The 71,688-nt window shown below is 40.5% G+C and overlaps 4 protein-coding genes and 2 non-coding genes across 6 annotated transcripts in view; 1 reads left to right on the top strand and 5 right to left on the bottom strand.

Moving 5' to 3' along the window:
• Positions 1-18,463: 18,463 nt before the first annotated feature.
• Positions 18,464-21,131, top strand: ankrd53 (ankyrin repeat domain 53). The gene is made up of 5 exons (XM_061032010.1): positions 18,464-18,565; positions 19,307-19,506; positions 19,833-19,997; positions 20,090-20,210; positions 20,420-21,131. Exons 1-5 carry the CDS (start codon positions 18,464-18,466, stop codon positions 21,011-21,013), a joined length of 1,182 nt encoding a protein of 393 aa, XP_060887993.1. The 3' UTR covers positions 21,014-21,131.
• A 1,020-nt stretch (positions 21,132-22,151) lies between these two features.
• Positions 22,152-29,970, bottom strand: tex261 (testis expressed 261). The gene is made up of 6 exons (XM_061031097.1): positions 29,779-29,970; positions 25,256-25,335; positions 25,001-25,154; positions 24,801-24,868; positions 24,575-24,677; positions 22,152-23,529 (listed from the first exon to the last, which is right to left on the bottom strand). The coding sequence occupies exons 1-6, from the start codon at positions 29,846-29,848 to the stop codon at positions 23,414-23,416; spliced, it is 591 nt and encodes a 196-aa protein (XP_060887080.1). The 5' UTR covers positions 29,849-29,970; the 3' UTR covers positions 22,152-23,413.
• A 5,410-nt stretch (positions 29,971-35,380) lies between these two features.
• Positions 35,381-46,923, bottom strand: shtn2 (shootin 2). The gene is made up of 17 exons (XM_061031348.1): positions 46,776-46,923; positions 45,945-45,994; positions 45,501-45,561; positions 44,220-44,314; positions 42,951-43,134; positions 42,216-42,313; positions 42,060-42,141; positions 40,448-40,542; positions 38,220-38,366; positions 37,817-37,973; positions 37,389-37,527; positions 37,232-37,290; positions 36,902-36,999; positions 36,757-36,777; positions 36,618-36,671; positions 36,350-36,500; positions 35,381-35,702 (listed from the first exon to the last, which is right to left on the bottom strand). The coding sequence occupies exons 1-17, from the start codon at positions 46,807-46,809 to the stop codon at positions 35,545-35,547; spliced, it is 1,683 nt and encodes a 560-aa protein (XP_060887331.1). The 5' UTR covers positions 46,810-46,923; the 3' UTR covers positions 35,381-35,544.
• A 1,749-nt stretch (positions 46,924-48,672) lies between these two features.
• trnal-cag (transfer RNA leucine (anticodon CAG)) lies at positions 48,673-48,755 on the bottom strand. The gene has a single exon. It is a non-coding gene; the product is annotated as a tRNA-Leu (tRNA).
• A 1,000-nt stretch (positions 48,756-49,755) lies between these two features.
• trnal-cag (transfer RNA leucine (anticodon CAG)) lies at positions 49,756-49,838 on the bottom strand. Its single transcript has one exon. It is a non-coding gene; the product is annotated as a tRNA-Leu (tRNA).
• Positions 49,839-71,341: 21,503 nt separating this feature from the next.
• The window catches only part of vax2 (ventral anterior homeobox 2), a 26,173-nt gene continuing 25,826 nt past the window's right edge, over positions 71,342-71,688 (bottom strand). The window contains exon 3 of the mRNA XM_061031040.1: positions 71,342-71,688. This exon is cut by the window's right edge and continues 1,447 nt beyond it. The gene's annotated coding sequence lies outside the window, so the exon portion shown is untranslated.

Genomic DNA, 71,688 nt, shown 5'->3' with positions numbered 1-71,688 from the left:
GTGTCCGGGGGGGGGGGCGATGAAAGAGATGATGGTTGTTTTTTTTGTTTTTTTCTCTATGAAACCTTCTGACCTTCGCACATATTAAAACAGGCAGCATCTAAAGAAACACTTCACAGACTGAAACCGGTTCAGCTTGAGACGGGAAATCTGAATTTTCTAAAGGCGATAAAAGGGAAACAAAGAAGAGAAACTGATGTGAGAGTCCAGTTAAAGCAAAAAGTTAAACACAGATTCACTCTAATCGTACTGTGTTTGTCCATTTTATGGTCAAATATCTCATTACATGTACAGAAATATAACCCACATTCACCCGACACGTCCATATTTACATCTTATTTCAAGATTTATAAAGCAAGAAACTAAGGCCTGAATAGATTGAAAAGAGATACACATAGCTGTCATGAAATGAGATTTAAACTTTTTCTAGAAACTAGAAGATGTTGAGCTTTGCACTCTGCACGACAGCGTCAAGGGTTCAACAAAAAAAAGGTAACCGCTAAAAGTGAGTTTCCAGAAGAGATTTGAAAGAGGACGCTAAGTTTCTCTCTGCAGGCGGGGGGTTCCTCAGCTGTGTTTTGTGACCAGCTGAGTTTTTAGGGTCCACTAGGAGGATCCCAGGCAGCGGTTCTGCTCATAGGGAGTCAGCAAATCCCAGATATAGGTTGGGGGGCCCTGCCTGGCCATTTAAGGCTTTAAAGCCTGAGGCCAGCTTGAACATCACTGTGACTATTTGCGGTTGCTCTTTTGGATACGTGGTAGCCCAGCGAGCGCTAACATGACAGAGTACATCGCTGTTGCGCTGTGAAAAACGGCGACACGAGCGCTAAACAGAAAGAGACAGCCGTTCAGAACAGCCGCACACGTTTGTCTTTGTTTATGTTGAGGGGTCAAAGCCTGCAGCCTTCATGTTGTCTAACAGAAAGAGGCCTTGTGGTGACTGTAGCATCGCTGTGACTCACTGCATGCCCGAAGCTGTTAATGCATGTATGCATCGAGTCTGTCAGAGCTCGCATGTAGCATGTTGCATGTTTCATTCATCTTTGTTGTAAAATGTTATCAGTCTAAAGTGAGATTTGTCTTTGTTGTGGATACACAGCTGCCCGTGTCGTCACACACAGAGGAGCTGAATGTGCAGTATACACTACTATAGTTTCAGTGCACAGTTTGTGTGTGTGTGTCCTCCCCAGAGCCCGTGAGCCCAGTAACGCGTTCAACTGCTCGCGAGTGTAGGTCGAGCCCACATCATAAAAAATGCATACCGTGGCATATGGTGTGCCAAGCAGCGTTAGAGGCAATACAGCAGCAGCCCATACACTCATAAATCCATATCCATTACTGACATTTCTCTTTTTTCTAAGCCACAGGTCAATAGTTCACTTCGCATCACACAGGAGGGAAAAAAAAAAAACCCCACAACATCTGCTTCTGTTGCCATGGCAACTGGCTGCTGCTGCTGCTGCCTGACAGACGGAGTGAGAAGGAAGAAGAAAAAGAGAGAGAGAGAGCGATGGGGTACAGGTTGGGTTTTTTTTTTTATATATATATATTTAGCTGCAGGTGTATTTTAATGCGTTTTGACGCCAACCGAGGAGCGGTGACACCAGCTTTTCAGTAGCACTGCAGGTCCCTTGTCTTTTATGCTCTCACACATCTGGACTATTATGAGTGTTTTACCCACTCGTCAAAACACATTTGATTCACCTGTTCCTGAGGCAGAGAAAGGTGTCCAGAGGTGGCCGCCATGCAGCGCCCTACATCAAACACCGCAGCCGGCGCATTGACAAACAGATTAAGAGAAGTTATATGAAGCTGGTTCTGAAGGAGAATGAAATGGATAGTGATGCCTCTACGTGACCTATATGATCACTCTCCTGATCAGGTAAGAAAGGGCGTCAGAAGCCAACAACTGATATTGCTTTAACCTGCAGTGTTCTTTGTGTTCAAACACTTGAAAGTCTCCTCCCTAAGAAACAAATCGACAAAATGGAAGAAGACAGGTGAAACCCCAATCAGGTGCAGGGTCCTGTTTCGCTCATCCGACTTCACAATCCATCAAACGTTCAGCTTAAAGACAGTTACAGCAGCTGAGATGACTCATTATAACGATGGTTTCTGCCATTGAATCAGTGTCGACAGCAAATATGAGGGATTATTTTTTTGATAGCGTAAGAAACAGAAACCATGTTGAATCAATAAAATCAACTTGTTTTTTCTTGCTGTGTAATTCTTCATCAATCTGTTGTATGCCCCCCCCACCACGCTCTACTCTCTATATCATCTCTTATATACAACACACTAGAGCAAGGGTTACCTAACTTCTCGGCCCGTGACCCCCAGAATAAGGTGCTACAGCTGGGGGATCCCACTGTGTCCATGGAGGAGGTTAAAACATTTACAGCAGGGGACACTAACAGGCTAATATTATTTGAGTTATTTATTGTAAGAAATGCCAGAAGGAGAACATACTTAATCTCTTGATCTACTTTTTGTGTATACATTTTCACAATAAAAGGGTACAATATGCAATTTTAAGCAATTTTTCATATATATATGTTTTTGGAAGGAGTCTCTCGACCCCCCTCTCAGTGTCTTGTGACCCCCAAGGAGGTCCTGACCTGACCTGTTCATTAGTTTGACTTTTTTTCCTCCATTATGCTACGGTACAGTAACATTTCTTATATATATTAATAAGTATTTCATGCTTTAAAAAAAGAAGACAGCATTAAAGAAAAATAAGAAACTTGTAGCCCACCTGTAACACACCAGATTCCTGCAGCTTGTTTGTGTCGTGCCTGAGCATGCAGAGAGAACACAGAAGGAAAGCAGTGTGCTTTTAGCATGGCTTAGCAGGTGTAGTTGTTGCATCAATTTTAAATGCAACTTGTTCGTTCTTCTATGTCGACAACACTGACCTCGATTCAAACCTCGCCGAGCGGAGACAACGGAGAAACACTTAAGAAAACGCAGGAAATCTGTCATGAACTTAATGCGACTTAATTATGTTCTTATGCTGCCTCAACACGTGTTGGTTAACCTCGGTTTAAACGGCTTCATCGTAAGGCACACACACATCTTCTGGCTGTTTTAAATTCACACACACACACACACACACACACACACACACACACACACACACACACACACACACACACACTCACACACACACACACACACACACACACACACACACACACACACACACACACTCATGCAGCTGTAAGGGTTAGTGTTTGATATGCATGAGTGGAGTGCCAATTTAATTAAAAAGTAGAGATGAGATTAAATAAAAAAAAGGACTACAGGGGGGAATAAATGACTCTGCTATAGGCCTGATGGACAAAAACATTCTTCTGCAGTACAAATAAATCATGATTATTATAATAACTTTTAATATTCAGCTTTTCAGTGTTTTAATTTCTCTTACTAGTTTGAAAAGAAATACCAGCGTCTCTCCCCGAGCAAAACAAATTGAGCTATTAAACTAATTACTACTTAAATTAGTTTGCAGCTTTTTTTTCTTCCGCTCACAAACTGCATTACAATTTGAAATTAATTTCCCTAAATCTGTTTTCCAATCAACAAGAGGGTTAATGCAGGGCTATTAGGAGAACATTTTTCTCAGCATCCCATTAATTCAATTCCATGTTTAACAGTACACACAGGAGATGGGAATAATAACAATAATAATAATAATAATCGTAATGATGATTGTTTAAAAAAAAAAAAAAGAGGCAGCAATTAGGGAGCTGTGTTGTGGTTCTGATTGATGATGAATTATTCATGAAATCAGAGAAAACGAGAATGAAGGGATCAGCTTGCCCAGCGAGGAGGGATCAGTATAAAGACAGGACACACTGCTGCCTTTTTTCTGAGAGGACACACACGCCTGTCTGCTGCTGCACATGGGGGATCAAACTACACAAATCAGGTACTTTTACTCCTATGAATATAATTATTCATTCTTAAACTGCCACATATTTATAATTTTTATGTACTTGAAGGTGCTGGATTTGGATTTGCATTTGGAAAACTGGCGATTTTCTAGCACTTGTGATCATTTGTAGCTCTGTTACTACTTTTTTTTTTGTATTTTTGATTTTTGTGAAACTGCATTTTAAAAAATAAGCTTACATTTAAAAGTACTAGTTTTTCCCTTTTTATGAGGAATACATTATCAGCAATGTAGTACAGATAATAAGTCATATTCATACATTTGATCGCATGCTACAGTTTGTTAATATTTTATTCATTGATAAAAGATTTAAACCTCTTTACTTAGTCAAGTGGAATGCCAACGGTGATTGCTATAAATTTATCTTCCTCTGCACGTAAGAGTGAGAAAATAAAGAGTTGTTTCTTGTTTTTTTTGTGATTATTTCTACTTCTCATTCAGCGACCTTCATCCTGCAGAAAAAAAACCCAGACATAATTACCACCACTCTTCTTAACAACACGGGGAGACCTCCCCTGAAACAGGCGGACTCTACGACCCAGCAGCCTCAGCGTGGCCTGGTCCCTGCGCGCGGTGCATTCACAGTTCACAGGCATCTCGACCTAAATGCGATGTGACGGGAGAACCTTTACTGAAACAAACGGGAATATAGTATCAGGGAAGGCTGACCGAGCTGTGAACCGGGGCCCTAACACAGAGCAAATTAACATCAGCAGAAATAGCTCAGCGTTTTCAGATCGCTTATGTGCCAGGCAGCAAATGCATCCAGCGCTTGTCAGTTCATCTTAGCCTGCAGATGTCGTACAAAAACAGGTCGATGCGATGGGGGGCTCGCCCGTCCTCGACCTCTGACCGCTGAGCTGGACGGGCTCCTGAGGTGCTGATGTTCTGTGTCCAGCGGGCAAACGTCTCGGGGCCCTGAGCTTTCAGTCGCACTATCGTCCACCATGAGATCTCTTTCGCGGTGTCTTCCCCGAGCAAAGTCGTCTAATGATGCTGTCTTTGTCACTCGGCCCGGGCCGGCTGAAAGCACAGAGGGGGGGGAGAGGCCGCCGTCTCTAAATGTAGTTTGATTTTAAGGCCACAAAAGGGGGCTTCTTAGTGCATCACTTTATGGATCCTGGTTGTGCAAGGTCAACTCTTCAAACACATGACAGTGATGTACAGCTGTCACAGCAGATCTTCTCTTTCTGGCTTACTGAAGGGTCCATTGGAGGCCAGATGTCAGTTAGGGGGCTGCAGCAGCAGATAGAGCAGCTTTTAAAAGCCTGGTTATATGTTTTCAAGCAAAATGACTAGTAAAAAAAAAAACAGAAGTAATACCACTCATTCATTACCAATCACACAATAGAAATGTGCAGAGCTGTCTGCCTGTTTTTACCTGGCACCACTTCACCAACCACCGAGGTGCATGGAGTGTGAAAGGCTTGAAGAGGTCAACAAGCTCCAGAAACACTTGTAGTATGAAGATCAACTTTATTAACTTTATTAGACCCATGTGATTTCGGCTTGTGACCAAAACGAGTCGGTCTAATGAAGTTGAGCCACCATGCTGCTGGGTAATTACTTATCCTGCCATGTTTGGCTCGTATGTGGGCGAGAACCTTTTGGCAGCGGGTGTGTCCTCTCCCCTCAGCGAATAGTGTTGCCCAGGGCAACGGGACAGACTGTAATAAACCGTATAGCCACATCAACCAATAACTAGTAAGAGGGCGAAGGGTATATAACGTTGGTTATTGTGTTTACAACGTAGACTGTGTAAAAAGATGAACAACACAGCAGCTCCCTCAAAGTGAAGCCAAACTATTTAGAGCTCCCCCCCCTACTGACATGCTGCAGCACAAGTCAAACCTCGCCTCCTCCATTTTTTAACAGACGGGACACGGGTCATGACTGTTTGTTATTCACCACGCTGATTTATGTCCAGGTGTTCAACTAGCTAAAAAGCTATCTGAGGTAAAAAAATAAAAATAAAAACAGCACCTGTTACATCATGATTGACAGCTCTTTCGACTAATGAGGCGTTTGCGGTGCTGTATGCCCCAGATTGGCGAGGTAGGGGTTGAACATTGAGAGGAAATGTTGCGGACACCGACACAGGAGACAGTAAACCATCAGAACCTGCTTCAAACAGACACAAGACTCTGTTCTGTTCTGGACTGAACCAACCTGAGCGATCTTTGCTGTTTTACCTGTAAGTTAAAGGTATGCTTTAGTTAGCAGAAGAGGCGCATGTCTTTGCCTGTTGTGGGGGTATTTTGGCTTCAACGGAAGAAAATGGCGACTTGACGTCCATATTTATACACAGTACAGTCCATGTTTTACTAACAGTAAAAGTTGTGTTAATGACAAAACGAGGCAAAGACGAAGAAAACAATTTAGTGTAATTTAAGATCCACATAGGACTCAGTCAGTGTGTAATATAAATGGAGGGTTTGTGAGTGTAGGCAGGGATGTGGATCCATCTAGAAAACCAGATCTCTGTCTTCTTAGAGCATTACTTTGGCAGATCACATGAAAAAACAAGGGGAGAAAAGAACCTCCAGCACCCAGCTGTCATGAAGACAAGACTGATACAAGTTAGTTAGATCTTGAAATAAATTGATGTCGACAGGCTCATAAATCTGATGAATGAAATCCTAAAATATTGTGGATTCCAAAGGTTTTTAATTCAAGAATCAGACCAGTTGGTTTCAATTTTGATGTAGTGGAGTCGTGTTTTTTTTCTCATTTAGGCACGATAGATTGTTATACTCAAAACGTGAAGTTAATTAAGTCAATATCACAGAACAGGGCCAGAAACAATGCACAGTCCATAAAAGGAACCGGGTGTTGCGGAGAACTAAAGTCTTGATATTTGGATATTTCCGCCGCCTGCATCTTCTGCTATGGAGGACTTAAAGCTCTAGAGACTTTACAAAAGGCCTTTACATGCAAATGCTTTTTATTAAAAGAAGCAAAATCCCAAATCTAGCATCAAAAGGCATAAACCTTTTTTTGTTTTATGAAGTGAACCCAAAAATAGTGAACAGCCATGCAGCGGAGGGGGGGGGGGGGGGGGGGGGGGGGGGGGGGGGGTGAGATAGTGAGTCACCCGCCTCCCGTCACTGTTTCACAGCCCATTAGGTCAGAGCGGAGCAGGGAGCGCGGCTCTCAGCCTGCCGGTTGTAATATTGGCGAGGACACGGCTGAGGGAAGGACCGGGGAGGTTTTTAAAAGCCTGTGATGTTCGCTGTGTGGGTGAGGTGAGATGTCATTTCCTCTCACTGCCTGAGAGCACCGACGCACTGATATAAAAGCATGCAGCTCCTCAGCTGCTGCTGGAGGGAGGAGGAGGGGGAGCAGAGGACGAAGAGGGATAGTCCAAATGTTTTCAAATAGAACTGGTATTAATAAGAACTATTAACTGGGACCGTTTACAGCAGCAACAGGGTTACAATAATGTTCAATTCTTTTAATTTGCAACAGAACGCTTTAGCCCTGAAGCTCAATGTGACCCAGCTTTCATTCTTCTGACACCTAAAAACAAAGCCCTCTAATGACACGTCATCATATCTGTCATTATGTCTCTCTCTAATGATCACACTGACTTTTATTTACCTTGTTTCCTCTGATTGCTTTTCAGAGTCACACAAATGTAAAATGTTCAGAAATGCACGCGCAAGAGAGCGAACATTTAAATCACATTTGGTGGATTTTTCTTTGAGAATCTGCAGACAAATAAAGGCAAGCTGATGTTCATCCAGCCCATAGCATGGTAACAGAGGACTACAAATATATAAATATATCTAAAAAAATTAACTCCTGTAGGAAAGTGTGTGTGTGTGTGTGTGTGTCTGAACAGCCTACATTATGTTTTTAACATGAATGGTAAGTGGGCTCACTTCATCTTTTGGCACTATTTCACTACATGTCACATTTAACCCTTTCACTCACACTAAGTTCATCAGCTAATCAGCTAACTCTTTACACACATTCATACACTGCAGGCTACACTACAGTGCTGGAGTGTGCCCAAGTATATTTCAACCTGTGCAGGACAGGAGGAGCTGGGGATTGAACCTTTGACCGACCGACTGAAGGGTGCTCAAGTATATTTTGAAACATGAGAAAACCCGATCCAAAGCCCCATTTTTATTTATTTATTTAGGTCTTTTTGTCTGTTTATTGATAGGACAGCTGAAGAGAGACAGAAGATGTGAGAGGGGAAGGATTACATTAGAGGGTAGAGGCCGGGAGCCTCTGTATATGGGACGCGGGACATAACCGCTAAGCTATCAGCGCTCCCTTTCCACTCTCTTTTAAGTAAATCACCTGACATCAACAAAACATCAAAAGCTGTAGAGCCACAAACGATTATAGAGAGATCCCTAAAGAGCCACATTTTTAAATCTTTGGGCCACTCACACAGCTGAAATATTCTGAAGACTTTATAAGGGTAACAGGATGTACATTTAAAATGACTTATAATACAATCCAATAGTACGGAAGCCCCAAGCAGACATCTGTGCATACATTTTATTTACTCTGATTTCCAGTGATGATCAGTTATTTCTGGATTTTTACTCTTGACTTATTTATCTCACATCCCCAGAGTTGCAAAAGCAAAAAAAAAAAAAAACAGATATAGGCTTAACTTACCGAGTTAGTGTGGCAGCAAGACATGTCAGGGTCTGGCCTATCACAGTGACCGCAGCCTATCGCTTTGACTTCTGGATCACCAGAAAAGTGTCCTGTTAGAGATGAGAGAAAACAAGCTTTGTTATCCTGAGATAAGAATGAAAACTCAGAAAAGACACGCACATCCCTCAGTGGGTGCTGGATCCAAAAAAACCCGAGTAGGTAAGGAAAGCAAAACAAGAGCCACACTCCAAGAAGCTCCAGATTGAAGGATTTATTAAGTGACATGTGGAGCCAACATGCTCTTCATCAGACGGAGGATCCTGAGATAACAAGAAGAATATGTTGAGGAAATTACTTTCAACACTTAAAACTGTGGAAATAAGTGTATGTCCCTTTAAGGCTTCTGTACAATAGAGTCATTTTTTGGATAAATGAAATGTTCTTTTAAGTGTGACCTCATATTTACAAAGATAGATCTTAATAAATTAAAACTATCTTTTTTTCCTACTCAAAGGAAACTCTCGTTCTATATTCCAGCTTTCTCCTCCATGACTCACACTATGACCTCAGTGTTTGTGTTTGTGTTTACATTACAGTATATGTGTATGTCTGTGTTCTCATGCAGTATTTTAAACTCAATCTACCGTGTATGCATTTTATTTGCATCTCTTTCTGTTTGCACTCTTCTTCACCTCGACGCAGCAGGGGATTTAAAAAAAAATGGTTTTAAAAACTCTTAACCTCTGCTGTTTGAGACGATCGAGAACAACCCTTTAACACCCCCTCCTCATGCTGTGCCTTTAAGAAAACAGCCTCTCAGGATCCTCTCAAACCTCCTCCCTACACATTAACATGATCCGAGGTGAGAGGACACCTGAGAACCAGAGGAGCCAGACTCCGGTCCGGGGTGTGATTGAATCCTGATCCCTCATTGCCCATGACTTCTTTTCACACTTCGATCTCGATCGCGAGGGCGACCCCGGGTCAAGTGCTCAGAGAGGTGGCACTGAGCATGCTCACGGGCCCTGGGTTTATGGGTCATATCTCTCTCCCTAAGGGCGAACGAACACATAACAGAACGCATGAGGGGCTCGAACATCAACGCAGTATGAAGAAGGACAGATGTGAACGCATGAATCCACACGTGCATCGTATCCACACGTTTTCAAATTAGATTAAGGGAGAACATATAGTTTAACACACACACACACACACACACACACACGCACACACACACACACACACACACACACACAGTGATAAGAGGACATCTGACAGTATCTGAGCCATATGTTGCCACTGATTAAAGGTACGTACAGAAGCTGTGTGATCACAGAGAAACACTTGGAGCTGTACGGACGTGTTAAAAACACATCTGGCCTTGTCACGGATACAAATGCATCTCACACACACACACACACACACACACACACACACGCACAGCACAGTATAGGATGTACAGAGAACCCAAACATGCCAGGAGGGATCCAACCCCAAAGACCCTCAGGTAAGAGGAGGGTGGCAGACCTGAGTGTCGACACTGTGGGTGATGCCAGTCGAGGGTGAAGATCACACACACATAAAGTTGACAGACACACACACACACTTGTAGATTTCTAATATGTACTGAGGCATAAGGCACCTATAGGGAGCACTTTTGCTCCTTTAAGCTTGTTGTTTTGGTGCTATGACCTGCAACTTCACAGTTTTTTTTTTCTTTCACTACGTTTATGAGCTCACTGACAAAGCAGGCAGATCTTCAAGGTATTTCAAAATATAGTGAAACAATATTAGGTTTAAATGTGTATATTTTAGTTTATTTTGTTTTGACATTTCCACTGTTAGGTGATTGATTTGGTTAGCGGAGTTTTAATATTGTTATTACCTGAGAAACCAGCAAACTACATTAAATAGTCCAATCAAGCACTGACAGCAAACTGTTTACATCCAGCACAGAAACACTGGATTAAACCTTTTCTTTTAAATACTATAGACCCCAATCGGAGTTCACTTTTGAACTGTGTCCTTGTTTAGATTCTGAACCTTGAGCAACATTTGCGCTCCAACACTGGGGATTGTTACATCAGCTGAAAGTCATCTACAACCTCCTGAACTTCTGAACCCTTTTTATAATCAGCCTGATAATGTCAAATAAACTCGCTGTCAAATTGAGAAACAGGGCTACACTCTTAATCTCTCTGAGGAGTAAACAGTCTGATGATGTCAAGTCTTGCACAGCTACAACAAATTTCATTAAAAAGTGTTCTATAAATGCTTAATATGAATGTATTTTTGTTCCTTAAATGCATTACTGTAGGATAAATACAAGCAATAGGCATCAAGTATTTTCCCTTTTATTCAACAATAAGGTATCTTTGTCTGATTTTAATGACAATTATGAAATCTTAATTCTTCAGGGTTAAGTTTAGGTCCATTTCACTTTCTGCGAGTTTTTAAAAAACACTCTGCATCATTAATAAAACAGGGATCAACATGCCGTTCACAACGCACGAGGCTACATCCTTTTAGTCTTGTCAGGCCAAATGGATTTCAATGTTTCTGCATGTAGCCGGCACACTGATGAATTATTTAAGGTGGTAATTAGGTGATTGTGGCAGCTTTAAGTCTCCGGAGAGTGAAGTAACTGTCAAAACAATTTTAGTTTATTAGGGAGCAATATCATCATATCGTCGACGAACAGCCGAACCCTTCGTATGGGGTTCATTTTGCCTTAATTCCAGCTTCATAAAAAGAGCAACTTTATTCAGCAGATCAAAAACCTCAGGCAAAAAAATACAATTTAGACCATGTGTAGGCCTCAGTGTGTGTCTTCCCTTCCCGTTGTATCATGGTTGTATAAGTGGGCATGCATTATAAAGTGGCTAACTATCCGAGAGCTGTTGTGATATTGCTGTCCTGACACCATTTGTATTAAACATTTTGTCATCTCCACCAACACCGCTTCTTATGAATACGATCAGGATGCGTGTCAAGGGAGGACAATGGGTTTTGTGAAGCGTTGCCCCACTGGTGAACCGGGACAGGCCAATGCTCTGTGACCTGGATTGAAGAGATATTAGAAAAGGGTCACGGTGTCAGCCGCTACACACATGCAATGAAAATAAGACATAAATGTGGCCGCATGCACATGCAGCGTGAGCACATGAAGGCTGTATGTAGCGTGTGTAGTGCGTGATGCGTTTCAGTTCGTCTCTCAAAGCTTCGTGTTCCTTTGCAGGTTAAAAGTGCAGAGCTGTGATCTCCTGACAGGGAAGGACGGGACGGCAAACATGCAAATGTGACCTTGTAGATGGTGTTGCTGCGTGGTTCGTCTTTGCAGCTTAACACACAAGCAGAGTGTGAGTTCAAGTCTGAGGTCATGGCAAAGTCCAGAGGTTCATGTTTAGAGGAACATGAGGAAAGAGGAACGATCAAGAAGAAGGCCTTTCTTAAAGCCACTGAAGGTTATGTCCACGATTCTCGCATTGAAATGGCTTCAAGGTGAACGCTGTAGTCCTGAAACTCCCAGGAGTCACTTTATTGAAGATGGCCTGGTGGTTTAATATGAAGGCTTAATATCATGACTCCAAACTCCATCATGCATAGAAAAATGTTTGATTGTAACCCCTGATTTGCAAAACTCAAAGATTTCACCCTTGTTTGCATACTGTGAATAAAAGCCCCTTTTCCACCAAGCGGTCCGGTTCGATACAGTACGCATTTATTGGCATTTCCTCAGTCAAAAGTTGGGAAGGGTACCAAAATAACTACTTTTTTGGTACCCTTCTTTTCAGTCATTGAGGTTAGCTGGTCATTAGTAGAACATTTTGAGGTAAAACTAAAAAGGAAAGGCATTTTTCTTTGGTTTTATTAACAATCAATCTCCAGAATCACCAAGCCCCAACTAAAAGAAGAGTTTGTGTTTTAATGGTAGAGAGGAGCTTGTTTTGATCATGTGCACAGCCCATGGCGGGGCAGCATGGACGATGTGACAACCAACAGATGGACAGAACCTTGCCTCCGGTTTTACAAGAGGAGAAACGTGCTGCCTTGTTGAGATTAATCATGACCTACAAATAAATAACTCCAGACAGGTGTGCCATGAGCTAGTTTTTGTTTTTCTATCTCCCTGCAAAGATCTTTCTGAGGCCCTTGTTATATCTCAGCTGTTTTATCTCACTATCCTACCCTCTGGTCGCTTCTGCTGGACTGTGAGGATCGAGAAGAATGTGTCTGAGGGATGTGGAAGAAAACCCCAGAATCATGGAAAGGTGTGATGGCGTGATGGTTTAAGGACTTTGGGTATGAAAGAGCACGGCATGATGTAGAAAAGGACTGCAGAGATGCAAGAAACAGTAAAAAGAAATGCCTGCAGGAGAAGGCAAAGCAGGGTAACAGATTTTGTTCCCTTTAGGAAAGTGTTACAAATGGTGTTGAAAATTGGTGTAAGAATTTGGACATCCAGTGGGAGCATTGGGTTAGCTGTTGGGTTAGCTGTTGGGTCATTGACAGGTGCAACGACATTAGCTATACACCGTGTAAGAAACCACATGCATGACTTGGACTAATCTGGTCGCAGAGGCATTCATCATGTCGGGTGCTCCAGAAGGGGAAACGTTTCCTTAAGTTTGACACTTACAGTAAGGCTTTCTGTGTCCTTCTGTATTCTACTACTCACAATCTGTCGTCCAATTTGGTTGTACCTTTCATTGGCAGAACTCTTCTTCTCACTTTCTCTCCTTTTTTTTTTACCATTTAACTCTGCCCCCCTTTACATTGCCTCAGTCTTAGCCCTGAACGGGCCCTGGTACAGCACAGCATCACTGTGCAGCGATACTGAGCGAGGTCGTCGTGCGGTCACTGAGCAAAGCCTGGTCGCATTGTGACTCCGAGCTGCAGAATGTGCCATGGTGCATTAGCGCGCTGCCGCCTCGTTGAGCATGAGAGAGAGAGAGAGAGAGAGAGAAGATAAGACATAAGAGGAGGAGCTAACGGATAGAGCAAAAGGAGAAACGATGGAGAAGCAAGAGAGGGAAGGAGGACCAGGGGAAGAAGGAGGGAGAGGGAGGAAAGCGAGAGCATCAGCGCACTTACACAAGCGGGATTCAGAAGCCGGAGGGCTTCAGGGTCCTTGTGAGGCGGCTCATCAAATATGGAGGCATGTTGAGGAGATGTGTTAACTCTGGTTTCTGCCCCTTATCGTCTTATTTGTCTCTGTTGTAATGTCTCCTTTAAAGTCTGTCTTTAATTGGATTCCTCTTTAACTCTTTTCCTGTTCTCTTAATCTCATTTTCTTTACTTTGTTCATCACTTATTCCGACACTTTCCACTGATGTTTTTTGGGAAGAATTTGAACCCAACGTCACTCCACCATGAGCAGTACATGGCAACAGATAAAACTTCCTTGAAGAGGCAGAAACCTCGAGCATGTTGAACAGCCTTCTGCTGACACTGTGCTGGGGTCGGAAAATGAAAAGGTAGTGTTATAATAATTAAAAAACTAGGAATTAGTGAGTAAAAATTACGTGACAAAGATGGAAGAAACAGCAAAGATTACTTGTGTACTTCCAATAAAAAAAACCTACTAAATCTACGTAATTCACTCGTGTAAATCTCCTGCAAATCAGGTGGAAAATCTACCCCATCATTGAATCATTGCCGAGCTTTTAAAGTATATTTCACTCCGCATTTTTTTCAGTTTATCTAGTGTTAATATGTGATCAAATCGCCCCACGCCCCAAAAGATACACAGAATTGAAGAATTTTATACACAACCCAAAAAAGTTTGTTAAAAGCTAAATGTGTTTCCATCTGATGTCAGATATGAGACCTGAACCATACGTAGGTCAGGTGCCACCGGCCGGGCAGAAAGCTCCCATCCCTCGTCCAATGAAAGCCTTTACGCGATGTGATTGGATAACGTAACAGACCAATGGGAGAGCTGGCTGCGAGGCTGCTGGGACATGATCTCATTTTCATCCTCGCCCTAAGCAGGTTTAGACAGCTCTGATCGGCCCGCTGCTAATCTGCTCTGCACCAACTGGATGTACTGTAGCTAATGTATGCACACACAGACACACAGACACACACACACACACACACACACACACACACACACACACACACAGACACACACACACACACACACACACACACACACACACACACACACACACACAGACAAACACAGGTTTCATTGTGTGTTTGGAGGCAGTGGGATATTTTAGGATAAAAAAATGAAATACTAATTTTTAATTATGCGTCAAAACAGAATAACTGTTTCCTGTATCAAATCGAGCGGCAAATGGCAAATGAAAAAAGCTTTTAAAAAAACCCGACCAGGCTGAATTTGACAGCACGTTGAAAGTAAAACACAACTGTCGGAGTAAAGAGGTCACGTCAGAGGTTGCTGTCCTGGGACTTGTGTTGAAAGTCAAACATGAAAGAGCTCTACCACGATGGCTCCGTACAACCACTATGACATATGACCGAGGTCAGAGGAAGCCGCTGAGGCCTCAACGGGGGCGTGCTGTTCTCTTTCTATTATCCCGCATACACACACACACACACACACTGTACACACATTAACATGCACGTGTATAAAAAAGGGTTACTCACTCTCTCGACGCACACACGCGTCACTGAAGTGGCTTCATGTGTGTGTTGTGATGAAGGCGAAAGGCTCTCGGGGGTTTGGCACTTGGAGAATAAAGCCAGGGGTCCATGCCCCGTCCTTGACCGGCCACCGAGACCTTGATGGCTTTGGGAATGACAATGAGAGGATGAAAAAAGGGGAAGACACATTAAAATACTGAATGAAAATATAACAGGAAAAAAAGCTGCAAAATTTAGATTTAAGTTAGGGAACGTAAGCAAGGAATCAATGTTTGTGGCATCCTTTATTTTGGTATTCATCTCAGCTCTTAAACACAGATTCTATCCAGTAATATGAGCTAACTCGTACTCATAAGTGGCTATCATACAAAACATTGTTTTTCATACATAAGTTCATTAAACAAAATGTCCTGGGGAAAAAAAAGGAGAGTAAAACACTAAAGTAAAATTGAGTACCAAAGTTGAAATCCTTTTCCTTTGTTAGTGACTGCGGCTACAATCACAGTCAAGAGAACACATCTCACACTGAACTTAACATTTAGGAACATGAAAACGTGACATAGAAATACTCAAATAAGTTTCTAAAAAGTTCCCGAGACAACAGAAAGAGATCTGTGATACATTTTAAAATATCCAGTGTGCAAAAGGGTCCTGACATGGGAATTATTTTAACCTGGAAAAACCCCAGTTTAAACCAGTTGTTTGAGAATGAATCATTGTCATCTTGCTAGAAAGTAGATGTAAAGGTTTTTTTTGACGAACAAGATTTGCAAAAAAAGATACTTAGAAATCATCCAAATCAATCCTCTATCTCAGCCTCACATAAATCCTGAAACATGAATCAGAAGTCAGAGTTTTACCTTGGAGGTTGTTTTGACATCCTTAAAGCCTCATTACTGCCTACAACTGGATTTTAATTATGTCTGCACCTTTACCTGTTAAACTTAATATATAAAGAAAAACAAAGTTAAGCTGTGGAGCCAAAAGGAGTTTATACTTCCTGACTGCTCCATGTTAAAAAAAAAAAAAGGTGTGTGTGGGGGTGTTCTTGTTCTTGGCAGTAGTTGTTATAAGTGGTTGTTCGGAAAAAAAACTTTCAGGTAAAGACGTTTGGTATTGGTATAGCTTTGTTCATTTTTAATAATCAAATTGTAACTTGTTTGCATATTTATTTGCCCAAATGCTGCTTGAGTTAAGTTACCACCCCCACAAATGGTTTAGTCCAATTTAAATAGTTGGGTCACTGTTTTTAAAAGAGTCAACAATGGTACACATCTTTCAATTTTATTCAAACATAATAAATGTATGTTAAGAATATTTATCAATTCAAAGTATTAGAAAGTTAAAAGTAGTGGGTATCCAATTTGGGCACCATGTTTAATAATATTTTAATTTGTGTTAAGGGAGAAATGGCACCAGACAGTTTTGTTAAAATTACGTTTTTTTTTTAAGCTTGCTGTGTGGTTAGAATTCCCCTCAGGACATTTCTATCTCCTGTGATTTTTTATCTTTTATTCCTGCTGATGAATATTTGCTGATAGTCCAACTATAGGCGTCATCGTCCTCCCATGCACATGTTCCCCCTTTCAGTCTGTCAGGGGTCAAGTGATCAATATCAGCGATCAGAGAGTTCTGCTGCCCGATGAGCCCATCGACCCCTCAGTCCCTCAGAGTCATGGAGAATATAACTGTTCATACAGGATCCATACGGGCCCTCTGAGGCCTCCACAGCACTGGCAGGATCGATCTGCTTTTACTCTGGCTTAATGTGAGCTGCCACTTCTATTGCACTATCAATACAAGCACAGTACACAGACGTACAGTATGAGGAGAGAGCTGAGGACGCAACATGGGAGGGTGGAAGTATCCATTTCTGCTGTGCCTGCAGCCACTCATCTGCCCGTATCCATCACACGCTTTTACACTCAGACACAACATGTGTTATTGAATATGCTGTATGAAGAAGTGGCCATTTGTATTCCTGTTTATCTTAGAGATTGACAGCTAACAAACATATGTTGTTGAAGGTTTTATCTATGCAACACATACTATATCATCTTATATCAGGTGGCTGCACCTCTAGCTTCTTTATTTTTTTCCACTTCTGCTTTGTATGTCATTTTAAACAAACGTGTTAATAAGTTGGATATTCTGTTGGGTCAGTTTCAGACAGGCAGACAAGAATAGCTTGCTGCCAAAACGGCCTCTGTCCTAACATTTTGTACTGCAAAAATTCTCGGTAGGCTGAGGAGTGAAAGCCTACATAGAACTGTTAAAAGAGGTTTTTACTGACTGACACTATTTACTCATGTTTAGGAGATTATCAGCAAGAGACAAGGAGAATCACACAGTCCACAGCTTCCACAAACTGTTAAAGAGCTGGCATGTGTCTGTAGCGTTACCCTCTCTGTATCAGTATATTCTGCTCATTTTCAGACACTGGAAATAAGATCTCACCATCAGAAGTTGGTTTTTTTTGCAGACCTGCAGTAAAAATGCAATAGTCTCATTATGGTCAAAGCTAAAGACAAACTACAGAGCAACCCAAATGGCATCTAACTGCATATCAACATCATCTGAATACTGAAAAAGTAGACAGTAAATGAAGATGTTGGAGGCTACAGATGACTGAAACAAGCTTAAAATATACTGTAGGCCTACTGCCTACTACCATAGACTGTAAATATTACTACACATTCAGTCCGACGGAAAGCGTGACGGGACATATGTTTATGTGGTAGCTTACTGTGTTGTTGAAAGTCTATGATTTTTTTAAATCAAAATGTCAAATAGAAAAAAAACATTACATATAGACTAAGTAGCCTAATTGTCAATTATAAACATTTTTTATTGCGCATTTTTGCTTTACAGTCTATGATTTTTTTACACTATAACTTCAAAAGAGTTTCAACGTTGCCTTAAATCACAGTACGTTTCCTGGTTACTACGTTTCCATGACAACGATGGAACCTGTCAACAAATCGGGAAAAAAGAGACGCGGGAGAGGTAAAAATCGGTAAATAACACGAAGTTTATGTCAGCTCGTACATTTATTTAAATGTTACTGTAGCCTTAGCCTCCAGCTGTTTACATAAATCATGTTATGTTTGTTGTATTGGATGTTTTAATGATTTAGCCGACTCACCGTAAGTAGCCGTCCACCATCAAAGTGAATTTGTGACACTGAATAATGGTAATGGCCCGGTTTCGTTATTTAAAAGTGTTCGTCATTGAGTCTTGTAGTAATGAGTCACCCTTCATAGTTTGTACATGACGTCATTTCATAGGAAACGTACCTGCAGAGAATCTGCAGACGCGCTCAGGTGTCCAGATGTTGATGAAGGCAGCACAGAGAAGCTGGAAGTCATCGTGGTAGGTTCAAGAACACACAGACTGTTGGATTGTAAACTTATCTTACTTCTGTGTCATAGACATTATAGAGAGAGAGAAAAAAAAAATATTATTCTGTTTGTAAAAAGTATCTCTGTCCAAATTCTTAATGAAAACAATTTAAACAACATATACAACACCACTGAAGGGAAATGAGCCAGCAAAACTGGTCAGAAATAATTTCTTAAAAATGATACCTTGATGCAATTAATGTGGTTCAGAATTATTCTGAAGTCCTTGGTGGTATATTACAAAATTAAAATGTGAAACTATAATTTAAAAAAAATGAAAAAACAGTTTTAACCAACTCTTTCAAAAAAATAAAGTTGAACTGGAAATGATGTATTTAACTGCAGACACTTTCACAAAAGGGAAATGAATTAAAACAAAACAAAAATTAATTAAATTTCCACGTGCACTCCTCAAGGTCCTTTTTCTTTTCAAAGCAGAAAACAAAAACGATAACGTTCAATAATAGGCTCACTCAATTTAAGCCACGTCAATGAGAAAGAACACATAACTGCATCCCTACAACAATTAAAAATCCTGTGTTTTTACTAATTTGAAAGAACAGAAAGTTTGCGGTGAAAGGCCTTTTAGTTATGACAGTCAGGACACTTCCTCTCATAGGTCAAAAAGAACAGTTCATTCATAATAGAGAGCATCATTAAAATGACGCTTTGTGTTTTTTTTTTGGTGGGGGGGGGGGGGTTTAACCTCCAGGGTCTCTCAGCACTCCACATGGCCTGCCTTTATGGCCAGCTGGCTACCGTTCAGCTCCTCCTGGACGCCAAGCCGGAGTGGGTCAACAGCAGAGATCAGCAGGGTCGCCGGCCCGTCCACATGGTCCTGTCCTCCCTGAGCTCCCCGAACACCTCCTCGTGCGTCAGATTCCTCCTGGAGCACGGCGCTGACGTCACTGTGTAAGCATCGTCGTCTCTGAGTGAAAGCTTCACGTTTTTATTTTTTTTAGTTTAGGAAGCTTCATTTGCTCGATTACAGATGCTTCTTTTTTTTTTTTTTATAAATGAATTCTGTCAGCTGGATCCAGTGGCATCCAGCTGTTGTGAGTGCACACTAAAAGCTTAGGAGTGTGAAAGTAAAGTTATGATTGCAATGAGATGATGATGGAAGTTTTAAAGCTGCTGCTGCTGCGAGGGATAATGATGATACGACTGATGATTATAATGACAAACATGATGAAGATGATGGTGATAAAGCTTCTTCTTTTTTTCACTGATGTAACTAGGACCTCCGATTCAGGGGTGACCCCGCTGCACCTGGCTGCCTCTGAAGGTCTCCTGGACTGCGCAGAGATCCTCGTGCAGGCTGGCGCAGATGTCTCCGCTCGGGACGGCATGGGACTCACTCCTCTGGATTTCGCCCGTATCTTCTGCAACAGGAAGGTAGCAAGGTACCTGAAAGAATACTTCATGGCACAATTCAAACTTTTCCAGTAACATGTGTCGATTATTTGAAAGACGTATTTGTGTTTTCTGTGTGTAGGTATCTGAAAAGCTGCATTTGGCAGAAAGAGAAGGACAAAGAAGTGAAGGAAAGGAAGCTGGTGCAGGAGTTATACAGAGATCTTGTGGACATGGTCAAACTGAATGACCTCAATAAAAAGGTTGGTTCACAAACTTGTCAGATCCTTGGATCAGAATGCCTTTCACTGTCAAAGGGAAGGGGGGTAAGGGAAGAGATAGGGGATACAAGTTGGGGCACACAAATTCTGCACATCTCAAATTTCCTCACGGGAGCTTTTAGTTTCAGATTTTCATTTCATTTCAATCATGTCTAAGAAACTCATAACACTTTCTCTGTCTCCATTTCCAGACTCTCATCGATGAGAAGATTGCAGAGTGGGCAAACAAGAAAGGATTACCTCTCTTGAAGGATTTCTCCCCGAGAGTCCAGGTGAGCAGGTTCCACGCTAAGTGCCTCTCATCAGATCAGCACAACTCCAATCTAAAAACCAGCAAAGAACCACTGGAGGGCCAGGAGGACAGGCCTAAAAGACCTCCAGCCTCCTCCAGGCCCTGGTCGGTCTATACTGTTCTTCAGCCAGAGAGACCCCCCTGTGACAGAGACCCAGACCTCCGGGCCTCTGTCACACTGTGGGGGGGCGGGCGCTGCGGGCCGCCTCAGTACACCACAAAGTGGGACGGCACGCCTCGCCCTGCCCCTGACCTGCCTCTGGATGTCCTGGAGAGGGTGTTGTTCCCCAGGGCTTTCCCTTCCAGGATGGCCGCCCCTCGGCACTTTGAGCCCCAGGACATCGCGGAGGTCCAGCGCAGAGGAAACCCCCAGGGGCGGAGCACCTCCCCCTGGACAGAGGTGGCCATGCACCTGGTTGAGGTGTTCGAGTTCAGACACTACTCATCCCCTGATGGCGTTCTCAAAGAGCTTAAACTCGACATATGTGAGTAGGGTGTCAAAGACATGCATTAAAACTCTTCTGGTATTGAAATGTTTCAGCCATTTTTACGTCTTAAGTCAAATAGAGATGGAAAAAAACAAGATTTGATAGATATTGGTAGTTCTAGGATTCAAGCTACTGTGAGGAACTTTCTGTTTTTTGACTTTGGTACATCCTGTGGTTAGAACTTCTCACAGGAGCTTTAAACTACCATGTAAATAATTAGAGGGTTAGGAAGACATGTACTGAATAGATCAAATATCTAGACTTGAGTATCCCCATAGCAGAGAGATTAAAAATGCATGCAATGAAATACTGTTGGCCAACATTTTACAAGCTTGAACTATAAAGACACTCTCTGCTAGACGCAAACTGTTTTGCATGATTATTTGACTAAAACCGGTTCATATCTGGGAGGTTCAGTGCAATACGGAATTGGATCAACGCATTGAATGGTTAATTTACCGAAACCAGTCCACTGTACTGGAGGCTGTGATACTGATGCCGGTTTTCTGTTTGAGAATAACTCAGTTCATTTGGAAGGTAACCAGTGGGCATAAAAGCAGATGTTTTCCTGAACAAAAAAAAAAAAAAAACCTCCTGCCAACACTCAACTTCTCCTCAAAGTGACAACATTAAAAATGTCACCTGCTCCAGACGCAGGGTGGACAATGGGGGTGAGAAAACCTCACTGAACTGGGTCACCTGTCACACCTGCACCACCCCCCTACACTTCCACTGATCCCCCCCCAGGGAAGCGACTCGGGATCCAAGTGAGGGCTTGTCAACAGTACGTTTGTTACTGCGAGGTGTGGCCTGTCAGTGAAAGGTGTGTGTGTGTGTGTGTGTGTGTGTGTGTTTTGAGGTTTTGTCTTATACTTCATGAAGAACTTCACACCTCAGCAGGGGTAAAAGGTCATGCCTCTACTAGATGTGCCCACTGTGACTTCAACACACTGGATTTGGATTTTACAAAGGTAGACACACATATTCTTGATGGAAAAGGGTATTTAATTAAATTTCACATTCAAATTGTGTAAGTCACCTCATTTGATCTTTAAAAAAAGGCGAGGATCAGCAGATCCATCTCTTCAAAGAATTTCTAACACAAAGCAGTAAAAAAAAGAAAAGAACCATTTCATCTGCCACTTACTTCAACAAAATCTTTATTTTACAGTCGTGTGGATACCATCCTACAATGAATCACTCTGTAATTGGTAAAAAGAATTTCAGCCTCTTGAGGAGAAGTACTTCTTTGATATCGAACCACCTTGAGCAGCTTTTTTTTTTTTTTGTCCGTGACACCTGAGAGCTTTCAGGAGTCTTCACCCGGGTTTGATCTTCAAAAATGTTTATTCACTTTGATGTCGGGTTAACTCAACGATCATGTAAAAAAAAAAAAAAAAAAAAAAAAAAAAAAATCACTTTATTTTGGCTGTGATTTAAAAAAAATAAAAAATAAATAAAAAGGAGAGTGTGTTGCAGATTACAGTGCTGGTGATGAATGAATGTGTCGACTTAAAACAAAGAGAAAAAGAAAGTGCGTTTTTGTCGCCGCTTATAAATAATCCAAATGACGTTTTTAAGGAGTTTTTAATTATACGTTATCCATCTCTACTTGTCTTCATCAGCACATTTTTTTTAAAGATGCGATGTGACAAGAGCACTTTTTAGCATGCAACACCTTAAAATTGGAAAAGGACTTCTGTATCGAGCTGATTCATTACAACGTCGCTCTGTTTGAGGGTGATCTCCGCGAGAACCGTCCGTGGCATTTGGCCTTCAGCTTTCTATGATCACGTGGCACCAAAATCAAAGCTTTGACATCAGGAGTTAGAAGTACCTTAAAGAAATCTCATCTAGCTCCGCTTTTTCCTAGATTTTCAAACGCTACTTTTGTGTATAAAAAGTACAAGCGTGAGACCTTAAAAAAAAAAAACACAACAGACAGCAGGCGTCTTAAGAAGACATCTGATGATTTATCTGCCAAAAGTGAAAGTCGACAGGTTTCTGTTGGTTGTTAACGTCAGACCCCGCACACAAATATTGAATACCAAAGCTTAAAAAAAAAAAATGGAGAAGTCCAACGTAACAGTTAGAAAGCATTGCGCTACAGAGAAGATCACCGCGGGGAGGTCTCTAGTAGATGTTGTTGGTAGTCAGTAAACACACACAGACAAAAAGAGAGACCAACGTGGGCTGTGTAAACTCATCCAGCACAAAGCTCTGTCCTGTTCATTGGTCCGTCTTCCTCCAGTGCGCTTCCTCCACGTTGGCCACTGCTTCAATTTAGTCCCTTCCAGAAACTCTCTTTTTGATTTCACAGTCCTTCCTGCTTCCCATGAACGTACACACACTCATACACATACACATATCCGACCCTCGAGGCTGCATCCCAGGTCCGAGCGCCCTCAGTACATTTTCTGTCGGCTGGGCAGCACCGCCTCCTTTAGGAAGGAGAAGACGAGGAGGATCCCAGACCTCTTCCCCCTCTTGCCCTTCGTGAAGTAATTAGACACCACGTCATCTAGGAGGAGGGGGAGGGGGGGGAGAGTTTATGATACCATCCATTTATTGTCCACACACTACGCCTGCATTATGTTTATTAAAGATTAAATATAATACAATGATCCCGTCCAGGTTTTTCTGACCTACTGTGCTAATTCTAGCCCGGATCTACAGTCTCGCCTCTACCGACTGATTCAACTGGTCAGAATTAGCACGCAAGCAAAAACTGTCATGTTGCTTTAAAGGACTTTAACTACATTTGTCTTTTGTCAGAGAAAGTTTACAACAGAGAAAATTCACATGAACACTCCCTCAAGTCAGAACAATAACTCAAAAATCAGCAAAATCAGCCGAATAGAAGTCAAAGAGAAGAAATATGGTGAATAAAAACATAATTTTGATTTAGGGTTGAAAAAAATAAATACAAATTTAACCGTTTCTTTGTAGCATCTAAGCCAGGGATGGGCAACTTTGGTCACGGCAAGGGCCACATTCAATTAATTCTCCCTGCCAAAGGGCCAAAATTGTAGTACACAAAAACAATCAATTATGAATCAATTATTTAAAAAAATCAATTATGTCTCAAATTTAACTCAACATATACCAGTGATCAAATATTATTATGGACATATTTCTGGTTTTCATGATTTCATGGCAGATTTTGTCACATTTTCTTCATGTTTCCAATTCATTGATATGTAAAAATTGACATTGAGGGTTGATGGGGGCCGCCAGTTGCCCACCCCTGATCTAAGCTGTTTTAAGACTATTTTGGAAATGGATGATTGAATGAGCAGGTTAATGCACCAAAAGACCAGATTTCCAAGTGATTACAATGTCATTTTAAAGTCATTAATTTCATTATATATTTTTTTTTTAATGAGGATAAGAAACTGAAGAATCTGCTTAGAAACTTGGAAAACAAAAAAGCTCTGAAGGCTGAAAACATCCGTGTCAAACTTTGAAAGTTCTTCAAAAGTGTTGAACACTCGATGCTTGAATGACTGACTACCATCAATAATGCATCCAGCAGCACACTAGAGAATTTAAAAAAGAGAGCTCACCTCCTTGTTGCATGGTGGACGGAAGCACATTTTCTCCCGCTGACAGTGACACAAAGAAGGCGAAGGGGATCACCCACAGACAGATGGTGAAGTATGCCAACACCTTTACGTCAGTCAGGAACAAACACAAGATTATAAGATTAGTAACAGGGAGGTATTTGAATTGAGAGAATATTCCCTAATTTACAAAATAAAGTGATTACATCAGAGACTGAAATGAATGTACCTCTGAGAAGGGATAATACTCTTGTGCAAAGAACTGGAAGGCCATATAATGATTCACCACCACCAACACTGTAGAGGATGAAATAGATGTTCATATTACTGTTTGGGTAATGATCTGAGGTTTTAGGTTTCGATCCCAATTTTCTCTCTTTTACAAAATAATTAAACAATTGAGGTAAAGCGAGCGTCTGTGCTACTCACCGCAGGAGAGGATGAAGTTTGGGGAGCTGAGCAGAATGTATGGGAACGTCTGCAGGAGGCCGAAGTACACCAGGTTGGTGAAGAGGCCGACGCCCACCATGAACACAGGGAAACCTTCAAAAACATAGAGACCTACCAGCACACCTGTGGAGAACTGGAAGCATTCACACAAAAATCAGCGGGGTCTTTTCACTACACATTAGACTGCAGTATATTCTTAAATAGAAAAGGAGAATGGCTTCTCTGTGTACTCACCAGTATCATGTACTTTATTATTCGACTGGTGGCTACTGTGTATTCTTCTATTAGTTCTGCCAAGTAGTACAGGCCAGCAGCTGAAGACAAAGAGAACGTGAAGATTCTTAGGAAAACAACTCATTTTAAAAATACATTTAAAAAAAGGTAACTTTAAAGGTCACGTATTGTTCAAAATACACTTCACCATGTTTTTCTAACACTAGTATGAGTTCCTAGTCTGTCTACTAACCCCCCTATTATGAGAAAAGTCCATCCTCTCCGTCTTTTCCCTGCTCCACTTTTCAGAAAATGTGTGCTCAAACAGGTCGTTTGGAGATTTTCCCTTCATGACATCACAAAGGGCAGTAGCCCCTCCCCCAGGTGGGTGACACTCCCACAGCCAGGTGTTTGTTCTGCCCTCTGAGTCTGCCTTCTCATCGTTAACAATAGGGCATAGTGCAAGAAAGACAAGGCACCCAAATCCCTTCCAGAGAGGGGGCGTGGTCAGACTCAGCTCATTTACATATTTAAAGGTACAGACACAGAAACAGCCTGTTCTGAGCAGGGCTGAAATAGAGGGGTTTATAGGGATGATCAAATACAGGATCAGAGTGGATTTAGAACAAGAAACTTCACAGATATGTTTTGTGGAGATCTGAGATTTGTTTAAACTGGTTGAAAAGGAGAATAATATAAGACCTTAACAGTTTCTGCAACAATTTATTCCTCGTAATTAAAGTGAGCTGAGCTGCTACCACGACTAAGTCCAGTTATCATTATCATTTAAAACATTCTTAATTGAATCATTCTACAGATTTTTATTAAGAACGCTCGACTGCAAATCTGAGTTAAAGAACACGAATAAAAGAACATCAACTTGATCAGACGGTCCAGACTCCGGGAAACAAACTTTCAGTACGTGACAGTTTTCTATTTTTTTGTGCCAAAGACAAATTTCAGTCAGTATCAAAAAGACTTCAAGATTCAATAGCTTGCACTTGTCAACAGCCAAGGAAAAGCATAAAAAGACAACAACAAAGAAAAATAATATCAGTTCAGTCGAGCAAGTAATCAAAAAACACCTTCAACACAGACACGGCCCACAGTTATCCAGCTTATGAGGAATGAAGGCCAGCACAGCCTGAAAAGACCAAACTAGTCAGAACTTGTATAGCCAAGAGCTGAAAAGGTGAAGGCTCAAAGAGCAGAGGCTCTTTGAGAGTCTGAGAGCTTCATCACGCCAAGGCAAGCCGTACTTTCTCAAAGACAGAATCAAAAGAAAGAGAGAAAAATAGTGACTGCAGATTGCTTTGCTCTTTTGGCCTCTGGTAGCGGGCGGACAAATCCTAAACTTGTGTTTGTCCTGTCAGCACTGGACAGCCAACACCGAAAAAGTCAAATATTAAACATTTTTTAAAACCAGCGGTGCTTGATGGATTCACCAGAGGACCATAGCGTAAGAATACATCACGAGTGTTGTGATCAAGATTAGGCAGGATGAAAAAGACAAAGGAGACAAAACCTTTAGAGGGCTACAGGTTCATCTTCTCTCCATTAGCAGTTTGGTTCTTCTTAAGAGTTCAGTCAATCCTTTAGTACAGCTTCATAAGATGTGGGTACACCCTTCATATTGACCCTCATTTAGGAAATGAGACTGAAGGCACTCAGGCTAAAGCTCTTTCTTCTAGCTCCATTTACAGAATCCTGCTGCTGCAAAATCACAAAGCAGCTTATAACAAACAACTAAACTCCGACAAACCGTTTAGGCTATTTATATATTTAAAGTATTCTTTAATTGTTGATAAACCAATGGCTAACCACTGATAACATCGCTGCAGGTAGTGAGGAATCTTTCTGGTTTTTAACCTTTTTATTTGGTTATAATGTAGAAATAAATGTTGGTAATCTTTGATTAATACTCTGAGAGGATAGGTTTGCAGTAATAAACGTTACAAGGTTAATACAAAAACAGAATTAGAGTCTACTGCTACAAAGCAAATCAAATCTCATGCTGCAGGAAAAACACTCCGCCCAAGAGATTTTTACAACCTGATAAAACAAAAGTTGTGTTTACTGATTTATTATAGATAGATAGATAGATAGATAGAGAGATAGAGAGATAGATAGATAGATAGATAGATAGATAGATAGAGAGATAGATAGATAGATAGATAGATAGATAGATAGATATATAGATAGATACATAGATAGATAGATAGATAGATAGATAGATAGATAGATAGATAGATAGATAGATAGATAGATAGATAGAGAGATAGATAGATAGATAGATAGATAGATAGATAGATAGATAGATAGAGAGATAGATAGATAGATAGATAGATAGATAGATAGATATATAGATAGATACATAGATAGATAGATAGATAGATATATAGATAGTTTATTGATCCCGAGGGAAATTCAAAGCATCCAGTAGCAGGTTACAAAAGACGTACATGACATGATACATTTGTTATAAATTAAACCACAAAACCAACGCCCCCCCCTCCCATACATATATATTAATCTGAAAAAAAGATTTTAAGAATACTCCTAGATGAATCAAACTTAAACTGTGCAATTAAAAATAGACTTATACAAGAAATGTACATAACCGTGCAGGGATAAAAATATGTATGTGTAATTTAAAGCAAGAACCTATAAACAGTTGAGGGGAAAAATCTGTAATTAGACCTGAATATAAAAAATAAATAAATAATAAATTAATTAATTAAAATTAAATTAAATTAAATTAAATTAAATTAAATTAAATTAAATTAAATTAAATTAAAAAAATTAAAAAAACGTAACATATAAAGCAAAGGTTAATGTTTTTATAAAGCCATTTGTTTCAGCCGGAGTTATCCTATAAGTATCTGTGCCATACTTTAACTAATGTGGTTTGTCACACTATCCACATGACCTGCTTCATTATTATCATTACTAACATTGTATTATTATTATTATTATTTAGCATCAATGTATATATATACATATATACTGTACATTCTATATATTTTTATTATACTAGTCTATATTATATAACATTTCATTATATTACACTATATTGTTCATATTGCACTATATTATATTATATAACTGCACTCTGTATTACTGTGGTACATCACTGCCTCTCTTCTCTGCTGTTTTACATTACTTGCTGCTATTTTATCATACCAAGTCACTTTAATCACTTGTCACTTTATCTTTTCATTCTCTGCAAATACTGTCTCAATTCCCTGCATAGTTAACGTCATCATTCATTTTGTACTTGTATATACCTCCTGTTTTTATTTTTATTTATCTTATCTATTCTGTTTAATGTGTATTTTGTATTTTGAGCTTTCTTGTCTGTGCTGCTGCAACGCCCGAATTCCCCCTCTGGGGATCAATAAAGTTTTATCCTATCCTTGTCAATGACACCATTCTGGTTTTTTTTTAAATTATAATGTTAATAGTTTTAGTGCATGACAAGAAAAGAAAAGCAACACCACATAGCCTAGTTTCTTACTTTCAGTGATGCAATGCCAACGTAGAAAGTAAAAAAAAAGCACAAAGTATCCCTCAAACTGAAACTCTCAGCTCTTTTAAATCCAGGTTGAAGACTCACCTGTTTACAGCTGCCTTTCATTAAACAGCTTTAATAAGACTTTAAATGTAAACTCTGCACTGTAACTTTGAACTCTTTTTATATTTTTACCTCATTTATTTCAGTTAATTTCATTTGAATTATATTTATTTGAACATAAAGATAAGATAAAGATAAACTTTATTGAAATTTGTGCATTACAGCAGCTCAAGAAAACAGGGGACGGGAATATAATTATTAAAAAATAGAAGTTAAAAATCAAATCAAACATATTTACATGCATTATGTTCAGATTTAATAATTCCAGTGATTTTTTTTTCTTTCCTCTGTCAGGATGCTTTTTGATGTCTTGTGTGAAAGCACTTTGAATTGCCTTGTTGTTGAACATGTGCGACATAAATAAACTTGCCTTGCCTGAATAGCTGACACTGACAGGTGAGCCACACCTGACACCTGACAGCTGCTGTGACGTGGCCAGGTAACTAACAGAACAGACAACGTGGACAGGCTGCCTCTTTGTCAAGTTCAACTAAAAACACTTAAAAGAACAACGTTGTTCGAGTTCAAAGGGATAGAGAGGCTTCTTTATATTGGACACCATAGAAACATTTCATCTAAGAAATAATTACGAATGCATAAACGGATGCAAAAATTAAAATAATAACACACACTTTTTGACTTTTCAAAATGTGACGTTATTATAAATATCTACGTTGCACACAGAGAGGCTAACTCCTGCTACGAAGCTAACTAACTAGCTGTGCAGGAAGATACTTTCTGAACTAGCTCACTCGCATGTTGTTTATTCTTGCTGGTTTAATATGCATTTCATTACAATCACGTTGATATCAGTGCTTGTGAAACGGTGTCACATTTAACTTGAGTACATGGTCCGCTAGCGTTTAAATAGCAGCAGCTACGTTTGCAGGCACTCCCAGCATGCACTTACCTATTGCTAGAGTGACGAAGGATATCTGGATCACCAACGACAGCCAGCTGAGTAAATAAATAAACCACATCTCTCTGCATATGAAACGACACACACAGAAAATAAGAAAAGTATACAGGAACCAGCTAGCAGGGTGCTAACTAGCAGCTGGAGCACCGGTCAAAGTTCCTCCTCTGTGCTGCAGGCTGAGGAGAGCAACAGAGAGGAGCTGCACTCGACGACAAGAAGGGTTTGTTTTGGTTGTAGCACCACCTGTGGTTGGAGGAGAAACGCAGAAGTCCTACTTAAATATATGTGGTTTGATTTAACTATTATGTGTACTTTCAAGTATCTTTACATGGGCTGCTTATACTGCTGCCCATAATGTTTCTGTTGTTGTTTTGATGAACAATGTTGTTCCATTATTCACCTTAATAACTTATCATTTAGTATTTGCCTACTTGCACATAGTTCTGTATATATATATTTATTTCTCGTTTACTGCACATAGTTCTGTATATATATATATTTATTTCTTGTTTACTGCACATAGTTATGTATATATATATTTATTTCTTGTTTACTGCACATAGTTCTGTATATATATATTTATTTCTTGTTTACTGCACATAGTTATGTATATATATATTTATTTCTTGTTTACTGCACATAGTTCTGTATATATATATTTATTTCTTGTTTACTGCACATAGTTCTGTATATATATTTATTTCTTGTTTACTGCACATAGTTCTGTATATATATATTTATTTCTTGTTTACTGCACATAGTTCTGTATATATATATTTATTTCTTGTTTACTGCACATAGTTCTGTATATATATATATTTATTTCTTGTTTACTGCACATAGTTCTGTATATATATATATTTATTTCTTGTTTACTGCACATAGTTCTGTATATATATATATTTATTTCTTGTTTACTGCACATAGTTCTGTATATATATATATTTATTTCTTGTTTACTGCACATAGTTCTGTATATATATATTTATTTCTTGTTTACTGCACATAGTTCTGTATATATATATATGTATTTCTTGTTTACTGCACATAGTTCTGTATATATATATTTATTTCTTGTTTACTGCACATAGTTCTGTATATATATATATTTATTTCTTGTTTACTGCACATAGTTCTGTATATATATATTTATTTCTTGTTTACTGCACATAGTTCTGTATATATATATATATTTATTTTTCGTTTACTGCACATAGTTCTGTATATATATATATATTTATTTCTTGTTTACTGCACATAGTTCTGTATATATATATTTATTTCTTGTTTACTGCACATAGTTCTGTATATATATATATTTATTTATTGTTTACTGCACATAGTTCTGTATATATATATATTTATTTCTTGTTTACTGCACATAGTTCTGTATATATATATTTATTTCTTGTTTACTGCACATAGTTCTGTATATATATATATATTTATTTTTCGTTTACTGCACATAGTTCTGTATATATATATATATATATTTATTTCTTGTTTACTGCACATAGTTCTGTATATATATATTTATTTCTTGTTTACTGCACATAGTTCTGTATATATATATATTTATTTCTCGTTTACTGCACATAGTTCTGTATATATATATATTTATTTTTCGTTTACTGCACATAGTTCTGTATATATATATATTTATTTCTCGTTTACTGCACATAGTTCTGTATATATATATATTTATTTCTCATTTACTGCACATAGTTCTGTTTACATCTGGTCACGACTGCACATAGTTATGGTTACATCTGTTTACATCTGTTAGTCCGATCACTGTCCACTTATATCTACTCTTTTATATTTTGTATTTTTAAGTTAAGTTTAAGCTTTAAGTTGTATTTAAATTGACTCTTTATATTTAGGTTAAAATGTTTCGTCTACTTGCACTGTTGTTAATTTACTGCTCTGTGTGCCTTTGAATTGCCCCCCGGGGACAAATAAAGTTTAGATATAAATCGATATAAAAACAAAAGCTATGTATAAAATTATTATACAGATAAATATATTGCACGTTTGTGATGTTTGTTATATTGTATTTTACAGTCCAGTGAGGTAGTCCTGTGTGGGGGTTTGAGGGGGAATGGAATACAAAATTATTATTCACATAATCATTCTTCTGCATGTACTTCTGTTTGAATGCTTAGGGTTCAGTCTGTTGTCCAAGGATGCTTCAACAAGTCCCGGAGCAGTGTGTGATGTCCTGCTCCGGGATACTCTGCCATGTTTGTGTGTGATGTTTTAACTGTGACCTTCAGATGTAAACTAGCTCTGTTAGGTGGGGGTTATTTCTGTAGTAGATGGACAATGATGAAATTGTGAAACAGACTGTGGATCATCTTAGGATTTATTCAGCCATGGTCAGACAACACAGAAACACAACACACATGGCTGACAAAGTGAAGACCATCACTGACCCATGCTGACCAAGATCTCACAATCATTGACAATCATTGGCAAAGTGGCAAAATGGCAAAATGGCAAAATGGCCAAGTCTTCATCACACAGTGTTGCTTATATTCTGCTCGAAGGTACAGCCCACAAATTCCTTTCCATTTGGGTACATCACTATAAAACAATAAAGATGACATGACACTGATTTGTATACATATCAGATGTAGACTCTTTGTCTAGCAAACATTTGCTGACAACATGTAGTTGGCTCCTATCCATATATAGATCTGCTACTACTTAGGTGCTTCACCCATATAAGGTTACAGCTTCAGACACCCAAAAGTAGAATTACTGTGAGATGGTTGACACAATTTAAAGATATGTCCACAAAATTATCAAGATGAATGAATCCATGAAAATACGTACTAACAAGCTCTTTTATTTTTTTTATTTAACCTTTATTTATCCAGGAAAGTCCCATTGAGATTAAAAACCTCTTTTTCAACGGAGTCCTGGCCAAGAGGCAGCAAAAGTTACACAGTCACACTCACAACATCCAGACAGCAATTAAAATTATAAAAAAAAACAGTTTCAAGTAAAGGAGGTCGTCTGGATTTAAAAGCATTCAAAGAAATCAGTTCAGTTATTTTCCAGTCTTTTTGCAGCATGTTCCTTGTAAAAGGAGCAGAGTAGACGAAAGCCCTTTTTCCCGGTTCTGTGCGGGCAAATGGAACAGACAGCAACAACTGAGCTTAGCGAACTCCTGTACAATGTTTTTATGGAAAGGTGACTTCATTGTGAAACACTACAGGACGGTCATTTTAGAGACGACGGGGTGCTCTTACCCCCAAAATCCCTTATTTAACAATTTTTCAAAGACTTGTAGTTTGGATGCTAATGACTATATGTCTCATGCTGCTTCTGCGGAGTCAAAATTTCCGCAACTTTGAAAAAGAAAAAGAAAGATGCGGACAAATTCCCATTATTGGAACAGAAACCATAAGCATCCATACATTTTATTCACCCCATTTTCCTATGAGAAGTCATTTCTGGTAGTTTTCACTAAATCTTTTGTCTCGAGATAAAAAAAACAAAAAAAAAAACATATTTTCTTGTGATAAGGGGATTATTATTTGTGAACTATAAAACAAAACGACTGGACACTGTGACAGGTGGAACACTATATGCCATGAGGCCATTAGGCGTTTTCCCATCGCAGGAACTTTTTCATAGTTCTAGGAACCGTTGGAACCCTCCTCCTTTTTTATTCATTCCACACCGCAGGAACTATGAACTATTCTAGTTCTTAAAACGACGTTAAAGAGCCCACATTCTGCCCTTTTTGGGGTTTGTATATTTAATCTATGTTCTTACTTTTGTACGTTCACAATAGCTAAAGTTCTAAAAAAGTGTCTGTTTTCATGTACTGCTCCTCCTTGCTCCCTCTACGCTCTGAGTCCGTCAGCTGCACTCTGTTGAGCCCACACTGTTAGACCCCACGTGGGCCAAGTCTGCTCTGATTGGTCTGCCGATCCACTCTGTCGTTATTGGTCAGTTGCTCAGCACGCCTCTCGGAAATTTCAACATGAGCTGCTGGGCTTGCCACAACGAGCCAATGGACTTAGATCAGTGAGCTCACACTGACAATGACGTCGCACTGACACATTTTTATGGAGGGGGGCTAGAACCGAGCGTTACATGCAGCTAATGCTACAGCTAACAGGAGGAGGTAGGAGAAGCTGCGTTTCCGCGGACTTTGAATTTTTACACAGAGATGTGCCTAAACATGCACAGGACACTTGGAAAACACACTAAAGAGCATATAAAACCAGAAAAAGCATAATATGGGACCTTTAAGAGGAACCTTTTTAGCTCCTGCTTCAGAGTAGGTACCATAGCGGATAGGTACCCATAATGCGTAGTTCTCCGGGAACTACCTAGTGGATACTTCCTCTTAAAAAAGTCCCCAGAACTTTTGGGTCCAAAACAACAATTGTCAACACTAATTAAGTAAATACGCCTATTCCTGTCTGTTTTGTGCCACTCTTACAAGATATGTAATATGAGATCTTGAGAAAATAACTTGAAATGACTCGTTATCCATTGAAAGCGGAGTAAATAAAATGTATGGATAGCTTAGGGCTTCAGTACAATAGTGTCTTTGTATCAGTTTCAGGCCCTCCTGTCTCTGTCATTATCAGCATGTCCCCATCCCTCGCTCTCTCTCTCTTACACCTCCACACACACACAGGCATTCATGTGCATTGATTCAATAACACATTGCGGTCAGAATACATTACTGCGTCCCGAAAGCTAACACCCTCTGAGACGGAGGAGGAAAACAATAAAAAATGTATGCTGGAGAGTGAAAGGGGCCAGACCTCGTGGTAAAAAGAGCTAAATAAAGTAAATATATAATGTGAAACAGTGTGAAGGAACTAAAATGGTGTCGGCGTCAAAGGTGAGAATAATCTCATCCTCCTTTTAAAACGCTTTTAACAAAGGGGCAGACGTGCAGGTGGATGGATGGCGTGGAGCGAGGGTGTGGTGCATGTGGTCACTCATGCATGCACATATACAGTTTCTGTGCGGAGGTGAGAAAACAAAAGGCGACCTGCCGCATTTAAAGATACTTTCAGGAGGAAGCGCACGGATCACCGTCGGCTCTTATCTCACCGACACCTCTGGGCCCTGGGTGTGAGAGCTTTAATGTGCTGAAAAAAAAATGGCCACCTCTGCTCTTCTGGTGGATTGAGCTTCAAGAGGCCGACACCTCGGGAGAGAGAAGCTGGCATTCATATAACCTAAGTGATTTTTTTTTTTTCATGGCTCCGGCTACTTTCTCATCTATGATCTGTAGCATAAAAAAAACTGCACTTAGATCATCTCAAACCCAGGGATAAAAAAAAAAAGAGCAATGCTGGACTTTAAACACGGTTGAATGAGTTTCCTTTCCCTTCACACGCAACAAGTCCAGACCATTAGAACCATTCCAACAGATCTGGGTTAAATGGTATCTAAGAAATGCTTTTCCTTGTTTTTCATCAGTCATGAATATTAACTCTGGTTTTAGCTTGCAACGTACACCCCTCCTCACTGGTTCTCTCAAGGAGATTGTTTTCTGACATTTTTGGATCCAGATGTTTTTTAAAGCAAAGCTAAAAGTCTAATCAAAAGACAATTTATTACGAGATATTTCAAAGGCAAAGAATTTATTCTTAACAAATCTCTACAGATACATTTGGTTTCTTTGAAGTCAAGATGAGATCATCTGTGTAAAAAGTTTTTTTTTTTTTTTGGTAGGTGTAGTTCAATCATCAACCTCCTCTTCAGTGTTTCTTGCCCTCAGTTTTGTTGGTTAAGGATCAATGCTGACGCTCTGATGCGAGAGTCTCTCTTCTCTCGGTTCTGTCTCAGCCTCCGGAGCACAGGGGCTCTGCCAAGCTCGCCCGTCCAGGGAACGTCTCCTGCCGCTGGGACGCTCTGTGGACCAGGCAGGGGGTCTAAGAAAGGCATGAGCACATCCTCGAGTTAGGCAGAGAAACACAGAAATGAGAACTAAAGGCTGACCACAGTGATATGATCAGTCTTATTACAACTACTGCAGAAGAACATATACATTTGTAATTTACATCACAGGTGGAGCCTCTTATTTTTAATAAATTAAAGAGTATTTACCCAACTCTTATTGAATTCAAGTGTCTCATGCATCATTAAAGGAATGCTGTACGCAGTGTATAAAATTATATAAGTAAATTTCACAAACAGAAAAATATCAAGTCATCAAAACAATAATAAAACAATGAGACCTACAGATGAAACATTTCAAAACGAGCTGAAACATCTTGGGCTCAAAACTAAAACCAATACAGAAGCGCCAAAACCGCAGTTCCTTTAACGGCCACTAGAGGCTGGCTCTTAAAGTGAGTCAAATCCCATAGACCCACATTAAAAAACAAAACCTGAAACTTTATAGCTGAATCAAAATGTTTAAAACATTTTTTTTTTCTTTTGAGTCCGTTTAAAGACAAATGTACAGGCAGGGAGTTTGATACGGCTTAAGTTTAAAGTAAACAGACGCTTAAAAGGACACGCAAAAAGGACGATGCAAAAACAAAAGCAATGACATTTATGTTGTAATAATGTGTACCCTGTGTTTTTGTTGAGGAAGGCGACTCCCGGTTCTCTCCCATCGCCCTCCTCCTCCTCTGGAGAACCTGCAGGAGCTCAGCTTCCTCAACGTGTCGGCTTATCCCTCTTCTGGACGGCAGTCTGCAGTGGGGCTGACGTTTTATATTGTCCTGGAGTGGGAAAGTATTTCACAGTTGCTTAACTTAACTGAACCTCGTAGACGCTGTCGTTTACCACTGAAGCGTTCGGCCTTGATGGATGAACAATGTGATTTCTAGGTACAATACCAGCATTCCTTTCAGCTCCAGGATGGCCGATTTTCTTTTTTCACAACTCGGTTCCTTCAAGAAGATTTGAGATTATTGTTAGAAGGATTTTCTTAATATGTCCAAACTGAAAAAAAGAAAGAGGTGTGAAAAAACTCACCTTCCACGAGCTGTCATCTTCCTGTAAGCAGAGATGGTTAAAATCAGTTTTAAAGTTTGTTTTAAGTCTTTGTAATTCTATATGTCTATCTGCTCAAGAGCTACAAAAAAATGCCTCAAATGCTTCTGCTGGTTCATTTATCTACCTGTTTTATCTTGATGGGCCTCAGCACGATTCCATTCTTGATTCTCGCCATCATTTCATCCACCGCTTTCGTCTTCATGTCCAACAACGGTGCAGCTTCTCAGAAATGAATCAAATATTTAAAACCATTTCAAGCCTTTTGCTGCCGAGAGCTTCATTTCTGTGTCACAGTGTCATCATTTCAAGAAAAACTGAGTAAGTGCTACATTGAATTCATAGGTAATTCAAGTAAAAGAAGAAGAATTTTTCTGTGTTTGGTGAAACCAGAAAGAAAATGTTTTTGACCTTGCGGTTGAAGCTCTTCAGTTCAATGGAAAATAACTCGACTCACTGTTTTGATCAGCTTTACATGAGCCGTCTTTTCTCCTGCTTCTCAGGAAGTCAAGAGGACTTTGGAACAGAAAGAATTAAAGATGTCAAGAGACACACACTGTTGGTAATATAACATAGTCTGGCCCCTGATACTCTGTAACGTCTGTGTAACGTACTTGGTGACAGAAGTGGGAGGTGGAGGAGGAGGAGGAGGAGGAGGAGGAGGAGGAGGAGGCGGAGGTGGAGCCGGGGTTGACTCTCCTTCTGGTTCTTCGGTTTTGTCTTTCTCATCCAGTGTCTCCTGTAACTTTTTCACTAAAATAGAAGAATCACTAACTTTGGTTATCATTTCTTAAAAATCTATATTAAATATAAAATAATTGTTGGAGACTTCTTCAACTTCAGGGAGAGAAAAAAGTTCCTGTGACACAACATCACCTGAGCTCTATGGCACATCACAACATTACACCTAATTTAGAGTCGCTGAAGGACACTTTTAGGAAACGTAATGCTTCAAGGTTGTACTGATGAAAAACGAGGAACTGATCAAGCAAATGTGCATAACAAGAGTTCTATGAAAACATATTGCCCAATCAGCTGTTACCTTCCTCCTGAAGCTCTGACACCGTGCTGTTCGCCTCAGTTAGCTGAGTTTCTACGGCCTTCCTCTCCTCCTCCCTCCTCTCCAGCTGTTCTTTCAGCTCCTGCAGCTCAGAGACAGAGACACCGCTCTCCTGAGCAGCGCTCTGACGCTGCGTGATCTGAGAGAATCAGGAGGAGACAAAATAAAGAACGGGAAAAGGTGGTTCAAATTTTTGCAACTTCAGGGCCCAGATAGCCTAGCAGTTCAAATCTGTGGGTTCAAATCTGACCTCTCGGCTCTTTGCCGCACGCACACTCTCTCCTCCCAGTCTATCTTCTGCTGTCCTATCTAATGGAGGCAATAATGCCCCCCCCCCCAAAAAAAAAGACAAAAAAACACAATGTGCCTTTTCATCTGCACACACCTGGTCGCGGTAACGGCGCTGTATGTCAGTCAGGGCGGAGCTGATGGAGGAGATCTGTTCCAGCGCCTGCTGCAGCTGCAGGCCGGCGTCGGAGCTCTGCACCAGTAACACACTCTGTCTGTGGGAATCTTTCTGCTGCACCAACATCTGACAACACAAACCCACGACAGTTTCACCTCTTGGTATCTCGAACGCCTCCGTCTTAATCATCTGCTTCTCAGAAAAAATGGGGGGGGAAAACAAAAGACCAAGGACGATGAAAAGCAACGTGAGATCCATGCAGCTTGTTTATTCTCTCCCCAGGAGGTTGTCAGGATGAAATGTTGTCAGAGCCAAACGATAATGTTAAAAACTCCTCAGCAGAGAAGCGCAACAAAGGGAAAACGATGAATTAGCTGTGAGACAAAGGATCGTTTTTCCCACAACAAGATAATTGGCTTAAAAGGAGAGAAAGTCTACAGCTTTGTCTTGAATCTTCTCCTCTCCTTTGACTCACACAAAACGACAGGTTTCCTTTGAAACAGAAGTGAGAGTGTTTTAAAGAAACATTTGTGAGTTTGTGCAATATAGTACATATTGGTACAGAACGGTAACACATACCCAAATGGCTTGTTTAATTAACTCAGGAGCTTAGCATTGGTGCTAAGAGAAAATAAATAAATTGTCAAATTATAAATAAATAAGCAAACTAAAAGGGATGCAACTGAAAATTTGACCAACAAAAAAGGCATTGCGTATTTAATTACGTTTTTTAATGCTAGAAAGAAACAGATATTATCGAGTTAAACCCCAAAAACAAAGAGTATTTTCTGTAAAAATCCACCGTGTGTATTTCTAGTCATTAAAACCATTTATTCACAGAGAGAACAGAAAGGACATGACCTCCGCCGCCATGCGTCTCTCTGACAAACTGTACGCACTTTTTTTTTCTGATTCAACAGGAAGTGTGAGGAGAAAAATGGTTTTCATTTCCTTGTTTCTCCGGGTGAGAGCAAACCGAAGCCGCAGGATTTCGGTGAGCTCTGTTTCGGAGGAGAACGCACATCGAGACTCATCGCTCTGAAATAACACGCTCTAATCTGCTTCCTCCGTTATTAGGCACAGAACAATTTCCACACGGCAATTAGCACAATTATTGTATACACACAAACACACAGGTCCACACTGCAACACAAAGAGACAAAGACACACACACACACACACACACACACACACACACACACACACACACACACACACACACACACACAAAAAGAAAAAACGTCCAAATTGTTTCCTGTTTGAGGCCCGGCGTCATTATACCAGCATGCACCACAGAGGAGGGGTGTGAATGGTTGGTGTTTTCAAAACACATGAAAACAGACAAATAGTAGTGCATACAAGAGGTATTCAGCGCAGGGGGGTCTTTTACCGTGAATTGAGAGTAAAAGGGGCTGAATTGTGTGAGCGGTCGGGGGTCCTTTTCACAGGTAAGGACCCCTGCGAGGCGGCCCATTGTGAGCCTGTCCGGTAAATGGAGGACGTCACGCACAAAGGCAACAATTGCTATATGCTCGGCACAACATAAAGGTGTCAGGCAAAGACAGGTTGTGTTTAAAGACCACTATTCTCCTTCGGCGGCAGTGATGACCGCTAATTATGGGCGAGGGAGGGGCTAAATGGGGAGAGACGGAGACAGAGAGGTGGTTTTCTGAAAGAAAAGGCCTTCATTATGGGAGCAGCTGGGGCAAGGAAACCGTGCTGCGTGTGTTTGGGACTTTGTGTTTTTGTGGAGTGTGTGTGTGTGTGTGTGTGCCTTTGTTTCGTGTGTGTGTGTGTGTGTGTGTGTGTGTGTGTGTGTGAACGCCTCGCCTCACACAGACAGCCTGGATTTGACCAAAGTGTCATCAGTGTGAAAACAGAGAATGGAGACCCCTTCTTCTGTCCCGCCACATCAGCAGCCCCTTGACAGCACTGTGTGTGTGTGTGTGTGTGTGTGTGTGTGTGTGTGTGTGCGTGTGTGCGTGTGTGCGTTCAAGCCCTTCCTACCCGCCCGAGTCTCGGCCATACCCGCCGGAAGGTCAGCTGCGACACTCCCGCTTCCTTCCCGTAGCACGACCTGTCACCCTCAGTGTCTATAGGTGTGAATGTTTGACAAAATGTTTTGGGCAGAAAAGACACACGTGTATACACACACACACACACACACACACACACACACACGCACACGCCGGGCCGCGCGGTCACACCTGGTGGGCGAAGACTTCGGCGTGCGCCCGCAGGCCCTGCTCCAGCTCCAGCTTCTGAGACATCTCTGTGAACTCCTCGCTGACAAGCTGGGAGACTGTGAACATACGGAGAGCACCCAGAGAGAATGAACAAGGCAACATTTAGCAGCTTCGTGACGGCGTCCTGTTGAGAAGAGAAACTTAAGACTGCTTCAGCAGACGTACAGAAAAATGTAACAAAAATATTTAGATATATATGGTCGTTCAAGCGTGCAGAGTTGCTACTTTGTCTGTTTCAATTAAACTTCATTAAAGGAGAGCGTTGAGAGCGGCAGCAAACGTGAAACCTCAGCAGATGAAATAAAAACAGAGTATGAAGCCTGTGGGTCATTATGGTTGTTCAAGCAAGTCGTTGACCTAGTTCCACTGAGAGTCGTTAACAACCCTCATCTGTTGGTCATCGGGGAGACACGATGGGGAACGTTGTCTTAAAACGTTTGGGCAAGAGAATTCAAAACTGTCCGCTGAGTTTCAGGCGAGCTCGTTGTTTTGGCTTCACATTAGCCCGTTCACACACGCTTTTCACTGTCGAGGAAATGTCCTTAAACACGTTTTAGTGGTGTAAACACAGAAACCATCACCATCATGGAAGACTCCTTCTCCCCTCTTCCTCCACCCGCACGCGCCGCCCCTCTTAACCTGAAGACAACGTTATATTTAGGTTTAATGGAGTGCATCCAAAACTGATAATCTCCTGCTGTGAGGTGCATGTGTTGAAGCATTTTCACATATTCAATCATGGAAATTACTACAAAAATGTAATGTAGACTGCCCCATGAGCCCCTCCCACTCGCTCTTAGTTAATTTTCTGTCGCGTTTACCCCTGACTTTACGTAGAAAACGTACCACGGACCTGGCAGTAAGACGTCTGGGTACAGTCAGTGTGAAAAATTCTGCTGTTGGTGTTCACACATGCAGCTCAACCCCGAAAACATCAGGAGGTTTTTTTTTAAAGGCATCACGTGCAAGTGTGAAAGCGCCAATAAAAGGAAAGTTCCTGAAAATGTCAGGTCCTGAATGCCTTGAAATGATGTAGAAAAAATTTCAGGAGTGTGACATGGGCAAGAGATTGCCTCCTTCCTTCCTCCTTCAAACCAGCAGTTTTCTGTGGCCCGGGTGTAAAGCTCATCGTCTCTAAAGGAGCGTCCTTTGTCCTTATATGAAGGTACACAGATGAGACCCGACATGAGGAGCTGGCTCTTCTATGCTGGGCCATGCATTTGTGTACAAGTGTGGACATTCCTCATCGCATTGGGCTGAATAAACTCCTGTTTTGGAGCTTTCTAATGTTGTAGTACTATAATCCTGAGCCAGGCTTATCAATATAAAGTCATTACACACGTATGGAGGGAAACTCTAGTTTTACTAGTTTATATATTCATGTAGAATAAGGAATCACAAACTGCTTTATGATGACAAAAAAGAAAATAAATGTTGACATAGAAACAAGGTAAGGCCTTAGAGCAGGGACTTTAAACAGGACAAGGGGGTCGGGGGGGTGGGGGTGGGGGGGGGGTGTCAGCGTCATCAATAATGACATATTTATCAGTAGAAATGTGAAAAGGAAACCGACCTCTCTTGATTTTATTCATGGTCTTGCTCTGTTTGTTTATCCTCCTCAGTATGGCCTCTTTCTCGTCCACCTCCAGAGCGAGCTGAGACAGAGCGTTAGAGGACAAAGTGAACGTACGAACACGCACAAACACACCGTGAATGGACAAAGTCGTACCTGCTCTCGGAGGAGGAGCTGCTCTTTGGTCAGATCTGCTACTTGTTGCTCCAGCTGCAGCTTCTCTGACAGGAGACCGTCGACTGACACCTGCAGCTCTGACACACACAGGTACACAGGTAAACACACACGGAAAACATTTCCATCACATGGAAAACTAATGTGATATCTTTGTGACATCACAAAGGGCAGTAGCCCCTCCCCCTGGTGGGTGACACTCCCACAGCTAGGTGTTTGTTCTGCCCTCTGAGTCTGACTTCTCACCGTAAACAATAGGACATGGAGCGAGAAAGACCGAGACACCCAAGCCCTTCCAGAGAGGGGGCGTGGTCAGACACAGCTCATTTACATATTTAAAGCTACAGACACAGAAACAGCCTGTTCTGAGCAGGGCTGAAATAGAAGGGTTTAGAGACATGATCAAATACAGGATCAGAGTGGATTTAGAACAAGAAACTTCACACACATGTTTTGGGGGGCTCTGAGACTTGTTGTTTAAATTTGAAAAGGAGAATAATATGTGACCTTTAATGCTACAATGGTCTAAACTGTAAGGTTGAAATAAAGGTGCAGAGATTGCTTGAATTAAAAAAGAAATGTGAAGGGACCGGTGTTATCCTTCATATTTGTAAAATATACTTTTCTTCAATTCAGTCTTGTAAAAAAAAAAAGAAGAGAATCAGAATAGTTTTTAATTCTCATTGAGAATAAACCACATCAGTACTTTTGTCTAACCTGCGATCTTGGCCTGACTCTGCAGCAGCAACGTCTCCTCGCTCCCAACATCAACCTCATCACTGTTGAGCTCTGCGTCGACCTCCTGGTCAAAGGTCACAGCAGCCTTGTTTTCAGGTAGCTCTGGGATGAGCGGCATCATCATCTGGCTCTTCCTCTTCAGGACTTTGTTCTCTTTGGTCACCTAGACGACGGAGGAGATGACGACGACACTTTGTCATTTTTTATCTTTGACCATGACAACAACAACACAAAGGTTAAATCGGGTGAGAGTACGTCATTAGTGTAACTGAGGATGATTCGTTCAGCCGTCTATTGTCAATTTAGGGACAGAAAGTCAATAAAAAGAAAAGGAAGGAATACAGGAGTAAAGATAATTATGGCTAGGAAAAGAAAATAGTTTGGTGAAAACAGAAAGAAGGAAGGATAAGATAGTGAAAAGAAAAAGAAAGACTTTGGTACAGATGTGGGGAAAGCTAAAGGAAAGAAAATATGAAAGAGTAAGAAATGACAGAGAAGAGGAAGATTAAAGACAGTTAAGGAAATATGGGAGACAAGAAGAGAATGCCCGAGAAGGACATGTGGAAAAGTGGTCCAGAAGTGATGTAAGGTGTTAAGGTGCTGTTGCAGAATCGCAATCTGTAAGCTGCTGAAGAAAAGAATAAATGTAAACATGAGGACGAAAACGAAAGAGAAGAGAAGGGGGGAAAAGGGAACTGATAGAAGTTATGGAAACGTACAAGATCAGACATATCAAAGTGAATGACAGGAAAAGACATAGGAAGTGACATGATATGAAGAAAACAGTAAAGCAAAGGAAAAGAGAAGACACTATCAGGAGGGGGAAGCAAAAGAGGAAAGGAAAGAACAGAGGCCACAACAGAAAAGTAGAAAAACTGAAACAGGAAATGAACATTTTTAGTAGAGAAAAGGACATTTAAAAAGAAAGGAGAGATGAGAAAGCAGAGGACTTTAAAGGGAAAATATATAACCCCAGAAAGCAAAGGAGAGGGGAGGAAGAAGCTGAGAAAAAGAAATAGGAGGACATGGAAAAATAAAGGTCGTTGGTGGAGGAGAATCATAAAAAAAACAGAGAGGGAAAGAAAGGTTAGGAAAGAGAAAGGAATGATTTTAAGAACATGAAGAAAGGAAAAGAGGAAATGAAAAAAGAATAAGATACAAAGAAAAGTAAGACAAGGAAAGTTAAGGATGTAGAAGAAGAGAACAGAAAGGACGTAAAAAAAAAAAAACTACAGTGTAATGACGTACTTTGACAGCCAGAGCCTCTGCGCTCTCCCTGCAGGAGCGCTCGATGTGAAACTGGATCTCCAGAACATTCATCTCTTTCAAGAGCTGACTGGACACTGGAATTAAAAAGTACATATTTAATTGTCGTCCCATAGAAACAATAAGAAAATTGATATTTAACTAACATTAACTCTAATGATGCCGTGGCAAATTTGTTTGGCAACATGTGTTATATCCTGGCCAGGCACCATCTTATCTTAAGGAGCTACTAGTGCCGTACTGTCCCTCGAGAACGTTACGGTCCCAGAATGCAGGCCTGCTGGTGGTACCTACAGTCTCTAAGTGTACTATGGGGGGTAAAGCCTTCAGTTATCGGGCTCCTCTCCTCTGGAATCATCTTCCAGCCGGGGTCCGGGAGGCAGACACACTCTGTATTTAAGGAATAGACTTAAAACTTTCCTTTTTGATAAATCTTATAGTTAGGGCTGGTGCTGGTGTAGACCAGCTCTTAGTTATGCTGCTATAGGCTTAGACTACCGGGGGAACTGGCACCCTGAGCTCCTCTCTCTCTCTCTCTCTCTCTCTCTCTCTCTCTCTCTCTCTCTCTCTCTCTCTGTGCATATACAGTACATCATATTACTGCATGTATCTATCTGTAAATCTCAGTCACTAACCACCTACTTTCCTGGGAGCTCTTGAGCTCTCTGAGGCTCCTCAAGATCGTTGGTTGACGGCCTGCCAGAACAACCCCCCTCCTCCCCACCGGATTGTTGATGGACGGCTTGCCTCCCCCCACCCCCTTGCTCCCTATCCCTCTTCCTGCATCTTATCCCATCTCTCCCCCTATCCCTTTCCAAGCCCGGCCTGTGAAGGCTGTTTCGTCATGAGCCGGGGATCCAGCTGAAGATTTCTGCCTTTTAATAAGACAGTTTTTTTCTTACCACTGTAACTTTTGCTGCTTTGCTAAAGTGCTCATGGTGGATAGGCCGGATCTTTGTAACATAACAATAAGTAAGGTCTTTTACCTGCTTTTTGTAACATAACAATAAGTAAGGTCTTTTACCTGCTTTTTGTAACATAACAATAAGTAAGGTCTTTTACCTTCTTTTTGTAAAGTGTCTTGTTATGAGTTGACGCTATACAAATAAAAATTGATTGATTGATTGATCCTCTCTTGGTTTATTTATTATTGTTCATTCTCCTTAGACTTCATATGGATTTCATCGCCCCCCTTCTCTCTGACTCATGCTGTGATCCTGAATCAGGACTAACAGGTAAAGAAAGGGAAAACATGATTCTCACCTTCTTCCAACTCAGACAGTCTCTGATTGGCTTCATCCCTCTGCATCTCCAAAATCTCACACTAACAAATCAAACATGAAAAAACGAGAAGATAAACTTAACAGAAGAAGGAAATCAATCATGTCACCAAAGATAAATGACAGATTTTATTCACATTTCATTCTGAGGCCCCTAAATTGTATTTTTTCCTTCTGGGTGTAATCAGGGTCGTGAACGTCACGCTGCAATTTCATTACTTTTTCTTTGCTTCAATTTAAAAAAAACCTGCCTAAATATTCAAAATCTTTCAACCACAGCCCGTGCAAATTATATGACGATGTCTCCATCACATGGGACACTTTGATTGACATCTGACTGAGCAGGATAATCAGTGTTTCTTAAAATGTGGGTTAGAAAATGGTATAAATTAAGGGGTATTTTAGTGCCTGTCGGTAATGCCGATACCTCAATGTCTCCCTCATCTTCAGAGGATAAACCGCTCTCTTCATCAGACTCTGTGTGGGGAAAGAAAATCAGTTTATGTGCACACAACAGGAGGACAAGGGCTAGAAAAACAGAGAACTTGCAAAAGGAACTTTCACGAGTTTTTATGAAGGAGTAAAACAGGAAGTGAAATAAAAGACGGATCTGAGAAAACCAGTTTCACTTTCTATGGCCTCTGACTCAGAGCGGCTAAAACAAACTGAAGGCTTTTGGCTCTTCAAGCACATTTCTTGCCAACAGAGTGAGATAAATACATCGATAGTGTCACGCGTTTTTTGTCCTCACATTTCTGTTTTTAATGGAGATTAAATAGAAGACACATGAAAATGTAATTCCTAACCTTTAGATGTTCTGGTAGGAGGATTTTGTTACCCAATAGGAAAGCCTGGCAAGACGTTTCATTCTGTTTTCACTCTTAGTGCTAAGCTAGGCTATGAAATGACCGCTACTTTAAAGGGCGCTGCAAACAATGTCAAACTGTTTTGCCCACCTTAGCAGTTTAACGTCTACATGCCTGAACTGAATGTGGCATTGCTCGGGTTTAAATGGTCATATGCCAGTTTACCTGTCCACTGTGCTGGAATATCTTACGGTCATTTTCATGTTCTTTGCACCAAAATCACTCATATTGAACAAGTTAAGTTTAGAACTGGATAAAAAAAATACTATGTTGCACATGTTACCAGTAAAAAAAAAAACAGAACTTCTTTGAATATTTGAAAGTCTTGCTGAATTACAAACATCATCATGTGACTTGAATAAGTAGTTTAAATCAGTTTGATCAAGTCTCACCTGCAGCTGCGTTATCCTCGGCCTGCACCGACATCCCGCCGTCTGTACACCGTTCAAAATGTTTCCCTCCTGGTGAAATGCACAATCATCAAGAACAAACGGAAAACCTTTGCTTCGGCATGTGAAGGAAGAAGTGGACATTTCTGCTTTATCCCTCCCCCAGCTTCTAAATGAGGAACTCTCTCCAAACAAAAAGAATCTACATCCTTCATCTGATGAAGATTTTTGGGTACAGGGTTGAGTTAGCTGGGTGGGATTGGATAGGTCCTTTTGTTTTAGTGAAATATAGGAAAGTAAGTAGGTTACAAGTAAGTAAGGTGACGTGGGGTTTGAACTTTTACCCCCTTTCTTGACAGTGAGAAGAGGAATATGTTATGTCTCTGAGGGACGACTCTGTCTCTCTACTGCAAGATAAATGTCACTCAAGCAGTACGGGGCAAAGGCAACGCTGCTTTTACTCCTCTATTAGCATCTGTGCTCAGAGTTCACAACCTTTGAAACATCAGACCAGCCACAGGACTCAGGAGCCCAACTGGAGGTGATAATTCAGGAGATGATGAAGAAGAAGAGGAGTGGCAGCGGTGATGCTGATGACACACATTCCTCTCGTATGAATAATTCAAATATTGTCTTTTATTTATTCACCTGCCCTCCGGGAGTTTATTTCTAGAAGGACGCTGCGAGTTTGTGCAAGTGCTACATATATTGAGCTGAGAATTAGTAATGGTTGCTGTTTAAAGTGTTAAATAGTCATTTTAAATCTCCTTCATCACACACATTGAGTCTGTAGAGCGGGATGATAGACAGCTGCATTGAGTGACGTCCTTGTGATTTAATGAGTCTTTTCTCTCTCGGTATGTTGCTCTCTTTGAGGCACCACCTGAGCTCCGCAGCCTCCTCCACCCGTCACCCTGACCTTTGCTAATGATTCGTCGCCGTCTTAATAAAGGTGAAATTGTCACTTAACATTAGCTGTTGTCTGGTGTTTCTCAGAGCCGTCCTCATTAATACAGTCTCTGAATTCTGGTTAAACGGAGACCGATAAGGAAGCCAGCGGGATTTATTTTTGAATAAACACAAAGACTGTAAACATGACTGGTAGAGGTCTGTGGCCTTTCTCAAACACTTGTTTTCATTCACTCACTTAGTCTGCCTGAACATTTTAGAAATAAAAGGTTAGGTAAGTAAAAAAGGCAAAAGGGTTTTCATTTTTAATCTAATAAACACAAGCTCTTAATTCTACCATCATGATTTTCTTTTATATAATTTATAATAACCCTAAATCAGAAAGCCTCTTCCCATTTTAATTCCATCAATACAGATGTCACACCCCGGTCCAACACAAAATGTTCAGATTGGCCGTCAATTGTCAAAAAAAGGAAAATGCCCCCGTCAAAGTTTGTCGATGCCTGAACCGAACAAATCACAGCGTCGTCACCGTCATCGACATGTTGGCTCGGTTGTACAATTGCTGAGCTAAAGTGAGGAGATCGTCGCTATTAGCAAGAATAATAGAAAGATTATCAAATGAAAAGTTTTGAACAATTAAAATATTTAAGACAAAATATAATTTGATGAATAAGGTACGAGACTACTATCAGTGTGGATCTCTTAAAAACCTGCTCAGAGTCAAAGCTTCTTTTAACAACATTTATAATTAGGCTTGGAGTATTTTTATTCTTTATTTGAAAATAAAGTTTTCTTACCTGCTTGAGATGTAATATTCTACTATTTATTAAATATGTTGATTTTTATTGACGACCCCGACATCTGTGCTGTTCTCAGCAGTTTAAACAAGACATAGGAAGACTGGGCGAAGTTGTTTACTTGTGAATTTACACGTTACTCCTGTTTAGTCATTAAGAATTGTAAAGCTCGGTGCTATTCAAAACATTGCTGTCAGAAGTGGGATTCGAACCCACGCCTCCAGGGGAGACTGCGACCTGAACGCAGCGCCTTAGACCGCTCGGCCATCCTGACACATAAAGCTCATCATCGAATACAAAAAATCTAATAGTATTGCTAGGAGTCATAATTAATCATAAATAAACTTTTCTTTTTCAGAGAGGTCAACAGCGAGGTCATTTCCTATTTTATTTGGAGTTGTATCGATCTGTTGGGGGTCCACATCACTATTATTAACACTTGACTGTAAAACCTATTAAACATTCAAAAGTAGTGTTCAAACGTGTGCAAAAGGGTTCATAACCAATTCATATTGTTACACTATTAAAAGATACAAGTGTGTATAATGTACTTGTAAAGAACTACAATACCTCCAGTGCACACTTTGGTTTATAGGCTGGTTTATACACAATATAACTTGATAATAAAGAAAATATGTATAATATAATATTAATGATACTTAAATCTTCTTAAGAATCAGCTCTAGCCAATATTGTTCATTTTTAAACATTTAAAAAAAATCCTTATTGCTGTGTATTCCTGCATAACAGTGTGTTTTAATAACTTTACTTCATGTTTGAAGGCTGCTTATGTATAATCAATATGGGTAGTTGAAGTAAACCAAACTATTGCTTTGTTTGCCAGATGTATCAAGTTTATGATCTGATTTATGTAATGTACTTATTGACATTTTAATAAAGAAATAAAGAATAAATGAAAAGGTGTCAGATTGTTGAATTCATAGATTAGAGCTGAGGCTATTTGTTTTCAGGGTTAGGGGTTAGGGTCGACTTGCCTACATGTGCTTCAGCATGTGGTTGGAAATAAATCTATTTTTAGCTTCAACAGTTGCCTTTACGTTATTATTACTTCCTTCAAAATAAAAGTCTCAGATAATGAAAATTAAGTTTGATTGAAGATTAAGGGTTACATGCAAGGAGGTTGACTTGAGGACAGACAACGGCACATAAATTAAAGAACGTATCTCAGACAGGACTTTGTTAAACATAAGTTAAGTGTTACGTTTACAGTAACAGTCTGAGGAGTAAAGAAAAGCATTAAAAAAAAAAGTTATTGTCAGAAGTGGGATTCGAACCCACGCCTCCAGGGGAGACTGCGACCTGAACGCAGCGCCTTAGACCGCTCGGCCATCCTGACATATAGCACCGTGGAAACAGTATGATAAATAAAAAGGATTTACACAATAATCCATACTTTGTATATTATTAAATTGACCACATGTAGCATACATTTCCTGCAGTTTAATTAGAACAATATGTAACTTTAAAAGGAAATCGCTGTGTAGCTCTTTAAACTGTGGACTTTAACCTTATACGTATTTTATGCAGCTCTAAACAGAAATTACTGTCCAGATCTGACTTTTAAAAATGCAGGTTCAGTGTGAGAGAACAACTGTATGATGATTTAATTTGACGAAATGAAAAAAGCAAAGTTAAATCGGCGTTCATACATATTAATTTAATAATAATCTGCTTCTTTTTTTTTTATTCACCGGACTTTTTGTTGCCTCTATTGGTAATGAAATCAGAAGAAACGCTGGATATCTGGTAAAGGTAAAGACAGAAGAGAGGATAAATGCAGCACAGGTCAAGGGTCAGACTTGAAACCTTGACGCCTCCACGCGTTTATATGAGAACAACATGCTGTAATATAATTTTTAAAAAAGCTTGAATAGCTTATTTTAAATAATCTAACATCCACATTTTTGGTCAGCTTGTTGCATGTTATTATGAAATGATAATCTTGACACAACTTATTAATATTGGACTGATCAGTCTGTTGTAGTATACTTGGCTGTTACTGCTAATACACACACTTTCAACATTATCACTGGGAATACATTTTATTTAACACAGTGTCTGCAGAGGGCTGTTCAACATGAGTCTGGTTCTGCTCGAGGTTTCTGCCTCTGAAAAGAAGTTTGTCCTTGCCACTGTAACATTGCTAAATGTTGTTTAGTGGTGCACTCATGGTGGATTAATGTTGGGCCTCTGGACCTCTGGACCTGCTCTTTTTGTAGTGTCTTGAATTGGCGCTATACAAACAAATATTGATCGCTTGACACGTTTTGGTGTTTTGGTATTGATGTGACAATCAGCAGAATAAAACTGAAGAGGTTCATAAAAGAACACGTTTGAAGAAGTGTTGCTTTTTAGTTCATTTTTTATTTAACTTTAAGGATTCAAAAATAGATGGAAAAATATCACACAGCAAAACTAGAAAGGGTTTTAAAGAATCATTTCTAGGTCAACTATTACTTGAAAGTGAATGCAATACTCACATTTTTTTTTGTTTGCTCCTTGTGACACCTGTCAGAGTTCAACTTTAGACACTATAAAACCATCAAATCCTGTTTTTTTTAAATTTGTTTCCTGTGTGTACTTTGTAGAGAATAAAACCCAAAGGCGTTTTCAAATCTATACATTTATTAAAAAACAATATGAAAAGACACAATCATAGAATTCAGGGAGAATAAAATTAACAACAGTAAACAAAATAGATATATAAAAAAAACAGTACAAAACAATGCAAGGTTAAGTATGAACAATTTAATTTAAAATAGTCTTCAGATTCATTAAAAATCAGAATTAGTCTTCACAGGCTCAAACTCCCCAGCTGGTCGTTCATATCTTTATATCACCCTTATGATTGGCTCTGACTCCACATGCCTGCCATCAAAAAGATGTAACTCCCGGTAACCCCTCCCTCATCTACATCCACACGTTTAAAAATAAAACCGAGGTTTAATGAAGCAGGAAGGTTTCCTCTACAGCGCCTGGATGTTTACTCATCAGAGCAGAATTGGCCTGATTGTTGACTGTGTGGGGTTTGTGACACAGAGGGGACATTTGTGTGATTATTTTCTGTATGTTTTGTGTGTAAAACAGGAGAACAGGTCAAAAAGAGAGATTATGAGGCAGAGATCGACACAAACACACACTCACCTGCTCGGGCTCGGGCCTCCTCGCCACTAATGACTGTGTGATTGGATTATCTGGGCTTTTCGCAGGACCACAGCTGCAGCCGACAGAGAAGCTAACCTGCAAGAAGGTTAACAAGAGGGCAGCGGGGTCGTGATCCTTTTGCACAAGACGAGACCTCGGGCAGGAGTGCAGGAGCGGAGGCAAGAAGATATTTTTACAAGAAGGAGGAAAAGAGGAGGGGTTTATTTTTGGTGGCAGATGGATAAGACAGGATCCATGTTTCTGGGAATTCAGAGGGAGGAAGCAGCAAGAGAGGAAGAGGGGAGGGAGGGAGGGAGGGAGACGGGATGCAGTGTGACAGAAGAGCCTTGCAGACACTGTTGGCCTCCCTGTGACTCCACTGTATCCTCAAATTACCACCAAAAAAAACATGGCCGTTTCACTGCCAGATTTATCCACTTTTCTCATCACCTCTGACCCTTCCTTAAAGCATATCCAAGCCTCTTTTTGTTCATACAAATTCACACGTTGTGATTTTTGCCTAAAAAAAAAAAGCAGATGAATATATTTTTTATGACCCTAAAATATCTTTAAACCATCTTATATCATGATACGCGTGCTGTCCAAGCCCTTAAGCTTTATCCAAGAAAGAGACAGTTTGTGTGATTATGTGCCTGAAAAGAAGACAAACTGTTGTAAAAACCCAAATATTCTGACGCCTGCTACTGTCATGAAAAATGTTCAAGTCTTGTTTCTTTCCAAACACATTTTAAATGGGGTTACTTTTCTGAAAAGAATGTTTTTTTTAATGACTTCAAAATGTCATTTAACCAGCTTTTATCGTAGATGGTGTCCTACACTTCACATTTTATTCAAATTGATCCTTTTCTTGTGTTTTGCTGCCTAAAAAGAAGATATTTTTAAGACTGCAAATCTCCGTGAACGATCTCATAAAAGCGCATCTCAACTTTTACGTTTGTCCCAATCCGCACTGTGTTTGTATTTTTACTCAAAAAGGAGATCAATTTAATTTTTGTCCAAAATAAAAGAAACTTTTTGTGCTTTCTTGCTTCAGAAAAAAAGGAACATAATTTTTTTAGACCTCAAATATTCCTGTAAATGTTTTGTATCATATAAAGCGTCCCTCTTTTTGACCCTTGGGGACTTTCTTTATAGGATATGAAATATATGGGGAGCGTTGATATCACCTCAGCCCGCTGTCACAGATCTAAAATGCTCCTAAGTTACTGTATTTGATGACTGCACATAAATAACTGAGGCTGCAGGTGTAAGTGGGATCCGGCTGTGTCACAGAACAGCAGCGAGCAGTGAGTCAGGTCCCTGAGGGAGGAGGATCTCTATGTGAGTTTTCAGCAGAGGATGATGACTGAGTGTGTTAGTCGGAGTACGTGATGATGTGTTTGGCTGTGATTAGTTCTCGAGCACATTAACACAAACATTCACACACTGAGACCATAGACTGTACAGAGACATACAACAGAGGGGACATGTTCACAGATGGGAGCTGGCTTCTGTTGCTGCTGAGGGATGATCCTGCAAAGTCTGCAGGCTTCACAGGCTCAACATGAAGAGTTTATCTGAAGAATTCAAACTATGTCAGGACTCTTTTCTTTTGAAATATCAATCTGGTTTTCAATAAAAAATAAAGCCTGTAATCATAGATAATCACCTTGTTCTGTGTTATTTAAGAAGACAATGGTCCTCTTTACTTTTTGTCTATGATAAGTGATCATGTTTGAAATTAGACGTTTAGCACTAAAAGCTCATCCAGGTTATTATTCTATAAGTCTTATATCAAATATTGCCTCATATATATTTTACTTTTTTAAATATTCATATTGGATGCGCTGCTACTTGCATATAAACTTCAGCGTGCCATGTTTAGGTAATTTTTTTGCTATCAAGACTTTTTCCCCCATCCTCATTTTCAAAGATTGTTGAATTTAGTATTTCATCCCTTTATCCAATTCATGAATAGTTCTTGTTTTTTTCTTATATTTGCACACCTGCTTATCTGAGTAAAGTTACCAAGTCGAAGCATTTTCCCCTCTATTATAAATAGAAACGCAGCTTTGTGTCTTTGTTAGTGTTAAGACTTCACCTAAAACAATACAATTCTGAAGTTTCTTTTAATTTTTAAAAGAAAAATTGTTATGTAGGGGGATTAAAGTTTCCAATCATTCAGTAAATTATACACATTAAGTATAACTCTTATCAACCTGAAGTTGAATTAAATAAATGTAAAATTAATATAAATATCACGCTAAAGATATGAATACAAGAATAAAACGTTTGATAGAAGTATTCTTGTAACACTTTATTTAAAAAAATAAAATAAAATCTCTGGAGAAACGTTATTAATGTCACATGTGGTGTAAATATTATATTTATCTATTGCTGAAAAATATGAGAGGCCTGCTCCCCATGGCTACTGGGACAGCCTCGATCAGGAGTTTGAGGCCTCTGTGTGTGTGTGTGTGTGTGTGTGTGTGTGTGTGTGTGTGTGTGTGTGTGTGTGTGTGTGTGTGTGTGTGTGTTTTCTCACCCTGAGTTTTGTACTGTAGGTGTCACTCTAACTCTGTGTTCTGCCACCTGTTGCTCTGCTGAGTTTCTTCATTATGAAGGCCCACTGAGCAGGAAATCTTCTCCCTGCATCACATGAGATTTATTTGTTAAATATGACGTTTTCAATTTAAAATTAAGCAAAGAAATGTCCTTTAAATTTGAAATTGTTTGTTGACTAATAATAAAGTGCATCCACACAGTTTCCTCCCATAACAATGTGTAAATGGATTATCACGGGAGCGAACGAGTGTGCGGTTATTCTGATTTATCAAGAAGTTTTTTTTAACAAACAAAAACCTCTTGTGCAACACACAACAAACAACTCTTTAAGTCAATCAGGACGAACAAACACCAGATAGAAACAGCCTCCCAGACACTCCGTCAGTGTCCTCCGTGGCTTGTCCTGTAACGGCCGCCACATCACACCGTCTCTCAGTGATGATGTCAGCGGGGGAAGCCGTCTGCTGAGCCGGGCACAACGTGGCACCAGACGGCCTCTCATGCTCCGTCTGCGGCCCAAAACAGAAGAGGAAGCGGGGTGTCTGTCTGGACATGGAGGGCACACAGTGGCACTGTCTGCAGCTCAACACATAGATAGTCTGCGTTAACACACACAGACACACACACACACACACACACACACACACACACACACACACACACACACACACACACACACACACACACAGTCAGCAGACTGGCACAGCAGCTGACACACTGCACACTGATAGCCTTCTGATAGAGGTGTCTGTCTGTCTGTCTGTCTGTCTGTCTGTCTGGATTGGATTCATTTTTAAAGGCTGAACAGGATAGGCTACATAAACATAAATATTTGATTACGTTTTGTTTTTTGCAGAACTTATTTCTCTGTACCCTTCCTCCTGATTTGTGTACTTATCATGTGTTGATCATCTTTAGACATCATAAACCTGATTATCTAAAAACACAACACCTCCTATTTCCCCTGTTATCGACCTCTTGATGCAACAATTTGTCAATCCTAGTTCAATAAACTTAGTGTGAAATTGAAGTCCTAATATTTTTGCACCAGTGAACCAGAGGTTGTGTGTGCTGGTTACAACAAGAGTCTCATGGTGTCAAACTGAAATTGCTGCTTGTTGAAATGAAAAACGTGGAACCCGTTAGATCTCCTCTTTCTTCTTCAGTTCTTCTTCTTCTCTGTGCTCGTCGTTTTTCATCTTTTGTCGGTCTCACAGCATATTATTGGTAGAATGAGGCTCATTTTCAGTAAAAAGTTAATCTAAAATGACAAGTTCTCACTTTAAAGAGTAACCTGTTTCATTTTGTTGTATTAAAAAAGGCCATATTATAGTATTATTCTATCAGATGCATTAACAGGTAAAAAATCATTTTGTTTTGTATATATGTATATAATATTATATAAACTGTCAAATAAAAAAGTGATTTTTATGTTTCGCCAATTCATACATTTTTTTAATTTGCTTACTTAGTTGTAACTATGGTAACTAAAGCTGTAAAATAATTATGAAGTTACAAAAATAAAATAAAACATGAAGTTTGGATACTTGCAGAGGCGTCACGCTCATTCAAACTTGGATTTTCCCCAAATCTTTAGTATTAAGAATAACTGTTATTTGTCTATAATATGAAGTTATGATAAATAATATAATTAAAAGGAAGGTGATAAAAAAAGCTATGAAAAAAAATTGCAATTTGGATGTGAGGAACTTCATGATTTTAATTCCTCAGACTTTCAAACTGATTACTGATTAGAAATATTACCCATTTTCCCTTTAATTATAAATGTTTCAAAATGCAAAAAAAACATAATTCTTCCCATTTTTTTCTGTGGAGGACCCCTTGACCTCACTCTAACTTAGACTAAGAATTTTGGCTTGCAGGACGCCCCCTGGATTCTTGTGTGTAAAGCACTATGTGCAAAAACTGTACTTAAGCAAAGCACTTCCATACATTACATTTACAGTATTAAAGTACCATAAAGTAACATATCATCTGTCAACAATATATAATATAAATCTGTTCATTCATGTACAATCCTATAATCCTGGAGATATAATGTTAAACTGGGAGATGGGAGTCTGACCTTGGCCACACCCACACCCACACCCCCCCCCCCCCCCCCCCCCTCTATTTCTCTCTCCAGCTCTCCATCCTGCCATCATACAATCACGACACCCTCTTTGTGTTCATTCTCACCTAAACCTGCTGCTCTCTTCTTCATCCTTTCTTTCCCTCTTTCCGTCCATTTTGGCCAATCTTCCTTGGTTTCTTTTTTTATGGCGTCTTGTTCTTGCTTTCTTCCTAACTTTTCTCTCTCTAAAAGTTCGAGTACACACAGCTCGATTTCACTTCTTCCATAAATATTCCCATCCTGCTCCAGTTCCTCCTTTGCAGATGTCTTCCCATGCATCTTTTCTTCCCACCTTAGTCTTTTTTTTTTTTTACTCCTCATCTTTTTTCCTACCTCTCACCCTTTCCTCCTCTATCTTCCTCCTCCTCCTCCTCCTCCTCCTCCTCCTCCTCCTCTTCGGTGCAGCTGGTGGGGCCCTTCCATTAGTCCTGACATGCAGAGGCACTGATTCTGTAAAGGTCTTGACCCCTCGCAGCGGGCTTCACTGGGGCTTAGTCCTTCACACTCACACATCTGCGTGCCCCGGGATGCCCACTGCATGCATAACCTGCTACACACACACACACACACACACATTCACACACACACATTTCTGCAGAGTAGATGTACATAGTGACACAAAAAAAAACGCAGAAATTCACACACAAATGCGGCCTGCTTTCATCATGCGGATAAGACTTAACCCCTCCCTCGACAGCACCGACTGACTGCACAGCTGTTGTATGAGTGTGTGCGTGCGTGTGTGCGTGTGCTTGTGTGTGAAATCCTGCTTAATTGGACTGCTGCAGGCTTGGGAAAGACCCACAGAGACCCTCTACTTCACTATATTTTCTGTCCATTGCTACCTTCACTCGTATGAAGCTGTGCTTGTTGTCTTAAATGAATCATCATCATTCTTTGGGACCTTTAGCTGTGTCGTGTTCCCCATGTGCAGAGGCTGTAGCGGCCGTGGGTTCGAATCCAGACTCAGGCCCTTTGCTGCATGTCTTCCCCCTCTCTCTCTCCTCCCAACGTGTCCTGTCTCTCTTCAGGTGTCCTATCGAATAAAGGCAAAAAAAATGGCCCCCCAAAAAAAAGATCAATCTTTATCTAAAGCAGATGCAACAGGTGTTCATGTGTACACACTCATCAGGTGTGTATTATTTCAAAACCAAAGGATGGAATTAAAGAAAAGTCTTATTATCGACACTTAACAGGCCACTGAAGCATGAGATAAAAAAGTATACAAAACTTTTTTCATGGTCTGAAGTAAAAGTAAAGATGCTGTTGAGGTTCTTGTCTTTCCTGCAAAGTTCAATATAATTTTTTCTAAAACGTTAAATATCCTGAATTCAAATTGCTCAATCTTAACATAATCTCAACGTGGGGTCTTTGAACCAAGATTTCTGATGCGACATTTGTGCACATGGAATTGAAACATTTCTCTAAAGCCCTTCGATGAAATAAGTGCAGCTTATATACTGACCCTTTAATGAATAAAAACAGAAAGTGTACCATGCTCCTGCAGGATCATGTGAAGAGTGGATGCATTCAGACCTTTGTTTTTATGGTAAGTCAAGAAAAATTACATAAGAAAAGAAAACTTTGTGTAATTGAAATATTCGCTCTGTGAATCCATTAGTACATTTTTAGTGCTGCTGCAGTTTTGCCTGTTTTGGACTTGTGGCACAATTATGTCTGTTATAGTTTAGACATGTTACAGGGATACATTTTTAATGGCATGATTCTTTTTTTATTCATAGTTAACAACAAAAGTAGTTCTGGCTGATGTAAAATGTGAATTCTTGCTAAGGAGGGACTTTGTGGGTCTCACCCTGCACTCTGTGGTCCATCTCAGTGAAAACTTAAACCTCAGCACATACTGTAAAGCTCCTGCTATTTGTGAATGAAACCTGCAGACTCTGCAGTTTCCGCCTTATCCAACCCCCCCCCCCCCCCCCCCCCCCCCCCCCCTTTTCTCTCCGTCCAGTGTACGTCTTCATTTCATTTTAGCACTGTTTCAATCCACTGAACCTCTCCAGCTTTCCTCTTTCATCTCAGTCATCCCTCCCCTCCTCTCTCCCCTCCTCTCTTCCCCCCCACCCCCCCCCCCCCCCCCCCCCCCCCTCCTCTCTGAGCCTGTCGCTTCTCACTGTAACTGGCAACTTTGCTTCTCTCCCCTTTTGTGGCGGGGACAAAGGGGGCCGGTGCCCTCTCGCAGGCTATGTTACAGGCTGTCACATGAGGCGGACACTCTTGGACGGCCCAGCGTTATCTGCTGTGACAACTCAGATTACTTCCACAGCCTCCCATCTGATCAGCACATCCAATTCAATTAGTGGCAATTAGTCCTGGTCCTCCCCTCCACCCTCCCCCCCCCCCCCCCTTCCACTGCCACCACCATCCTCACCCACCTGCTGCGTCTCTTCCAAAAAGCGAAGCTGCCGAGCTTGGAGCAACTCGCTCAACCTGGCAGGCTGGCTGGTGCACAACTTTGGAGCGACTTGTAGCCCCCCCTTCAGCCGCCAATTACCCTCGCGCGCACACACACACAATGACTCATTCACACATTCATACTCATATTCAGCGGCAGAGCACATATTCAAAGTGACACATCACACAGAAACCACAGTTTTCTGCACACAAACTCCCACAGATCCCATTCAGGAGCAGCACAGATGGGATGCAAAAACTGGCCTTGGCTAAGTATGCAAAACAGATTTTAAGCAGCTTCCATCTTTATTTTGTATCAAGTCAGTGGACTGTATTAGCATCTTAAAGCAAATTGTCTTTGTTTTCTGAAAAGAAAATTCACTATTTGGGTGTCTTAACACCGTTTGGCCACAAGTGGAAGCTCGTTTCTTAGAGAGATAGCATGCATAAAAAAAGCCAACTAACAAAGTCAGTGGAGCACGTAGAAGTCAGAGAATAAAAGTTAAACAGACAGACTGGTGTTAGCTGCCATGCACAGCAACAAAAAAAGGAATTGGAAGGGTAAAAGAAAAATATTTCCCATAGAAGACCAAAAAGGAGATAAAAGAGATTGAATTACAGACATTCGTTAAAACTAGCTGCGATGCACAACGACAAAGTAAGCTGCTAGCTTGAGAAAATCATGTGTTGCTAAAGAAGGTGAAATTTTCCTTATGAGCTGGTTGAGAAAAAAATAAAGAGACTGAATAACAGACAGACTATAGACTGTGTATGCACTGTTACAAAGTTGGCTGCTAGCATGTGAAAAGAACGGAGCATTCAGAAGCTAAGGAGGCTGATATTTAACTTAGACGTTGGTGGAGACCAAAATTGGAGCAAACAGAGAGTTAAAAACAGACTTTCAAACTAGCACCCATTCCCCTAAATAAATTCTCTATTGCTGAAAGTCAAAAGTAGTGTAATAGACCAACGTTTTTTCTGCTTGATTCGGCCGCTAAGTGGCCAAAAATCTGTTATCGTAGGATTAAGGTGCTCATGTAGTTTATTGCGTTCTTGTTCCAGAAATTTGTTGTTTTTGGATTTCACCTCCTCGTTGTATCACAAAAAACAAACAGAGAGGTTTAAATTAAACGATAAAACTGATAAACATTAAAACCCATAAATCACTTGAGATAAATTCTAGAGTATAGTCTGCACTGATGTCCTCTGGTTTCTGGGACCCCTTTGTGTCCCGCCCACCCCTTCTCCCCCCCCCCCCCCCCCCCCTTACTGTGGGTCCACGCACACCTGGCCTTCACAAATTAGGGCCCTGGAAAACCAGCAAGCGGAGAGAAAAGCGTGATGCGTGGTGGAGCGAGGGGAAGGCAGGGGACGGGAAGGGGAAGGGGGGGGGGGGGGGGTGCATTTGGTCGACGGGGTCTTTCAGCATTCCGATGGAGCAAAAAGTTAATGACGGCCCTTTTGTGTTGTGAGAAAGCCGGCCGGAGGAGAAGTGTTACAGGGAATCACGACCTGTGCCAGTGAGCAGTGACAAAAGGGGGCCGGCCATATGCTGCGTTGAGTTTTTACCATATTTATATCGCTTACATGGCCGCTTTATGAAAAAGTGCACTCAGCCATCCTCGCCTCTCCTAACAATGTAAATTTGTTTGGAGCGGCAAATAATGAGAGGACTTTGTTTTCCTGAGAAAACACAACCAACACTGTCAGGCCGGGATGAGCTCTTGGTGTTTCAGCCTCGAAAGGAAAGTAAATATTAAGTATTATTCTGGAGGTTTTTTCGATCGTATCCAATCATTTTCTCAATCCTTAACTCCCTCTCTTGCTTCCCTCTTCATAAAAGCCGCCCTAACACGCCCGCCTTCCCTGCAGGCCTTAATGCATGCTGACAGCTTCCCTCCGTAATTGGTGATCACACCCAGATGGATGGTTCCTTAATTTGCTGTTCCCAATAGAGCTGTGCAGCTCAGGGGAAAAGGGGCAGCAGGGGGAGTGGAGCTGTGGAGATGGTGGTGGTGAGGTGGGATCCTTGATTTGTTGGTTATAGATACAAGAGCAGTAAACACCCAAAGCTGTGGGCCCGACAGTTTGATCACGCTTTTGTTCACACACCAGTTGAAATGTAGAGAGGGGGGGGGGGGGGGGGGGGGGGGGGGCTCCTGAGCTCCCTCCTCCTCATTCTTTCCTCCTCCTAAATGATCCATTTCTGAGCCCCTGCTTCTTCTTTCTCACTAGATCCTCTGCTTTCTGTTAGGCCCGGAAATGCTCTGTGTGAGCACTGGAGGATGTGCAAGCAGCAAGTGTGTGAGTGTGTGTGTGTGTGTGTGTGTGTGTGTGTGTGTGTGTGGGCATCTGGGTCTGAGCCGAGGCAATGATTTCTAGGGTGCATATGTGTCTTTTCCCTTTTCATTCTCTAAACGGATTGCAGGAATCCGAGTGAATGAAGTATGAATGGAGGCAAAGGACAGAGTGAAGTTCCCGAGGTTATAGGTTACTATCTAAGTAGGAACCTTGGTTCATGTGTGGTCGATTCGGGTCTATTAGGGAGGACACAAATAGGGTGACGGACTAGGTCGACTTGGAGACCCCCTGTTACTAATGAGGGCAACCTGCAGTGACCCCATGGGGCAGAGGGTCAAGCTGAGCCTGATACAAGCAAACTGTTAAAATCAAGTTTAAAACCGGTGATGCAAAATGAAAAGAAAAGAGGGATTTTTGGACTTGAGTTTAAGATCCACAAGTGTACAAGATTAAATAATGAACTTTGACTTTTAGATTCTGAGGCATACTGAGGTTAAGAGTGTTGTGTTATATTCACCAAACCCATGCATCAATCCTTACTCTTTTTCTATTGTACCCAAAAACCTTCAATAAGGAATTTTAATTATTTTGTGAAAATATGCTTATTAAATCAGTTTTCACATTATTTATCGCTCATACTGATCCCAACCCGGCATTCAACTGGATGTTTTAGATGTGCAACAGCAACTATGTCATCATGAGCAGTCCATTAGACATCAAGTAGAGCCTAAAACTTTTTTTTTTAAGTATTATTCAGATGAGATCATTATATTTTCCTGTACATAGAACTCCCTATAGTGGGAGTAGGGAACGAGTGTGATTTCTGACATAACCCATATTTCTCTGGCAGGGACCCATGTTCCCATAAGCCGAGTGGGCAGATGAAGTCCTGGGCAGGTGCGTGCTCAGATTGGCCCTCGGGACATTAGAACGTCACCTCTCTGGCGGGGAAGGAACTGGAGTGGGTGCGGTATGTGGAGCGCTTTCAAGCTGGAGATAGTTGGGGTTCGCCTCAACACACAGCACAGATTCTGGAACCAAACTCCTGAAGGGTATTTTGTATTCCAGTGTTGCCCAGGGTGAGAGGAGTCAGACAGGTGTAGGGATACTCACAAGCCCCTGGCTGAGCACCGCTGTGTTGGAGTTTTTCCCCCAGTGAACGACAGGGTCACTTCCCTGTGTCGTCGGATAGCAGAGAGAGGAAGGCTCTGATTTGTACACAGCTTCCTGGGAGTCTCTGGGTGTGGTCGTGGAAGGGGTTCTGCCTAGGGTCTAGTTCCACTAGGGTACTTCAACTCCCATGTGCCCCCCCCCCCCCCCCCCCCCCCCCGGAGGAGGTCGAATTGGGTCAGCTGATCGTCCTTTGTTGATGTATTTTACAATCTTTGAAATAAAAACTCATCAGTTTGGTTTAAAAAATGAAAAAGGTTGATGTTTATGCCGATAACACTCTGATTTATATGAACACACGCACACACAAGGCCATCACTGGAGACATGTGAAGACTTTTTAGTGTCAGATAAATTTAGACGCATGGAAGTTTTATCAATATTTAGATCATTGTTCTACATTTAAGAACTTACAAAACACAAAAGAGAGAGTATAGTCACACTGGGGGAATGTTGAGTTTAGGCCTTTTGGCTAACGGTCAATTGCGGCTCTTTGCAGCAAAAAAAAGATTGAAAGCACACGCTCACATGCCATGGACACAGATAATGTAACTAACACATGTTTAATGAAGGGAGCAGAGGAAATTCTTGATCGTGATAAAAGAATACAATCACCAAAAATGCTTTCGAAATGAAGCCAGGATTAATCGATGAGTGGCTAAAGAGACGACTGAAATATCTCAGAAAACTTCATTCACATGAGACAAGTACCCTTAAACTAACAATGAGCCCCTTAAGACTCCAGTGTAGCGACAAGTGACTGATATTCAGACATACAAGGACACACGCACTCTCTATTAAGACTGTCTAATAAAAAACCTTAAGTACTTTCTTGGTTCTGCTTTCTTTTAGACTAAATGGGTTTTTTTCTCCACCACAGACTGCACTCTGCTCATCACCTCACCTGTTACTTGGAAAGCACTCTCATGCCGTTGAAATGTGATTAGCTATTGTCGATTTGCCTTGGACGCTTCACCCAAACAGTGAGTCCTAAGGTATGTGATAATGAAATATAAGAAGCTTTCAGCACATTAATTAGTCGAGGAAGCGCTCTTTACTCTTTGAAGGATGAGGGAGAAAGTGAAAGACGTTACTTTGGATTTTATGAGTGCATCAAGTTGTGTGTTACTTAGAGGGAGTCCAAGGTTGTTGTTTTTTTGAGCTGGTTTTATGGTGAAAGACTTTTATGGTGAAAGAATATCGCTTTAGAGACCAGGTGCATTGTGCCCCAGGAGATAAATGTAGGAGCCATCTTGTGTCCTTGAGTTGTTATCGCTTTCTGAAAATCCACTGACCTAAACAAGGGAGATGGCAGCCTCCACAAAAGCAGCCTCAAACCCAAGGCCGGATGTAACGAGTCAATTCAAAGCTCCGTCCACTGATTTAGAGCACAGTAAAAAACAACGCTGGGATGGTCTTAGTGCACTCGTTGCTTGTTTCACATTATATCAGAGACAGCCTACCAGAATCTAGGTTTAACACACATAAATGAAAAAAGAAAAGGTGATGTGAAAATGTGTCTTGCTCCTGCTTTTGGTTGCACAGACTTAACAAGAGCGGAGGGGGGGAGCTCGTCCTTGAATCCTGCCACGACAGGAAGTGTTAATTGAAGACCTCAGGTCTTGAAAAGAAGGTTAAGGTGGCAGAGTCATCCATGGAAGGAACAGAATGGCAAATACAACACATGATCTCAACTTGTTATGCCTTCAGCTGTGGGTCTTTATATGCAAAGGCAACATTCATTTCAGTTCAGGAAAAAATACCCAGAGCAATTTAAAATAAATATTGTTTTGAAAACATAATTTAATTTTACTTGGAAAAAAACTCATTTGAATTTAAAAAAATTGTCTTCCATTTATTCCGATTGTCTATTTCTTTTGCAAAAAAACAACCAGGTTGGGTTGAGGGAGAACCTGTGGGGTGTTTCTTTTTTTAAGATTTAATTTGGGGCTTTTTTGTGCCTTTATTGGAAAGATAGGAGAGTGGATAGAGATGGACATCAGGGAGAGAGAGAGAGAGAGAGGGGATTGACATGCAGGAAAGGAGCCACAGGTTGGATTCGAGCCTGGGCCGCACGCTTGTAGGACTACAGCCTCCATACATGGGACGCACGCACTACCCACTGCGCCACCAGCGCCCCAAAATGAACGACTGTTTCAAAGAGTTTGGGTTGGTGTATTCACAAAAATAATCAAATAGGCCTACTAGTGATAAAGTGAGCCAGTGTTAAAAAAATAAACTAAAGCAGCTAAACAAAATGTAACCACATGTGCATCTCCTACTGTACTGTGTCAAAGAGTCCTCCATGAATAACAGCTATAACCCTTTTCTGTCACACAATACAGTGTCTCTCTCTCTCTCTCTCTCTCTCTTCCTGTAAGATTTTTCCGAGGTCAGTTTGGTTCTCAGGAATGCAGCTGTGAATCTTTCATAGAGCTTAAGCCCCGACTCTTGTGTGAATCGTGTCAAAACAAGCATACATCACTTAGTCCTCGAGAGCCGAGAGAGGCAGGCGGGCTCGGGGGCCTCTGCTGAGCTGTCCGGCCCTTAAGGTCACCTGGCAATTAACCTCTGACCAGGCAGCGTGTCCTCGCCCAAATTTCTCAACGTGTATTTCGCTCTGTCATTTTGCACTTCCTCAACAAGTCCCTGCGTTTTCACTCCTTATCTTTGTCACTTTTGTCAGTAAGGGGGATGAAACGTTGTACTTTGATGTTGCAGTTTCTGGGACCCCACATGGAACTCACTGATTGTGCTCAGTAAGTAAACTTAATATAACTACTGCATCATTTCGCCCTTTTTTTCGCCTGTTGCCTCCTGCTCTCCTCCTTTAACCCCTTTCTTCGTCTGCTCAGCCAAACTAATCCAAACCCTCCCTCTCTCCTCTCTCTACCCCCCCGACTACGGGACCCTTGACCCTGCGCACCTCTTTGAAAGTCACATGACCGTGCAGGTGTGGAGGGGTCTCTGCCCTGGCCAACCCCCAATTAGTGACCCTAATTAGTAGAGAGGCCCCCCTGCTGGGCCGCTGAGCTGCTTTATAGGAGGAGGAGGGGGAGGAGGGTGGGAGGACAGAGGAAGGAGAGAAAGGGGAGGAAAGAGCAGGGGGGGCCGGCAGGACAGTGAAGCATTCCTAAAGGTCTGCAGACCCTCCAGGATTACACACAAACACATACACCATGAGGTTCAAAGAAAACATGGAGCTGAGAGATCGTCTGTTGACGCACAACAAACAGTGTCAGAGTGCTGATGTGGAATTGATCTGAAGCTCGCTCGCATACAGGACAGTCAACACGAGACGAAAGACGAGGAGGAAAACATTAACGTTTGTAATTAAAGTGAAAAAGTCACTGTGCAAAAAGAATCCAAAAAGTTCACTTATAGTTATTATAAAAGTAAAAAATGTATTAATTAAACTCAATGCAGTACCTGGATGTTGTTGAGCCGAAGGAATCTTTGAAAGTTTGATCTGAAATATTTACAGATATGACCAAAAAACCCTGATCTGAAAGAAAAAAGAGCCGTTGCATCATTGCTGTGTATTAAAAAGTATGATATGATATTTGGAACATGGGGGATAATAAAAATGTATAGAAAGAAACACTTGAGTAAAATACAAGTTCATTCATTTTAACATTTATTTTCTTTGCAGGAAAAGAAGCTGCAGTGAGCTGTGGTTGTGTTAAAAATGGAATCATGATCTGCCTATACGTGGTCACTCAATATCAATATCAACGATGGAGAGAGTAATATTTGTCAGCGGTGTCTCCTCTCTTAAAACATTTGTATTCATTATCTGTTCAGACAACAGAGTCCTCTGTTCCTCAGCCTCACTAAAGGATCACTTTTGTTTCTCCAAGCCTGATATATTCAAAGTATATATGAAATGTATTTTATCTTTTTGTCTATTTTCTGTCCTGTTATGCCTCGCTGGGAAATGAATCGCCTTTCGGAGAAAAATAAAGTTGAAGTTGATTTGATTGGCAGCCATAGTTTCTGACACATGAAACACAAACTAATTTAAAAGAATAAAGTGTTTAATAAATAATTATATAACGATAATAGAAAATGAACAATATCTAAACAGGAGACGTCTAATAAAGTGTTCTTGTTGTGTGTCGTTATAAATGTTCAGGAAGCATTTTTAATTTTACAATCTTTCTCTTTTTAATTCAAACGTCAAATTAATAATTTAATTGAATTACCTTCATCTCTATCATCATTTTGTTTTTAAGTCTTCACATGTCTCCAGTGATGGTCTTGTGTGCGTGTGTTCATATAAATCAGAGTGTTATCGGCATAAACATCAACATTTTACATTTTTTAAACCAAACTGATGAGTTTTTATTTCAAAGATTGTAAAATACATCGACACATGGCTTTGGATTGAACACCTTTTAGTAAATTCTAAATGATAATGAGTAGTTTCAGAACATTATGCAAAAAATAAATTAATTAAAATCTAAGCGTTCGGTTCATTTTCAAAGAGGCGTGAAGCTCTAAAAAGCCAACAGGAAACCCCGTGCACAGCCTGAATATGTTCTTAGGTGCACACGGTTACAGGAACATACTATAAAAAATAAATATAAACTGCTTGGCACACTGAAAAAAACTTCACTCTTATGTATTGTGAGCGAAAAATTACAGCTCACAATAAATTACCGTAAAGTTATTTTCAGTGTGCCGAGCAGTTTTTATGTATTTTTCAAGGCATGAAGTAAATTTACTGTTGACAATGTTGATAAAATACCTTTTTGTTTTACAGGTCTGTTTTTATTCGCAAGTTTCCCAGATTTTTATTTTTTTACTTTGTCACTTTTTTTTCATGGTAAATACATTTTAATTTTTAAAATGTAAAAAAATTGGAGTTAAGTTTCTTGGTTTATTTTATTATTATTATTTTTTCAAATGACTTGAAAGACCTCGATGATTTTTCATAATAACCTAGTTTGTTTTATTTCCCTTCATTGAAGACAAATATGTCTTCTACACTTTTATTGTAGTTGATATAATTTTATTTCCACCACCTTGGTAAATCATTCTGCTGTTGAGAAATTACAAATCAAAGCCAACAAAAACCCACTAAGTCCTGCTGCTTCTCTGTACAAAATGTTTACCACCGGCTTCTTCCTCTGCAGCGGGGTCCTTCCTCCTGGGCGTCCCCTCCCTGCTCTCCTCTAACACAGGCCACCCATCTGGTCTCCTTTCTGTCCACCCTCTCTCCTCTCCCTCACTCAAAAAAAGGTGCCAATCACTATAATTGGCACCATGCGGATCAATTGTCCCGGCTTGGAGAAGAGCCCCACGCTGCAGTCTGGGCTAACAGGGGGGCGGAGGGAGGGGGGCGGATGGGGGTATGGACTGTGTTACCTTTACAGCTCAGTCTAACCTACACACGACTTGTTCTTTCTCTGCAGATTGTTCTCCATCTGACGTGTCACTGGTGAAGTTTTCATAAGTAATCATAGAAATGTGAGTTAGCTGAAGCGCCTGTCAGTCCAGGTATCATCTCACAGGTCGTGTATCACACACAGGCCTCTTTCTACGGAGGCCCCAAGTGTCCAATCTTTCACATATGTGGGGGGAGAAAAAGTACTTTAATCATTCATTTGATTAAAAGTGTTGGTGGAGACATTTTTTTTTTAAAGTCCTGTAGTTGAAATGTGCACAGAAACAGACCTTCATATCACATTAATGTGCTCAGATTATTTAAATATAATGTGATTAATGTCTAACATTGTTTTAATGGTGCAGGCACTTAAAGGTGAAAACGGCAAATGTCCACAAGGGATCAACAACATCCCACTTTCTATTAATATCTTAATGATATGAATATAATCTAAATGTGTTTCAATTATAATCTCTTTTATTAAAGCTTATATTCGGTTTCATTTATCTAAATTGGCAAACTAACTAGTCATTTTATTTTTATTTTTAGAGGCAGTAATAAAAGAAAAGAGCATTTTCAAGCTGTGAACTGTGGAATAATGGTGCATGTGAGGAGTAGAGTAGCAGGAAGTGAAAACTCTGATAATCAAAGAGATGTGAGGATGGAGTTAACTCTGGACATGGCTTTTCTTTAAATTGCCCATAAATAGCAGTTAGATGACTTTGCATTAGTCCTTTAAATTTGACGTCTGGTTAGAGTCGTTTTTTTTACTTAAAGTTAGCAAAATACAAACTAAAACTAAAATTCAACACTTGACTGTTTGTCCATGTAGTGTAATTATTTTTAATGGCCTCTTTCTTTCTTTCTTTTTTTTTTTAAAGCTGGCATTCTTTAAAGGTCAATCAAATGTTGTAATTAAAAGATTTCAGGTGAGCGAGAAAAAGGACAAAACTGTTGGAGAATCTTTTTGATAAATTCAAAAAATTAGTTAATTTAAACTCAAAGTTTCACCAGCAGTCGCTACATGACCGTTCTTTTATCCCACTGATGTGTCAATCTTCTAAAATTGCGTTCCTTTATTTTCATCTATTCAATTTCTTTTTTTTCTTCTACGTCTCATATTTTCATCCAATTAATGTCCCAAGGGCGCGATCATTCAGCGTGTTTGTGCCCGACTCCAGACCACAGGACGGCTCCACAGAAAGACCTGAAAAGGCGGGATGCCCACTGCCTTGATCTTTTATTTTTAATCTCAGTGATAACAAAACACACCAAGGTTTTGATCAAGCAAAGTCCAAAGCCCTGAGTGTGAATAGAAAGAGCCAGTGTCAGCCGTGTTTGTACATGATGTTGACCGTTACATCAAAAAAAGTACTCTAAAAGCTTTTCTGGAATTCTTTCTGATTCATTATACAAAACATATTTCTGCTTTTTGAAATGCTCCCCCTCCACACATCTTTGAATGCATCCAAACAAAGAAGAGACCACAGGAGACAGAAGTACATAGACATATATTTATATGCATATGAATAAAAATACATATACATATTGTACAATATCCTGGCCGAGCGTGAAAACAGCTCTGTCAGCCCGGAAACAGAAGTAAGCCTCTTTAAATAAGTGCAAAATGTTAATGAGACAAAGAACTGTAAAGCATATATAAAGTCTTTTCTTCTCAATCTTCCTTTGCGTTTTTTGTTTTTTTTTCCTGTTTGAATCACACGGAGCGGACATGGAGAGAACGTGTGCAAAGAAGACCCATTCATATATATTCATATAGAACTTTATATATATGTACATAGAGTTTTTGTTCAGCATAAGTAAGAAGCTGGTGCCGTTAAGTTACGTTTTTTTTTACTGCTTAAAGAAAAGAAGTGAAAGCCCCTCTGCAGGAACCTTTAGCTGTGCATAAGAAGAAAAGCAAAAAAAAAAAAAGTGGTTGAATTTCGAACTTCCACACAATCTCAAAGGACTTGAAATAAAAAAAAGGAAAAAATCATAATGCAGTCAGTAAGAGCCATGAGAGGAAGGCCTTCTGAGAGGGCGGTGAACAAGTGCAAGATGTCACAGATTGCACATTTAAAAAAAAAAAAAAAAAAAAAAAAAAACTCCTATATGTTCATCCACTCAGGAGGGAGAACAGAAGTGTCAGAAAATAAAATGAAAAAGTGAAATCAAAACCAAAAGGCTTCGTTTGACTGATGCAAGGCTTTACAAAGCATCCATCTGTCCCCTGGAGACCTGGCATCATCATCATCATCATCATCATCATCATCACCTCGTATACACGATACAGTAACTGCAGATTTACATGAAGAAACACCACTGTACAGTGACGACAGAGTCAGTGCTGATTCAGAATTAAAAAAAAAAAAAAGACAATAGTGTGTGTTTCTGTAAATGCTTAAACGCTTTCTGGTCACATCTCCTTACAAATGAGATCAAGGAAGAACAGTTTCAGGAGCAGATTTATCACACTTCTTTACACCTGCGACAAAAAATGTGTTCATAGAGACGGTCACAGAGAGAGAGAGAGAGAGAGAGAAAAAAACGACCCTGATGTGAGTTAAGAAAAAAAAAAAAAAGAAAAGCAAGGGTCTGTGAAAGGGTACACGAGAAGCAAGCCTCCTGACCTCTCAGCTCCATCTCTCTGCTCAATATTTGATGCCCCGGTGTGTGAATTATGGATGGTGCTTATAGAAAATAATACAGTGTTCAACAACAGCACAGGTTTCAGCGCTGCAAAGAGCTGCAAGGAGAGAACAGGGTTGTGTTTTTTTTCCCGCTTTTTTTCTTCTAGTAGCACTGCCGGGGTCTAAACACAACAGCAACAAATCACCTGCTAGCAAAACGGGTACCTACACGGGTGCAAAAAGGCCCCACAGAGCCGACAGACGGAGGAGTTGTTTTTTTTTTTTCATCCACTGAGGTCGAAAACCTGCACATGCCCTCGGCAAAGAAAGGCATGTTCAGCGAAAGAAACGTGCTTCTGGCCCGGTGTTTCCTTTTTAAAATCTGTGTCAGGGGGGAACGTTCATGTTTCTTTTAATCGGTGTGAAATGACCTCTAGGGAAAGTATTACACCTCACAATGAGGCGCAGCCTACAAATAAATAATAAACATGTGGAAATGTACGGTGGAAGTAAGACGCAGGAGAGAGGGTTTTTTTTTAAAAGAAGCTCTAACTCATTTCGACGGGGGGGGGGGGGGGGGCAAAGTGGGAGTAAATTGGGGTCAAACTGCAGTTTTTCTCGCGAGTGAGTTTTGATTTTCTTTGGGCAAATTTCTTCACATGGAGGAGAAGAAAATAAAAATCATAACACTGCAGCGGATCCTTTTCCCTGTCCTCTTGAGGCAGATCAGCCTGCAGGGATGCACAACTCCAGAGAAACGTTCCGACTTCAGAGAGGTCGATTTACGTTTGACTCAGACTATTGAAATGTAGGTTTAAAGGAGACCCTGAAGAACATTAACAGCTTTACATCTTAAACATATCTTTGACTTCCAACAATGATTCTTACTCGATCTTAGAACGCTGAAGGTTCTGCTTTGAATTGGGGGGTTAAAAATCAGGGGCGGACAGACATAAAGTGCTTTAAATAAAGGGGCAAGCAGAGGGAAACTTTTTGTTTAAAACCAGCTGGAGTCTAAAAAAAAAAAGGATGTACGGAGCAAACACATATACCAATTCAAATTAAATTAAAATAGCATTAAAGTACAAACTTTTTTCAAGTTAATGCAGTCTAAGAATGCGCACACGGTAAACGTCTCCTGTGTGAGAATGCGTCGGGTTTGAGCTTATTGTGACTTTACATTCATCTCTATGAAGATGTAAAATATCTTTTTTGCACATATGGATGCAAAGAATGATTATGTAGGGAGGGTGAAAGATGTCTACTTAATTTAATGTCTTGTATGAAAAAGACAAACATGAACAGTAGCCAGACCATGTTTGGTATTTCTGCGCAAATTTTCAAAGATTTTCCGTCAAGAATCGCTGCAGCTGTAATCTGAAATATACTGAGGAGCAAAGAAGCAGAACACACGTCTGCAAATTCATATTTTCTGTTAT

The sequence above is a fragment of the Labrus mixtus genome, chromosome 23 (assembly GCF_963584025.1).
Source record: "Labrus mixtus chromosome 23, fLabMix1.1, whole genome shotgun sequence".
Taxonomy (NCBI): Eukaryota; Metazoa; Chordata; class Actinopteri; order Labriformes; family Labridae; genus Labrus; species Labrus mixtus.
The sequence above is the reverse complement of the archived record's forward strand: the minus strand, read 5'-3'. Positions and strand labels throughout refer to the sequence as shown.

Bases quoted from the DNA above. Each gene is read 5' to 3' on its own strand.
- ankrd53 (XM_061032010.1), top strand. From the start codon at position 18,464: ATGACGTCATTTCATAGGAAACGTACCTGCAGAGAATCTGCAGACGCG. The intron at 18,566-19,306 runs GTAGGTTCAAGA...TTTAACCTCCAG, and splicing joins AGAAGCTGGAAGTCATCGTG to GGTCTCTCAGCACTCCACAT. The intron at 19,507-19,832 runs GTAAGCATCGTC...TGATGTAACTAG, and splicing joins CACGGCGCTGACGTCACTGT to GACCTCCGATTCAGGGGTGA.
- tex261 (XM_061031097.1), bottom strand. From the start codon at position 29,848: ATGTGGTTTATTTATTTACTCAGCTGGCTGTCGTTGGTGATCCAGATA. The intron at 25,336-29,778 runs GTAAGTGCATGC...CTTTGTCTTCAG, and splicing joins CTTCGTCACTCTAGCAATAG to CTGCTGGCCTGTACTACTTG. The intron at 24,678-24,800 runs GTACATTCATTT...ACTGACGTAAAG, and splicing joins AGTATTATCCCTTCTCAGAG to GTGTTGGCATACTTCACCAT.
- shtn2 (XM_061031348.1), bottom strand. From the start codon at position 46,809: ATGTCGGTGCAGGCCGAGGATAACGCAGCTGCAG. The intron at 37,974-38,219 runs GTGTGTGCAGAT...TGATTCTCTCAG, and splicing joins AGCGCCGTTACCGCGACCAG to ATCACGCAGCGTCAGAGCGC. The intron at 37,000-37,231 runs GTGAGTCGAGTT...TTCATTTCTGAG, and splicing joins ATGTAAAGCTGATCAAAACA to AAGCTGCACCGTTGTTGGAC.